The sequence below is a fragment of the Myotis lucifugus genome, unplaced genomic scaffold, assembly GCF_000147115.1.
Source record: "Myotis lucifugus unplaced genomic scaffold, Myoluc2.0 scaffold_760, whole genome shotgun sequence".
NCBI classification, from domain to species: Eukaryota; Metazoa; Chordata; class Mammalia; order Chiroptera; family Vespertilionidae; genus Myotis; species Myotis lucifugus.
In genome coordinates, this window is record NW_005871808.1 from 1 (window position 1) to 72,089 (window position 72,089).

The 72,089-nt window shown below is 51.1% G+C and overlaps 1 protein-coding gene across 1 annotated transcript; it reads right to left on the reverse strand.

Moving 5' to 3' along the window:
- Positions 1 to 1,706: 1,706 nt before the first annotated feature.
- FAM3B (family with sequence similarity 3 member B) lies at positions 1,707 to 22,866 on the reverse strand. The gene is given in 7 exon segments (XM_014448088.1): positions 1,707 to 1,930; positions 1,933 to 2,139; positions 2,142 to 2,429; positions 2,919 to 3,065; positions 4,180 to 4,286; positions 4,764 to 4,929; positions 22,824 to 22,866. Coding segments are annotated over 7 exon segments (1,182 nt in total).
- Between the last annotated feature and the right edge of the window lie 49,223 nt (positions 22,867 to 72,089).

Consider the following 72,089-nt stretch of genomic DNA (forward strand, 5'->3'; position numbering starts at 1 on the left):
ACTATCACACAGGCTGTCGCTATGTCACCCGTGTGCGGGGGGTGCCTCCTGCCTATGTGGGGAGTCGGATCAAGAAGGGAGGTGCTTCCCTAGCATTTGGGTGACATAATCCCTTGGTTCTGGGGGGATCACATTATGTGATGACGTAACAGAATAAATTCAACAAGTGCCGCGCAAAGGCCTGTCACATGGAATGAGATTAAACTGTTTCCAGGAATAAATATTTCAGTTCTGATACAATGACTTTACATGGTAATATTTGATTTTCAGAACAACTGGTAAGAATTTCACAAACATTTGAGAGCCACTGTGTATGGACTTTATACAAAGTTCTCTCAAACTCCACTTTACAGCTCAGACGGTCGGGTACAGGGAGGAACGGAAAGGCGATCGGAGCTTTGGTAAGTATTTTATAAAAAGCCTCGTGTACGTGGCAGAAACGGATCACCTTCCCCGCCTCACCCCCAGGAGCCGGGGGCGGCTCACCACGCCGGGCCTGTGGGGCACGGCTGCTCTCTAGTCACCCCTCACCCCTGCGTGCACTGGCATTCACACGGGTATTGGACAGTGTCTTAGGGAGTCTGCCTGTGATAGCCAATCCCAAAGCATTTGAGGACACTGTGACGTGAAGTACACATACATCTGAACAACTGAAACTTAAAGGCAAATAAACAACCAATTAGGAAAAGGCTAAAGGTAGACGAACTGGCTCTTGGGATGATCGCGTGACCTCCTCGCACTCCCCGCCCTGCGGTCGGCAGCACGGCCCGAGGGCCACCTGCTCAGTGCAGGGTTCTAACTGCTGCTCCTGGCACCGTCTTGGCTCAGCCGGAGCCAGAGCTACTGGGAGGGGGGCTTTGGGGCGTGTTCCCCACAGTAGGGGCGCTGCCCACGATCTATAAATTCTGGTTTGAAGAACGTAGAGACATAGCTCTATAAAAGCAAAGGTGAGGCCGGCTGGCGGGGCTCCGCGGTTGAGCACCGACCTATGAACCAGGAGGTCACGGTTCGATTCCCGGTCAGGGCACAGGCCCGGGTGGTGGGCTCGATCCCCAGTGTGGGGCGGGCACCATCGGTGTTTCTCTCTCTCCCTCTCCCTTCCTCTCTCTCTAAAAACCAATAAAAACATATTACAACCCCCCCCCCCCCCCTCCGGCCACTCAGGCAAGAAATACCAGGAGCACATTGGGTTTGAACAAGTCACAGCGCAGGAGCCCTGAGCGTGTGAGCTCAGCTGTTGACAGGTGGTGGTTTGGCCGCCAGCGTGTCTTCCTGCAGCCCGTTTGGCAGTGGGTTACGGGGTCTACGGACCCGCGTGCCTGAGCTCGATGGGCACCCGAGTCCCGCCCAGACCCACGCCTGTCTCCGCGGGGAGCTCTCGGGCCTGAGGCTCCTGCTGACAGTGATGGATCCCACGTCGCCTTTGTCCTCAAACCACAGCCCCACCGGTGTTGGTTTTGCCAAATTAACTCCAGGGTCTTACTGGCGAGGAGCTTATGAAACGCGTTTCCAGCGCTCGAGTGCTCTCCGCGAACCCGCGTCCCGCTCGCCCCAGGCCCCTTCCCACGCGCGCCTGGCCCTGGAGCTGCCGCCACTGGGGGCCGTGCATCCCGCAGCCTGCACTGGACAGAGAATAGAAGGCATGTGTGGAGGATTTTTTTTTTCATTTGTCTATAAAAATACACATTTATTAAGTCTGCACAATGTTAGCTCAGCTCTTTCGGCACACAGCCGTCCATCTGTATTTCTGCAGGCCAGCCCGGGTATCTGTTCTTTGCAACATCAGAGTGGTTGATCTTCTCTCTCTCAATTCCTGCAGGAAGTTCCAAGCCCTTCGCTGTGAGAAATACCCAGCTGGACCTGAGCCGCATGTTCCTGATTTCTTTGCTTCCAAGCGCTTCTATGGTCTTCTTGGCGTCCTCCTGCAGTCGCTGCTGCCATCATCGTGGGTCCCCATGAAGAGCAGGGACCTCGCAGGCGCGCCCTGAATGAACTTGGTCATGGGTCCGGAGTAACCTCCTTCATACATATCAAAACGCCGTGCTGCTATCACTTTCCCAGTCACATAACTGACAATGGCAAGATTTATTCCTCTCCCAACATTTCCAATCTTTTCTCCTATGAGCAGCTTGTCCTCAAACAGATTTTGGCGGACTTGTCCCTGCCCCCGCCGCTGAGCAACCGGTAAGCATAGGTGTTCGGGGGGCATGGGGACCAGTGGTCGCATTTTTGCCTCTTGGGGGCCGGGGCTTTGAGGATGGGCCTCTCCCCAATGCTCCGGACGCTGTAGATGGCACTGGACAGGGGCGCGTCTGGGACGAGCTGTGCCAGCAGGTACCCGGCATTCCAGGTGCACACGGAGGCGAAGGTGAAGAGCACGGCTCTCAGGGCGCCTCGTCTCCGCCTGCGGCCTCTGCGCCAGGAGCCGTCTGTGCCCCCGCGCCCGCGCCATCCCCTTTTTTTATAGACAAATGAAAAAAGAAAAAAAAAGAAAGCACGCGTGGCGTTGTCCGTGAAGGGAAGTGACGTGTGTGAATGGAACGTGCGAGGCATTGGCTCCGTGAAGCAGACACCAGCGCTGGGGAAGGGGCCGCCGTGTGGAGGGGGCGGGGGGAGGACTCACGCGGAGGCAGCTTCGTAGCCCGTCACTCCCGTTCATTAGCTCACACGCTCAGTGGCACCACCAGCTCCCCATGGCAGCAGCGAAGGCCTGGGCACCGGTGGGAACTGCAGGACGAGGCAGCCTCGTCTGCTGGGCAGACTTGGCTCATTGCTGTCCCTGTGGCGGCTCCATCGGGAAAGGCCGGTCAGCTCTCACCTCAGCAGGTCCCTGCTCAGCGCCGGTCAGCAGAGAACTAGGCACGCGTGTCCTCTGTCCCTGCTGCCCGTATCTCATCCCCGACGGAGGAGGGAGCGGCCTTCGCCCTCGCCCTCCTGTTGAAGATGCTCCTCGGTGGGGTCCTTCCATCTTTTCTGCTGCAGCTCCCGGGACTGACAGCGAGACCTGACTCCGGGCCCCGGCGTCTCCTTCACCGTGTCCGTGTCGTGGGCACAGACTCCACCACCTGCAGACGTGGAAAGGGGGCGTCAAGGTCCTGTGAGCTACGTGCAAAAGGGTCCCAAGCCTTTGTTTTGATCATGACCCCTGTTCATCTAGACCAGTGATTCCCAAAGTGGGCGCTACCACCCCCCGGTGGGCGCTGCAGTGATCCAGGGGGGCGGTGATGGCCACAGGTGCATTTGGGGGCGATGAGTAACTGCTATTAAAATTTTAAAAAAATTAATTTCCAGGGGCTGAGTAATATTTTTTCTGGAAAGGGGGCGGTAGGCCAAATAAGTTTGGGAACCACTGATCTAGACACACGTGCAGCGTAGTCTGAATCCGAGCAATGGAACTGTGACACCCTCACTTGCTGTGTCAGCATAAGCCGACCAACCCGCCTACCTTCCTGTCGTCCTGAGTGAGGCTGATGGCGTGAGGCGTCCTCCCAGCCTATCCCACCCGAACTCTCAGGGGACCCAGTGTGAACCCAGAACCTTCCCAATCACAGCATTCGTGGGAAACCATGACAATCAGGACATTCTGTCATCCGCTGCCGGAGGGAAGGAGGAGTCTGTCTGCTTGTTTCCTATCAGGGTTGCGGTGGGGAGCGAAAGATGGAGGGGATGTGTTTCTCGGGGTTCCCCGCCCCGCGCCCTGTGCTGAAGGAGGAGTTTAAAGAGTTTCTGAAAATTGGGAACTGACTTCCAAATTTCACCTGAAGGCGGGGGCTTGTGAGCCGCCTGTGAGCGGGACCAAGGCACTGCCTGGCTAGCGCCTTCTGGAGATTGCTGATCACTTTCACCCACGAGGGGGGGCCGGGGCCGCCCCCTCTGGCTGGGGCCACCTGGGGTCTGTCTCACTCCTCGCGGGCTCGCGGCGGCCGGGGCAGCCCCTTGCCTGGGAAAGCCAGCAGCCAGGGCCTCCGCGGACCAGAGAGGCGGCCTGCCCCTGCCCTGCAGCCGCTCTGTGGGCGATCGCTCACCCTCCTCCCCGGGGCCCGGAGCCCACGGCGTCCACGTGGCACCAGGCAGGGCGAGAGGAAGTGCTGACGAGGGAGAGGATTCGGTGAGAAGCGGCTGTGACCCGGACAGTGACTGAGATAAGGATCCCTGCATTTGAACACAGAATCACGGAACCCGCGCCGTGGACCCGATCAGACTCCAGGAAGCCTCGGGCTACCAGCAGAATGCGGCCCCAGCGCCGGCCGGTCTGGGCTGCACGGCGTTCCCGCGTCACCGAGTCCCTGCATCTGCAGTGGTGGCTCAGTGAGGCGTGGCGCTCCCGGACTCGTTAATGTTCACACGCCCTTGATGGAGCTGGCAGGTCACGTACCGCGATTCTCCACTCGAAACGAAGCATTAGAGCCTGAGATGGACTTGGTTTGGTTCTTTTTTCCCCTTTAATATATATTTTTATTGATTTCAGAGAGGAAGGGAGAGATAGAAACATCAATGATGAGAGAGAATCACTGATTGGCTGCCTCCCCCAGGCCCCCTCCTGGGGACCGAGCCCGCAACCTGGGCATGTGCCCTTGACTGGAATTGAACCTGGGACCGTTCAGTCCGCAGGCCGACGCTCTATCCACGGAGCCACACCGGGCAGGACATCGGGTTTGGTTCTGAGAGTCCAGTGTCCTCGTTCCACGCTGTGTTCGGCCTGCTCCTTCCTTAGGCCTCTCAGACCACTCGTCGTCACAGGGCACACCCGCCCCTCTGCTGACCAAGCCCCTTTCATAATTAGCTGCTCTCCTGCTGCGCTCGTGATGAGCTCTGCAAACGGCGTGGGTGAGGTCCAGCCCAGGTGCCCTGTCGACACGGGACAGGGGTCGGCGGAGATGGAGGGCGCGAGGGCGGATTCACCAGGATCTACTGAGCGGGCGGTGCACCCTGGGAACAGCAGGACAGACCGGCAGCGTCAGCGCTGGACCCGTTGTCATACTGATGAGGTCGCGACGGCAGGACGAGGGCACGAAGCCGACACTGCAGGATCCGCAGAGTGGGGCGCCCCTGGCTCCGAGGGGGGCTGTGGGCGAGCGCAGGCCTCTGCCTGGGCTGTGATGCTGGACCCGTGTCAGCGACTTCAGTGAAGCTGGGATGTTGGCAACAGCGCCTCCCAGAACAGGAGGGTCTGGGTCATTAATATTCTAGAGAAGAGAGAGCCCTGGCCGGTTTGGCTCAGTGGGCAGAGCGCTGGCCTGTGGACTGAAGCGTCCTGGGTTCAATTCTGGTCAAGGGCACGTACCTCGGTTGCAGGACCCCGGCCCTAGTTGGGGTGCATGCAGGAGGCAACCAGTCGATGTGTTTCTCTCAGATCGATGTTTTTCTGTCTCTCCCCCTTTCTTCCACCCTCTCTAAAAATCAATGGAAACATATCCTTGGGTGAGGATTAACCAAAAAAAAGAAAATTCTAGAGAATAATGATATATATATATATATATATTCTAGAGAATAATGATATATATTCTCTAGAGAGAGAGAGAGAGAGAGAGAGATTTTTAAAGTTTTTTCTTGGAATAGATGCAATTGAAACATTTAAAAAATCTTCTGAGACACATCACTTAAAAAAGTCCCATCTGCTTTGGCCTTTCTCGTTTCCATGGCGAGGAAGCGGGTGCTGGGCACCCCTGAAGGCCCTGCCGGTGAGACCCCGGCTGCTGTGAGGCGCCCACTCACACGGGCGCCCCGAGTGCCCCTGCTCAGTGCACTGTGCTGGGACGTTCACGTATTTGCAAAACATTCAAATAACATGGGTTTTGCTTTCCAAGATCTGTTAACACTGAAGTGATGACCGCTCAGCAAGACAGATTAGAAAAGAGGCGGAAAGGGGATGAAAGCGGCCAGTCCTGCGTGGTGTCCAGCAGGGCGCTTCCTGCAATAGCACCGAGGAGTTTCCTTTGTGCACCGTCCGGCTCCCAGCCTCTGGGCTCTGCACCTGCCCTCTGCCCCCTCTGCCCTCGCTGGGACCCAGGCGCTGGGACCCTGCAGTGCTTGTCTCGGCTCCGTGGGAAGCTCGTCAGTAGAGGGCGCTGGAGGGACACCGCGGGAGAGTCCTCCTCCGGGTCCTGCTGCTTCCTGGAGCCCCTGTCCCTGTTCCTCAAGGGGACACGCCGGGGGTTCCCTGGCCTCTGGCTTCCATCTCCTGCACACGAGCTCTGAAGGCTCAGAGGATGGCCTTTTCCAGCAAAGACATCGTTAGAGGTGGTGCCATAACGAGAAGCCCTATTTTAAAAAAATGTATATATATAATTGATTTCAGAGAGGAACGGAGAGAGAGGGAGGGAGAGAGAGGAACATCAATGATGAGAGAGAATCATGGTCTGGCTGTCTCCTGCACGCCGCACACAGGGGATGGAGCTCACAAGCCAGGCATGTGCCTTAACGGGGAATTGAACCATGACCTCCTGGTTCATAGGTCAATGCTCAACCACTGAGCCACCCAGCCGGGCCCAAGCCCTCTTTACTACACAAAACATCAACTAACTTCCTGCAGGCTGGCTTCGGAAAGAAGGCCAGCGGATTAGTATACAGTGACCTTTAAATTTAAATAAAGGCAAAAGTCGGTTACCGCCACCGCGTTCTAAAAAGGGAGACCTGCTGTTCCCATCACAGACAGCGGTGCGTTTCAGTGGGGAGTCATGTGCTGCTCCCGCGACAAGCAGCAAACCCGCGATGCGGCCAGAGCCCCCCCACACAGAGCACTGGCTGCTGGTGTGGATTCTGAAAATCATTCCTTCAGCCCCTTGGTTCTTAGGTTCTAAAAGTTTATACAGTTTCTCGGGAAATCACAATACTTGACACTATCTTGAATGAGCCTATTATTGGGACAAAAGAGAAAATAGTACAAAGATAGACATAAGACTCTCTGATAAATGGAGTGACAACAGTCATGGCTAAATGGTCCTAAAGTTACTGAAAGTTAAAAGATTTATCTCAGCAATGTGGAAATGCTGTTTCTTGGTAAATGTCCCGTGACTTTGAAAGTAAAAGTTTGTGTCCGGCCTATAATCACTTTGCACAGAGGCACCACTGCCACGGGAAACACAGAAATGTGACACAGAGCTGGGCTGTGAGTAACTGTATTCTCTTTAAAAAGAAAACAGTGTTAACAAAACAACCAAATCTTATGGCGACGAGGGTAGGTTTTCACTTTAACTTCACCGATGATGCTAAATCAAAGTCTTGATATATATTTTTAAACGTTAAAATCATTTCTCAATATTTATGTATTTTGCCCCGGCCGGTGTGGCTCAGTTGGCTGAGCATCCCACGCACTCAGCAGGTCAGTTCCCAGAAGGGGGCCTGCAGGAGGCAGCTGAGGGATGCTTCTCTCTCATCAAAGTTTTACTCTCCCTCCCTCTCGCTTCCTTTCTCTCTAAAAAACCCACAAAAACATATATATTTTTTAAAAAGGTCACATGCCCGATAGACCCTGTAAAACACATCTAATTTGTCACCATTGTTGGCTTCTGGTGGCTTTTTAGCCTTGATATTCAAGTGTAAAGGTTTCTCCAAGTCTGTGCTAACCCTCTGTCTCCAAGTCCATCTCCTACTGCCCACCTTCCAGGCCCTTCAACTGGCAAACCATACACGCGTCCCTCCCTATTGTAGCGTGAGACCCGCGCTGAGAGGAGCCACTATCTGGGTCAGCACGCATTCACCATGGCAACGAGGGCAGGTCAGCGCGGCTGGAGCCAGGGAGAGGACTCGGGAAGCTGTGCACCAGGAGTCTGCACGCGCCCCGCAAGAGCACGTGGAGATGCGGGGAGCACGGGAGATGCGGGGGGCACGTGGAGATGCGGGGAGCACGGGAGATGCGGGGAGCACGTGGAGATGCGGGGAGCACGGGAGATGCGGGGAGCACGGGGAGATGCGGGGGGCATGGGGAGATGCGGGGAGCACGAGGAGATGTGGGGAGCACGGGAGATGTGGGGGGCACGGGAGGATGGCGGAGCCAGGTCAGGAGAGGGTGTGGAGCGTGTGGACTTGTAACTGAAGGCATGTGGCGGAGGCCACGTCCTCACATCCATCTACTGAAGCTGTACCCCCCGCCCCCCCTCCTCCTGGTCGCCGTGCACCTCCCTTTGTCCTCCCGGTGCCCGTGGTCCGTAGCCTGTCCAGGACCTGGCATGGCCCCGGCGTGCAGGCTGCGGTGCAGACCCTGCCTCTCCAAGTGCGTCTGGAGGAAGACCTCCTCCACGCACACCTTCTGGGATGGTCAATAGGTATGTTCTTTCTTGGCAGTTACTGTTCTCAGAATGTGACTCTGTCTGTGCAGAACGAAACGTTAATAAACGTCTCGGTGTGAATCACCTTTCCTAGCTTATGAGCGACTGTCCCGCATACGACGTCTCCTCGACTGCATTGTCTGCCCGAGTCAGCAACTGAGTGCGCCCGCGCCCGAGCAGTGCCCACAGCTCCTGGGGACAGGGTCGGCGCATCTGCTGGCTCGATGTCTGTATTCCCTTCCTTCCCGTGCTCCCTGTTCTCTTAGGGACGAGAAGCACCATTTACACTTTCTGGCCTCGGGCAAACCCCAACCCAGTGCGAAAAGGAGGCAGGTAAATAAACACACTCTCAGGAACAACATGTTGCCCATAGATTTGGGTCTTTGGGTCACAAGAAGGCTCCTTGGCAAGAGAGAAGCAGAACAGGCATCAGAAAGACGAAGGGACACTTACAACGGCCAGGAGCAAAGGCTCCAACAGAAAGGGACACGGTGCGCTGTGCCAGCTGAGCAGCCTGGAAGGTGGGCAGTAGGACACGGGCTTGGAGAGAAAGGTGAGCACAGACGTGGAGACACCTTCAGGCTTCATATCCAGGCGAAGAAGGCGCCGAGTCCGCGGCAAACAGGAGACAGAAGAGCCGTGTGTGTCACAGGGTCCCGGGGCCAGTGGGCTTGGCTGGATGACAGGTCAGGAAGGAGGAGAAATGGCCTGAGTGGCGATCGTTAGCGGGCAGAGCTCTCGGTGGGACGGACACAACAGAAACCACAGGAACAAGGCTCGTCACCAGTGACCGTAGACCTGAGCTCGAGCTGCGTTCTCTCTGGGGCAGAAGCCGCAGAACCACGCTGACGTTTAGAAATTCTTTACGCTCGTTGGTTCTATGTAAAAACCCAGGGCTGTCTACCGGGTCTGAACGGGGGGCATTTACCCCCTTCTTGAGACCTGTTCTTCCAAACGGGCTTGTGTGCGACGTTACAGAACCCCACTAGGTGCTGCGGAAGGTTAGGAAATTAGCCCGTCACTGTCGCTAAAGAAAAGCACCCATTTAAAGACCACTTTACACGCACAGACGCCCAGTGGAGAGACGGCTTTATTGGGAAGGTGCCCCCGGGAGGGCAGGGAGGAGGAGAGCTAATCTGATAGACGCCTCTGGTCGTGCCGAGGCCCGGAGCCCTGGGGGTAAACACAGCCGTGCCTGCCGCGCCCTTGGATGAGGCCATTGAAGGACACGAAGCCCTGACCTGGCCGCCACCCGTGATCTGGGGAAGGAGTTAGGCTGGCAATGAATTTCTCTGCAACACAGCAGCTTTCAAAGGCTCAGAGTGCGATCCAGAAGGAGAGGAGGTTAGGAAGCTGTTTAGGAGAAAGAAAGAGGAAACAAGGGGAGCTCTCTAACACGGCTTTTCCCGTAGAGCTGCCGGCGATTCGAACCTCTCCCCTGGTCTGACTCCTGGAATGAATACCCAGCGGTCACCACGCTCCCTTCCGTTTTCATATGAGTGGATTCTTCAAGTGCCATGTGATCCGGGATGAATTCTACCCACGCTGGTGAGAACACTGCTCAGATGACCGTGGCGGATGAAAACTCCTCAGCATGGGGAACAAATCCTCTTAAATTACCCGAGAGGCCGCCTGCACAGTAAGTGGTACGTGTGCAGTGACAAAACTGAGTTTCCAGGTGAGTTCAATGTATGCATCGGGATTTATCTCATTTATTTCCACTGAAGAAAATATTGAAGCTCAAAACTGAACATTGTCGGGGTCCGGCCGATCGGGACTCTAGTTTGCTGGGCTCCGACAAGATTGTCATAATCTCGTCGTAAAGTATTTGTAACAAAATCATACAGGGAGCAAGTGCTACTTACATTCGGAAAGTAGGAGATACCTTAGACGTGGAACGGAAACTGCAGGTCAAAGGGGCAACTGATAAGAACATGAGCCGGTGGGCGCGGTCAGTCTGGGCTCCCCGGTCGGAAGCAGGTCCCAGCCTACATCACAGCCGTATCCAGGTGCGGGAGCTCAAGACTGGAGGGGCAGGGTGGGGAGTCACTGCCTGGGGGCCGATTTCACAGTCAGACGCTCGGTTCATCCTACCTCTGACTCTTCCTGTGTGAACTCGGTTGAGTTACCTGATCTCTGAACGTTCGTTTCTTATTCCTTTTAAAAGACAAGACAGATTCTGTTTATGCCACGGCAGAGTAAACACTGTTAAAATGTCATCAAGAACAGAAATGAAAAGCAAAGGAAAGTTGGGCAGAGTCCCCGCATTCTGGGATTAGGATAGTGGTTCTCAACCTGTGGGTCGCGACCCCTTTGGGGGTGGAACGACCCTTTCACAGGGGTCGCCTAAGACCATCGGAAAACACATATATAATTACATATTGTTTTTGTGATTCATCACTATGCTTTAATTATGTTCAACTTGTAACAATGAAATTGGGGGTCACCACAACATGAGGAACTGTGTTAAAGGGCCGCAGCATTAGGAAGGTTGAGAACCACTGGATTAGGAGAAACAGCTCGGACCAAGCTGACTAGAGTTACTCAGCACCACGGACAGGGGCAGAGCTCACTGGCCACCCTCCTTTCTTTGCTCTATTTTGTTTGTTTTTGTTTTTAAATATTTATTTTTTAATGATTTCAGAGAGGAAGGGAGAGGGAGAGAGAAATAGAAACATCAATGATGAGAGGGAATCATTGCTCAGCTGCCTCCTGTACACCTCACACTGGGGATGGAGCCCACAACCTGGCCATGTGCCCTGACGGGAAATTTAACTGTGACCTCATGGTTCATAGGTCGATGCTCAACCACTGAGCCACACTGGCCAGGCTTGTTTTTTTTTTAAAGTTAATTTTTTGACATTATTACAGATGTCCCCTATTCTCCCCCTGCCCATCACTTCCACTGTCCACCAGCCCTCACCCCATTCTAGGACTTCACAACACTATTGTCCATATCCATGGGCTACGAATATACACATATGAGTTGTTTGGTTAATCTCTTTCCCTGATCCCTCCCCTCCCCGCTGCCCTCTGAGACACTAGAAAGAAAGAAATGTATAGGTCAGTATCCCTGATGAATGCAGATGCTAAAGTCCTCAATAGAATATTAGCAAACTGGATCCAGCCATACATTAAAAAGATCATACACCATGACCAAGTGGGATTTATTCTGGGGATGCAAGGCTGGTGCAATATTCACAAATCAATAAATATGAGACATCACATAAACAAAACTAAGAATAAAAATCACATGATCATATCAATAGACACAGAAAAAGCATTCAACAAAATCTAGCACTCATTTTTGTTAAAAACTCTCAGCAAAGTGGGAATAGAGGGATCATACCCCAACATAATAAAGGCCATATATGACAAACCCATAGCCAACATCATTCTCGATGGGCAAAAACTAAAACCATTTCCTCTAAGAACAGGAACAAGACAGGGATGTCTGCTTTCACCACTTATTCACACTAGAGGCCCAGTGCACGAATTAGTGCACCAGTGGGATCCCTTGGCCTGGCCTGTGGGATCAGGCTGAAACCGGCTCTCCGACATCCCCTGAGGGGTCCCTGATTGTGAGAGGGTGCAGGCCAGGCTGAGGGACCCCACCAATACACAATTGGGGCCGGGGAGCGACATGGGAGGTTGGCCAGCCGGGGAGGGACCGTGGGAGGGCTCCAGGGCATGTCCAGCCCATCTCGCTCAGTCCCAATCAGCTGAACCACAGCAGCAAGCTAACCTACCGGTCAGAGTGTCTGCCCCCTAATGGTCAGTGCACATCATAGCAACTGGTTGACAGGTCGACTGTCTGGTCCCTGGTGGTCAGTGCACATCATAGCGAGCGGTTGAGCGACCTTAGTATATCGTTAGCATATTACACTTTGGTTGAATGGATAACCGGACAACCAGACACTTAGCATATGAGGCTTTTATTATATAGGATAGTACTGGAAGTGCTAGCCACAGCCATCAGACAAGAAGAAATAAAAGGCATCCAAATTGGAAAGGAGGAAGTAAAACTGTCATTATTCACAGATGACATGATATTGTGTATAGAAAACCCTAAAGACTCCACCAAAGAACTACTAGATTTAATAAATGAACTCGGCAAAGGAGCAGGATACAAAATTAATAAACAGAAATTGATGCCATTTTTATACACCAATAATGAATTCTCAGCAAGAGAAACTAAAACATAATCCCACTTACCATCACAACAACAAAATAAGATACCTAGTTTCTTCATTTTTAAAGAAAGAGAGTAAGATAGTTTTGGGGACTGTTGGGCTGTGTGTATAGAAGATTAAGGGTGCTTTGTATGTGACTCAGTCATAGAAGCGACTCCATACATGTGCTCGTCTCTCATCTTGAATGAGCCACCAGCCTATTTGAGAAATTCAGACCCCAGAATGTTAATGCTGAAATGGTTAGGGAGGCCACTGGGTACCAGGATCATAAAGTCCTTTATCTGTAAAGCACTTGGTTCTCCATGAGCTCATTTACTTCTTATTGTAGGCCAGGGATATAATCTAGATTTTTCCCTCCCAGAAAACCAAGATTTAATTGACTTGCTAAACCGTGACCACTAGTCAGTGATGGTACAATTAAGATTCAAACGCCAAGTCATGCCTGTAAGTCCACAATAAACGTGATCTGCTCATTTCTCCTGGAGAAGGTTTGTCACGGGGGTTCCATGCTCAGTCTTACCCAACACAGTGGAGTGCTTGACTGATGAAAATCACTCTTCGACCGATTCCTTGGATTATCCGTGCTTTCCCTTGCTGGGCGTGAACTATCTCTGGCTTAAGTATCTGCAGATGCAGGTCCTCAGACTGAACCGGGGCTCCTCTCCCATCCTGTGGACGAGAGCCCACGCTCCGCCCGTGAGAGTGAGGCCTGCTGGGACCTCATTACTGGGCGTGACCGCCAGTGTCATTCATGATGAGACTTGGGTCTGTGCTCCCGGAGAGGCGACCCCCGCAGTAAATCGCTGGGGATCTTCGTAGTTAACTGGAGAGGGAGGCCTCATCGCTGAACCACTTTATTGGTTTGTAAATAAACTTTATGGACTCGTTTAATGTTTTCTTCCTAAAACACTTCAGGATCTTTTTCCTTCCCTGGCGTGTGCATGAAGGTAACTCTTGGACCTCTTCTCCAGCCGTGTGGACCCAGCGATGCAGATTTCTTTTTCTAGATTTTTATTGACTTCAGAGAGGAAGGGAGAGGGAGAGATAGAAACATCAACGATGAGAGAATCATTGATCAGCTGCCTCCTTCACACCCCTTCCTGGGGACTCGACCACAACCCAGGCATGTGCCCTGACTGGGAATTGAACCATGACTGCCTGGTTCATAGGTCAACACTCAACCACTGAGCCACGCTGGCCGGGCTGTATATTTCTGAAGACGAATCTCGTTTTTCATTCCCCTGGGCTGTCTGTCCTGGACTAGACCGGAGGACTCAGATGACGCTCCTTGCTGTGAGCTCCCAGGCGGCCCGGCGAACAGCACGGAGCTCCCGGGGGCCTGCCAGCGAGGCAGGAGGGAGCCAGCTGGGAGGGAAAGGACCTGGCCCAGAGGGAGGGAGGGAGGGAGGAGCCCAGACACGGGGCCACGCCTGCCAGGTAAACAGCCTCTTGCTTGTGACCCCCAGTCTGTCTGGTCTTTGGAGTCACTGAGCCCCTGGTCCTCAGCGTCCCCAACAGAAAACTAGGGCATGTTTCCATGAAGACTGGTGGAGTTTCCATGCAGAGCAGTTCCCACAGCAGGGACTGGGGCAGAGCTGCCGGACGCTGTTGTTGAGTCCCAGCAGTGGGGGCCTCGGCAGCGCGGCATCCGCCGGTCGCAGCCCCTCCCAGGCTTTCCAAGCTCAGGCTCCAGCGCTCCACTGGGTTGGCCCTCAGTTTTCTCTCGTTTTCTGTTTGCTCCGCCTGCGCCCACCCGTTGCCGACACACGCCTGGCTCACATCCCTTAGGCCCCGCTGCCTTGTCCCGTCTCCCGGTTCCCTCAGGGCTCATAGATGTCACCTCGGGACCCCAACGTACAGCACTCATGTGCGGCTTCCTGTGCTCACACCTGGCCCCCATTTCGATGATCTGCACATGTTCCTTCCCACCCGTGGCCGCAGGGCCTCAAGGGCGAGTGAGCCCTGCTCACCGGCTGGACCCGGACCGCCAGCAGCCACTCCTCCAACGCGGTCTCCCCACCTCCTGACCCCCCAGCAGATGGGAAGCCAGACCGCTGCTTTCCTGCACTGAAGGAGCTGATGGGGTCAGGACTACATCACACGACGGCCCAGCCGGCCTGGCGCAGTGGTTGAGCATCCACCTCTGACCCAGGAGGTCACGGTTCCATTCCCGGTCAGGTCACATGCCCGGGTTGTGGGCTTGATCCCCAGTGGAGGGCGTGCAGGAGGCAACCGATCAATGATTCTCTCTCATCATTGGTGTTTCTATCTCTCTCCCTCTGAAATCAATAAAAATATATTTTTAAAAATCCCGTGATGGCATCTGGTGCGCAGTGGAGGGGCCAGGGGAGGCACACGCCGGCGGACACGGAAAGGACCCTTGTGGAGGGACCAACCCAGTGGAGCGCTAGAGCCTGAGCTTGGAAGGTTCCTTTCCTTGTGTTTCCACCTCTGTGGGTGTGGCGGGTTGGGGGGATGCGGTGGAAGGAGGAGAGGCACAGCTGGGGGGGCCTCGCCTCCCCTGGACCAGGCTCAGCAGCGCTTCCAGCCCTGGCACGCCTGGCAGGGGGGACAGATGTCACCCGGGCTGGGCTCCCGGTTCAGCCAGCAGGGGCTCCGAGGGCAAGGTCGGCACATGGACACTTGGGCCTGGCCAGTGACCGAGCTCTGTTCATACAGTCACGCTGCTCAACTGTGCTGTTCTCTGCCCTCCCACCGGCAATTCCCTCAATCGCCCCCCCCCCTCTCTCACACACACACACACACACACACACACACACACACACGCAGCTACTATGCACCAAGCAAAGGCCTTCTGTTACTATGGTTTATCCGACTGTAAGAAACACATACATATCACAACAGACAAGACATATTGCAATGATTTGATGAGCGTGGTCCACATTTCACAGGCGGGACATCAAGGCACTGATTTCAGTTAATTCACAGAGAGGTTAGGCCACCTGCTTGGAGGCGCACAGGAGGTGAAAGAAATAAAGATCTGCATGCAGGGCGCTTCCCTCCTCTGGTTCCCAAAGGCCCGGTCCTTTTCACGCTACAGCTCCCTTGGCATCGCTCGCAGTCACGGTCCAGGTGCACTGACTACGTCTACGGCCAGAGGCCGACAGGAGCTCTGAAGGAGAGCGAAGCACAGACTGGGCGGACGGACGCCCCACACCAGGACTCGGTTTACCAGATGGCCCTGAGGCCTCGCCACCCTACGCCCCTTCCCCAGTTGCCTGTGTTCTGCCTGCTGTTCTGCAAGTGGCAGTTCTCCATGAGAGTGAGCCCCTGGCTGGTCTGGAACGCAGGGGGGCTCATGGAGCCCCAGCTGAAGAGACGCGCACACCCGCCTGCCTCCTTAAGCAGTGCCGGGCGCGTCCCTGGGTGGACTCTGCGCTGCTGAGCGGTGTCTGTGCCTCTGGCCGCTCGAGGGCCAGGAGGTCGCCCTTCCGTCTCTGGCTCACAGCGGATCCAGCACATTTGTTCAGTGAGTTCACTGCGGTTTCATGTGCCAGGGCTCTGGTGCGACACGCATCATTATTAGCGAAATGGGTCACGGGACTCATCTTTAAAGGGGATGATAAAAGGGTTGCCGCTCCTTGAACAGGCGCCGTAGGGACTGTCAGGAACAGAGACTGCGGCTGTCTGAAGCTCAGACGCCAGTCAGCCCCGTGGGCAGGGGATGCCTGGAGTGAGAGTCCCGGAACACGGACGTGCGGGGAACGAAACAAGCCCTGCAGCCCCGCGGGAGCCGAGCCTCCCCATCTGGCCCTGGAGTCCAGCGGGAAGGGACCCCTGCTTCAGTCCTGGGCCGATTTCCACGCCTCCCGTGAGGACAGCTGCCGGAGGGGACAGGTCCTTTGAAAATACAAAGGCAGAAAGAACTAACCTGTTCCCTGGGGTTCTGAAGAGCTTTATTCTGATTGGCTTTCAAAGGCGTGTGAGGGCGGGAGTGCGAGCTGTCAGGAGGGAAAGAGGGGATCGCTGGTGAAAGGGGCCCGAGGCGATTGTCTTGTCTTTCGGGCTTTTTTACTTTCAACATTTCCCTTCATCTGGGCAGGAGCTCGGAGGAACTTTATCCTTATTTTCTGCTTTAATTTAACTTGATCGCTGTTCAGTGTTTCTTCTGATTTCCTTCTGCATCTCCCCACTCAGGACTCAGTTTTCCGTCCTTCTCGTGTGGAAAGTGAGGAGTGAGCACACGGGAAACACTGGACGGAGGCGGACGTCCTGTGGCCACTCCTGTGCCGGCACCTGGATGCTGCTGACCACCTGCCTGTCATACCGAGTCCTGTCACTTCAGAGCCAGGAGGTCTTCGGCTCTGAGAAAATCCAGACCAAACAGCTGATTTCACACGTGAGGAAGCTGACAACTTGGCTGGTGCACGAGTTTCTCAAGGTCACGGAACTAATTCAGGACCCCCCCCCCCCCCAAACACACACGCACACGACTAACCCAGGAGCGGCCCCATTCCCACGCTGCCTCTCGGGTCACGTGGCTTTTCAGGCTCGTCCGTCACCTGATGGAAGCGCTCTCGTGCCCAACGTCTGGGAGTGCCGCCTTGGACGAGACGAGGCGCTGGGTGTGATACGGGATTAGGGTCAGTGTCTGGTGGTCTAGTCCTCAGACATGTCCAGAGCCCAGCAGCAGAGCAGGACTGTTTGATAAAAGAGGAAGTTCCCCATCGTTGCTGCCAAAGGCATGGCACCCCCCCCCCTAACTTCACCAACATGGTGTCTTCCCACCCCCCCTCTCCTGGGGGATGCAGGTGCCACAGCGGGTCACTGGTGGGACCTACCACGTCTCCCTCACGTGCCCACTCAGTTCGTGTCATCAGAGGAGCGGGCTCGCGGGACCCCAGGAAGCCAGGCTCCCAAAGCCTAGGTTTGTCATGGGGGCGGCGGGGAGCCTGGGTGAGAAGGTGAAGAGATTAAGCAAAGAAACAAAGGAAAGACTCAGACACAGACAACAACGGGTGACTGCAGAGGGAAGGGGGGAGGAAGAGGAGGGCAGAGGGGGATCAGTGGTGACGGAAGGAGACTTGGGTGGTGAACACAGACGCCATCAGATGCTGGATTACAGACGTGCACACCTGAAACCTCTGTGACTGTATTAACCAGCGCCTCCCCCCGCCCCCCGCCCTCCGCCACAACACACACATCCAATGAGAAGGAACGTACGGCGCAGAGTGCGGTCCCCTCCCCCCCCACACACACACACATTCAATGAGAAGGAACGGACCGTGCAGAGTGCGGGCGGGAGCGCGGCCCCAGGCAGACCGAGCTCGGATGCTGCCGAGTCCCTAGAAAGTCAACCCACCGCGCGGGCCGGGAGCTGCAGGCTCTCAGAGGCGCCGAGGCCTGCGCTGTCCCTCGGCCCCGCCCGGGGCGCTGCCACACGGACGCTGGCGGCTGTTGTCCTGGACGAGATGCTGTCCCAGCAGCTCCCGTGGAGGCGGCGGCAGGGGCTTCTGCAGCCGAACGAGAGCGATGAGGCCTGACTGGAGGAGTGGAATGTGGACGCGGCCGCTCAGAGACGCTCCGTAATAGATTCTTCCCCGAACACAGGTGGCTCACACCCCTGCTCTCTCACCGGCTCAGGAGCCCTGGCCACAGCCCACTGCCCGATGCCGTTTCATCCGCGTGAGCCTTCGCTTTGGTTGCCACTGCGCTTGTTTGCTGCCGGGCATGACCTCATGGTAAGGAGCCATGTGAGCGACGGTGAGAGCTTCAACCAAGGACCCACCTTCTCCTCTTCCTCTGAATGAGGTGTGTTTCCCACGCTGTGGGCGTCTGAGTAACCTGCACCTAATCCAGGATTTCCTCCTGATGTAACTGGCGAGGCCCGGGGTTGATCCACAAGGCGCTCTGGGAGCGGCGCGGAGCCGAGGACGGAGTGTAAACGCAGCTCCTTCCGCGCCTGGGCCCCGGACGGAGCAGGTGTCCGTGGAGAGACGAGTGGCTGGCTGTGTCTGCCCCGGAAACGCTGTTCTCAGACGAGCTGCCACGTCAGCTCTGGAGCCACGGGCACCGAGACCAGGAGACAGGCGGCGGGATTTGTTATTTAAAACATGTTTTCAGATTTCACACTTTCGTTTCCAGTTATAAACCCTTGTGCTTGAGATGATGGGTCCATCATCATAAAGGACGAGACTCCCCAACACCCACCTGTTTCCCTACAATTCAAACCACGTATGCCCTTCCTGTTCCCTCCTTCCTCCCCGCTTCCCCTCGGCGCTGATGCCTCAGGGGAGGGCTCGCCGGATAAACATAAACACAGCAGCAGGGATTCAGATGCAGGAAGGAACCTGCCAGTGTTTCATTTACCTCTTAACGACCTCACCATCGTGACACCATTTCACAGACAAGAAAACTGAGTCGCCGGAGTTCCCGCCCCATTTCAATGGTCTAACACGTGGCCGATCCGGAACCAGAACCTGCTCCAGACCCTGGGTCACCCTCACTCCCAGGAAAAGGAGAATCCTCTGTGGGCCACTCACACCCACCAGGGAACACAAACACCCATCCTTGGTGAACTACTGTGAAATTCCAGACAGCCAACAATAAAGGAAGATTCTAGAAGCTTGACCAAAAGAGGAGATGACAACCACGATTAGGAGTTAAACTGCTGCCAGACTCCCAGAGGCAGCACACAGGGCAAAGGGCAATGGGGCTGCATTTGTAAACGCTGAAGGAAGAGAAACCAAGAAAATAAAATGAGATGATCATTTTCTATTTAGAAAGTATCGTTCAGACGTGATGTCATAAGAAGGACATTTGTATTCAGTTAACAAGAAAACCAATCCCAGAGGATACCCCAAGTCTAAATTATAAAATCTCATCAGATTCATGGTGTCTAAAGCAAATTAAACCCAGAACCAAAAGAGAACAAAATACAAAGTGTGGCCAGAAACTGTATCCGCGGATACTCCAGCCAGCGCGCTTGGGCCCGTCGCTCTGACGCGGGGTGCGGAGGACGGCCCGCCCCGCACGGGGCTGCCCGGGTATCGGCTGTGTCAGGGGAGAGACGGGCGGCGCGGAGTTTGAGAAATCAGTAAGAGTAATCAACACAAACAGGAGTCTGGAGCGACCACAACACCCGGCATCTGACAGGCACGTCTGTGAGTAACTAGGAGAAAACTGCCGCGCAGTCACAGGCCGGCCAGGAAAGGATCGGGTCCCACCCGGGCAGCCTGAGGTTGGATTGGGGTTAAATGCATTTTCTCTTATGTCACCCGCACAGGCCGGCAGCCCGGGGGCGCGACTCCACCGGCAATGACTGGGCCCCGGACTCCTGCTGTGCCGCCCCCACCACGGCCTCCACTCAGGGGCAGCTGGTGCTTCACCCCAATAAAGGCTGAGCCTTCACCGCGGCACCTGCCCCTCGGGGGAGAGAAGCAGCAGGTGCTGGTCAGCAAGCTCTGAAGGCACACGCGGAGACCCCCCACGCCGCCACCTCTCCACTTGCTTGGACGCCCCCCGTCCCCCAGCCCCCCTCCCCCCCCGGCCCCCCGTCACACTGCAGAAGATACTCCAAGTACAAACCATAAAATCGCATCAGATTTATGGCGTTGAAATCTAGTTTCGGGAGGCGTATTCCCGTGGCCTCATGACTATAAAACTCAGAGCTTCTGGAGTCGGAAAGAAAGGGGCGCTGCCAGTGGGGTGACTGGTCATTCTGCCCCAGTCCTGGGAGGCAGGGGGTCGCCCCCTCTCATGGGATAAAGGGCCTGGAGCAGGAGCAGACGCTGTTCCGTGGCCACACACTCGCAGGCGCTGGTCCTAAAGCTGGACGAGCGTATGTCTCCCCCAGGGTCCACGCTCCCCCCGGCAGCACACGGGCTCGGAGCTCTGCCTGCAGGACCACGCGGCCCCTGCTGAGGAAACAGGACCCAGATCAACGGGTGAAGCCGGCGGGGCCTTGTCGAGCTCTGCGGTTGTCGGTGCATTTTGCTGTCATTGGTCATGTGTTTCCACGGCACGCACTTCCTGAGAGAAAAGTCCCCAGAGCCTGGCCGGCGTGGCTCGACCTATGAGCATCGACCTACGAACCAGGAGGTCACGTTCAAGTCCTGTTCAGGGCACAGGCCTGGGTTGTGGGCTCGATCCCCAGTGTGGGGCGTGCAGGAGGCAGCTGGTCAGTGATTCTCTCGTATCATTGATGCTTCTATCTCTCTCTCCCTCTCCCTTCTTATCTGTAATCAATAAAAACATACTTTTTTAAGAAAGAAAAAAGCCCACAGAAGGCGAGACTGGAGAGGATGATGAAGAGGATGGTGACGGTGGGCGAGGAAGCAGGTGCGTCTCTGAGACGTGGGTGCAGGTGTGGATTTTACAAGAGCTGCCTGTGTGCACGTCCCAGCGACGTGGTAGACAGTAAAGACGTCTCCCTCCACGTGCCCCGGATGGAGGACGTTTCAGACAGAGGACACACGACAAGCACTTCAGAAGCATAATTGGATCAGAAATGTAATGAGATGAGAGCGTCTTTTCAATAGGAATAATGGGCCAGTGGAAAGGGCTTGTTCAAATGATTAGTGATCCAAATGTAAATCTCAAATGGCCCTGGTTTAGACGGAACGTAGACTGAGTCACTTGTGCCCTTAAGTGGTAATTCCAGAAAGTGTAGCGTCCAGGAAAGAGCAGCTCAACAGTTAAGTTGTACCACGACCAAACCATATGCTGAGAATATCCATTAGTGCTCCATGCACACCAAGGGGCTGAGTCCGAAGGTCCACATATTTTTATTTATTTTCTTTTGTCTACTATTTTAATAGAAATTGTATTGTGTAAGGTATAAACAGGATGATCTGATATACATCCTATATAATAAAAGCCTAATATGCTAAGTGTCTGGTTGTCCATTCAACCAAAGTGTAATCCTATCTAATAAAAGACAAAAAGGGTAATTGACCGTACCTTCGCTACGCTTCCCATTGGCTAATCAGCGCCATATGCAAACTAACCTCCATCAAAGATGGTGGCTAATTTGCATACTGCAGGCAGGGCTGGCCAGCACCAGACGCCATCCTCGCCCCGTGTGCGGCCCTGGGCAGCCGGGCTTAGGTGGCGCGATCGCATCACCTAAGCCCTGCCCCAGCCAGGACCCCCCTGTGCCGCCTAAGCCTTGTGCGCCTGAGCCCCGCCCCCAGTCGGACCCCCGTGTGCCGCCTAAGCCCCGTGCGCCTAAGCCCCGTCCCCAGCTGGACCCCCGTGTGCTGCCTAAGCCCCGCTGCCAGCTGGGACCCCATGGCGATCCCAGAGCAGGCAAGTGCGGAGGGCGGGTGGCCCCCAGGTGGGCCTGCTCCTGGGATTGCCATGGCGATCCCAGAGCAGGAAAGTTCCCCACAGGCAGCACCCAGGTGGGCCTTCCCCGGGTCTCTACAGTGATCCAGTGATCCATGAGCAGGAAAGCGCAGCCTGCAGGCAGCACCCCACCCTGGCCACAGCTCAAGGGAGAGAAAAACACACAGTGGAGGCCAGGAGCCTGAGAGATCAACACAGAGGGGCGCCTGCTCCAAGCCTCCACGGTGTGGCTGGGGGCAGGCCCCCAGCAGACACACACACACACACACTCACACACACACACACACACACACACACAGGACGCCTGCTCCGAGCCTCTGCTGCCTGACTGTGGCCGTCAGTAGGACATCCACTGAGGGCTCCCAGACTGTGAGAGGGGCAGGCTGGGCTGAGAGAACCCCACCCCCCAGTGCACAAATTTTGTGCACCGGGCCTCTAATATGCTAATGATATGCTAAGGCCACTCAACTGCCCGCTTATGACGTGCACTGACCACTAGGGGGCAGACGCTCTGACCAGTAGGTTAGCTTGCTGCTAGGGTCTGGCCTATCAGGACTGGGCGAGATGGGGCTGGACATGCCCTGGAGCCCTCCCACGGTCCCTCCTGCAATCCCTTCCCTGCCACTGGCCCTGATCGGGACTGGGCGAGATGGCCCTGACCGGCCTGATTGCTGGCCAGGTGGAGGGACTCTACTGGTGTGCGAATTCGTGACTGGGCCTCTAGGATACAGAAATGATTGCTACAGTAAAACCAGTGAACACATCACCTCGTATAGTCACCATTTGGGGGTGACGGAGCATCTGAAACCGACTCTGTTCGAGTTTCCCAGTATTAACTATGGTCCTCATGCCGCACATCAGACCTCCGATCATCCAGCCCCACAGGGACACTAGCCTCTGACCAACATCTCCCACGTCCTCCACCCTGTCCCTGGCGACGCAGCCCCTGCTCTTGTGTGAGTGGTATGTGGATTCTCTGTGTGTGTGGGATCGGGCGGTGTCATTCACCTCCTGGGCTGGCACATCTCCCCGGCGCACTGTCCTCCAGGCTTACCCTCCAGGAGGCGCTTCTGGCTCCGGGGTGAGGAATACTCCATGTCGCGTGCTCCGCCGTGTCTTTGTCATTCATCTGTTCGCAGATACTGAGGTCGTGTCTGATCCCGGAGGTCTCGACTGACACTGCACTGAACCTGGGAGCGCAGACATGGCTTCCGGGAGCTGACTTCATTCCCTGTGAGCGCACGTGCCTGTAAGAGGATGTGTAGGATCCTAGGAAAGCCCTATTTTAGTTCTGAGGAACCTCTATGCCGTCCTCATAATGGCCCGACCGTGATGAATGAGTCACTGAGTGGATGAATCCAGGCAAATTGTAATCGTGAATGTAAACGTGGGGAGTTAGGAAGAGCTCAGTGGTGTGAGGGTGAAAGCTACAAGGCTGAGGCTGTCGCTGCTCTAGGCATGGATTCCGCCCGCGGGAAAGGAAAGCCCAGCGTTTCCTGGAAGGGCACGGAGTGATTCCAATAGGTGATGGTAGTTGTTGTTGTTACTCCTCACCTGAGGATATTTTTCCATTGATATTTAGGGAGAGTGGAAGCGAGGGAAAGACAGAGAGCACCATCGATGTGAGAGAGACACATCTATCAGTTGTCTCCTGCACGTGCCCCGACCAGGGCCCTGGCCAGGGAGGAGCCTGCAGCTGAGGTACATGCCCTTGACTGGAATCAAACCCGGGACCCTTTGGTCCACAGGCCGATGCTCTATCCACGGAGCCACCGGCCAGGGCAGCTGATGGTAATATTTACCAATTACAGTTACAGTGCATGTCAGTACAGAGACCAGCCAGATCTGTGCTTGGATGGACAGTCACTGTCTAGATTTGGATGACAAAGTGGATTTGAGGCCTTGAGCACCAGTGATGGGGAATGAGAAGGGAGGGAGCTGAGATCGGGCCTGGGGAGGGCCATGCCGAGGGGGGGACAGGAATTGCACTGATCCACCCTGAACCCAGGGTGGCCCTCCCTCCCCAGGTCCTTAACTCAGCCACACAACCAAGCCCACTGTGTCCTGCGAGAGAACGCGTTCCCAGGCGGCCGGGACTAGGACGTGGAGCCCTCCGGCAGCAGAATGATTCCGTCAGCTCCGTCATCTCACATTATCTCACAGGCTACGCAGTCACTCCCAGGGACTGTGACTGCTGATCAGAAGGGTTACAGCGCATCTTCTCTGCGCCATGGAGGGTCTGCAGAAACGGGATATGAATGCTCGTCCAGCTCCGACCCGGCACCTGCATGAGCCCTGGCCCCCAGGGGGTATATGCTGGCGCCCAGGACATAGAAAGCTACGAGGGAGAGAACACAGACACACAGCCAGGCCCCGTCTCGGCAGCAGGAGAGTCTGAATTGACAAAAGCACAAAAATCAAAAGCCAACCCACTAGTCAGTGCGAAGACAAAGTGATGCTTTTATGAAAACAGGACCAAACCAAACGCAAACAAGCCCAGAAAGCAGGCGGCGGGTTTTCAGGTGAGAAATACTGTCAGTGAGGTCATGTCTTCGTTCACATTGGCTCACACGCATTTCTGAACGCAGGGGACACTGGTCTCAAACCAGGTTCCTGGTGCCATTCCCCACGTTACTGATGGCCGCTCTCTGGGTCTCTTGTTATTTTATTTCGAGAGAGTGTTTCTGTCGCTTTGTGCAGAGTGAAATTCCTGAGCACAGACAGGGCACGTGCGGACGCTTGTTTTCCGCCATCAGATTGGACGGAATCTCATTTCGGAGGCAGTGCTGGGGGGCCGTTTCCAGAGCCCTGGGCCACCCGGAGCCCCTCAGAGGTGCCTGGACCGAACTGGCTGCAAATGAATGCGGACAAAACCCCCACACGAGCTTCAGTGGAAAGCAGCCAGGTGTCCTGTGGACTGTCCTCCATCTAAACTAAAGCAGAGGCAGCCAGCAGATCAGCCCAGACCGAGGGCAGCGAGGCCAGAAGCGACTGGGAAGAGCGCGTACGCTTTCAAATATTTTGTGAATTAAAAGGCAATCAATCTTGTCCTTTTATCTACTTACATGCCTGTTCCTTTAAACTTTATAAAAATATTTATATATATTTATAGCTTCTCTTATCTCCCGAAACATTTCCAAAGTAGACTGGCCGGCCTCCTCGGTGCTGTTTCAGCTAACGAAGAAAGGGAGGAGTCGCCAGTTTATCATAAGTGGTTAAAAAATATAATCCTTGGCATTATCCTATTCCTGACAGAAGATTCTACAAAATATACCATTTCATTTGTGTAAAACGTCAGAAGCAATATAACAGCGATGACTGCGCCAGAGGCGAGGAGAGGGGCGAGGCCAGGCCAGGAGGAGGTGCCGGGATGGTGCTGTATCCTGCACTCGGCGGTGGTCACATGCGCTGTGTGTTTGTCAAAACACATTGCATCTTAAATTGATCAATATCTTACCATATAAGAAGCAGAAAAGTGAAGGGTGACAATGAGCCCCCAACAGTCGCACGTTCCCAGTTACTGTCCAGAGCACTGGTTGGCCTGGCCCCGCCCCCGTGGAGGCGACAGCAGGGTTGCAGGCTTTAGCCAAATCTGCAGAGTCTCACACCAGAGCATCAATGCAAAGGGCGTTTACGTGCCAAAAACAGGAAATGACACGAGGCTCCAGATGGATCCCAACTGGCTGAGGCCAAGGAACAAAACGCTTTGGCGCTAACGTGGGCATCTTAGCCGCACAGGAGTCAACGGGATGCCATGCTCGTCACAGCGCACCCTCCTCCCCAGAGGAGCCCGATGCGAGGGGCAGGCTCTCCTGGGTGCTCCGCCAGGACCCACACTCACCCGGGCCCAGCCACACTCACCCAGGTCCGGCCACACTCCTCCAGGCCCGGCCACGCTCACCCCGGCCCAGCCACACTCACCCAGGCCCAGCCACACTCACCCAGGTCCGGCCACGCTCACCCCGGCCCAGCCACGCTCACCCAGGTCCGGCCACACTCCCCCAGGTCTGGCCACACTCCCCCAGGCCCGGCCACACTCCCCCAGGCCCGGCCACACTCCCCCAGGCCCGGCCACACTCCCCCAGGCCCGGCCACACTCCCCCAGGCCCGGCCACGCTCACCCCGGCCCAGCCACACTCACCCAGGCCCGGCCACGCTCACCCAGGTCCGGCCACACTCCCCCAGGCCCGGCCACACTCACCCAGGTCTGGCCACACTCCCCCAGGCCCGGCCACGCTCACCCCGGCCCGGCCACGCCACGGATACAGGTGAGCAGAGTCGGGGGGGAGAGAGTGAATGGGAGGAGCTTGAGAAGATACAGTCCCGCCCCCATCGGAAACACCCTGCCACGCACCCTTCAGGGCAGGGTCTTCCTGAAAATGGAAGCCGTTCTTGTGGTCTCCTCTCCCCTCGGCCAAGTAGTGGTGTCCTCTGGCGGGGTCTCGCTGGAGCGATACATATGGACGGGACTGTAGAGACAGCGGTTCTGAGGAACGATGATGAGGGGAGCAGGCGTGGGTGCTCAGGGAGTCCTTTCTGAGGATGCAACGGTGGTCTCAGCGCTGACGTAGAGGGACGGTCACAGGGTTCCAGCAGGAGAACATTTCCAGCAGAAAACAGAGACGTGCACAGAGGTGAAGTAGGAAAAAGCCTGAAATTGTTAACAAAAGTATGACAACAGCGAACCAATAAGAGTGTCGGAAGGAGGTCACAGGGCCACGGAGAGCCGGCGGGTAGCCTTGGAGTCCACCGTAAAGAATCCTGATGTTATTGCACTTACGATGGGGCCCATATGAAATAGGTCAGTGAGGTTTTTTGTTGTATGTTTAAAAAATAGATGTGATTATTTGAGAAATAAACCCTAAGTGGACAAGAGTAGAGGCAGATGGATCAATCTGAAGGCTACAGAGTCACCCAGACACGAACCAATGTGCCGGGGATGACGGTCATAGCGGTGGATTCAAAGGCCTTCAATGCAGGGTCCACGCCCCCTGGGCGGGGCCTGGTCAGCAGGCTGCCCCGATGTGAGGCGTGAGGGGCTGTGGACAGAGCAGCGTTTGCTCCAGAGAACGGCTCTCCTGCTCCAGTCCATGCAGGTTCTACTCGTTCTTTCAAAAAAACATCGCAAACATCTCTCTTGCTTTTGTTGTTTTGCATCTTGTTCATTTGTACACATACTTACATTTACTCCAAGCACAAGAGCTGTGTCTTATTCTACCTCTTAAAAAGCCCCATTTCCTCATGTTTGGGTCTGTTGTCAATTCTGTGTGTACTAGGATGTTTGGAGCTGTCTGTGGGCACACGGACAATTAAACACCAAATCGCATTTTAATTTAAACTCTCAATAATTTCTAACAAGCAATTATTTAAGAGAAAGTCATTGTACACTATTATTTGCCAGGCGGTGAACTAGATCTTACTTAGCACTAATTGTGGGGCTGCTTCAATGCCAAGATCAGGGGATGAGATTCTCAGAGCAGTGGAATTGATGTCCCTGTAGGGGAAATGGAGTTCCTGCTGCCTCAGCAGAGGACTGTGATAAACACTAAATAAGTTCACGTAAATAAAATGCTCACTGATGCTAAAGTTACATAAATATCGAGGATTATTGTAGAGACCAACAAAGTCTAATTGCACCCACCACCCTCCTCTTCGTTCTTCTATGTGTTCATTCACTCCCGTAACAAATACCGAGTCCCGCCTGGGCCAGAACCGAGGCTCTGCCCGCATCCCTTATCCCTGCGCTCCGGCACTGCTCCCCCACCTTCCACACCCTCCCCCTCGCCTCCAACTGGGTGTTTATGGGACCCACCTCGCTGGGTTGCTGTGGGACTGAACGAGTTAATACACATAAAGAACTTAGAACAAAACTCGGCACAGGTCACCGTACTGAGTGTCTGTTGGTGATGATCACTCGTGTCGTTCTCATTAGGGAATATGCTCCGGACTCACACACTTACAGGCTCAGGAAGCGGAGAGCAGGTTTCAGTGTCACACAGTATGCTTCTCCTCGACTTGGAACTTGAAAAAAAAAAAAAGGATTTCTTCTGGACACATAGAGCATCCCCTGATGGACTTTAGGGTTGTTTCAAGGCAAAATCTAAAACGCTTAAACGTAAAGCTTGAAGTTCCTTTGAAAGTGAATGTTATCCATTTGCCTATTTGTTTGTTTATTTTTTCGCCTGGTAGAAATGTGGTTTCTTTTGTGGAAGAAAACTCAGTATATAGTTCGAAAGAAGCCTGGATCAGGCTGCATTTGGAAACCAAATCTTGAAAAAATTTTGCTTCCCAAGTTGAAAACCAAGCCATTCCCTGGTGCTTTGAGCTTTGCCGGGCGGGTGGGGGTGAGGGGGGAACTTTCCAGGGGAGCTGCTGTGACGCTGACCCTGACTCCTCAGGAAATGGCTTGTAATTAGAAGCTCCTCTGGGCCGACACGTGGGTACGTCCAGATGCGTCACTTTCGCTGTTTATTGAATGAGTAAAATAACCGCTTATTCAAAAAACGAGTGAACCTTGAAAGCCGGCCATATTTCAGAGGCTGCAAAATAATGACATGCCTCTCCGTGCAGATGGGCAATTGACCTCAAAAATCTCCCGAATTGAGCAGAGGGACATGACAGATATTTCCAGGTCCTCTTCAGCAAGTACCTCAGCGTGCGCATAGAACAGTCCGTTTCTTGGTTATTAGCCAACCAGTGTGTATCAGGGCATAATTCTTTTTCACGGGTAAATGCAAGATAAATTAGTCTATTGTTCTCATTAGAGAAGGAAAGACAGTAACACGCAATTCCTCGAGTCTGGCGAATGGGAAACAGACAGATATCGAGTGTCTCCTCCCGGACACTCACTGGAGGAGCCATCGAGTGGCTGAGGGAGGGACGGTGGTACCCAAGCACGGCTGGCTCTCCTCCCTCCTCCCTCAGCGATGGGCGTCTGCCTGCGGAAACTCCGGGAGAGGCAGCCTGGCTGCCCCCACGTGCCCGGCTGACACTTACATGCTCTTTCGTTTTGTGGAAACACAAAGCATTGTGGGTCATGAGTTTGCACTCAGTTCTAGATTAAAATTCCAGATTTTTCTAAAGTAACATTTTATGGCTAGTTTTTTTTTAGTGTTTTTATCATTAAAGAATGTCAGACTTGGCCATATGATTATTGAAGTCCATAGAAATGATATGTTTTTTCCCCTTTCATTCTAATAACAAGAGTCTATTCTATTGGCTGATTTTTTTTTTGTATGTGAAACAAACCTTGCATTCCTGTGATGCATGCTACACAGTGATCATGAATGTTATATGTTTACTAGAGGCCTGGTGCACGGATTCGTGCACTGGTGGGGTCGCTAGGCCTGGCCTGTGGTCAGTGTGCATCACAGCTACCAGTCGGACAGTCGAATGGTTGGGCGGTTGCTTAGGCTTTTATATATATAGATATGTTACTGGATTTAGTCTGCTAGTATTTTGTTGAGGATTCTGGGGTCTGCATTCATAAGAGAAATTGATGCATCATTTTTTCCCCTTGTGATTTCTTTCTTAGTTTTGGTCTCAAGGCAACACTGGTTTCCTAGAATAACTTAGGATGTAATCCTTCCTCTTCTATTTTTGGGAAGAATATGTCAAAGACCTGTGTCCATTCTTCTTTTAAAAGTTAGAAACACTTTCCAGGAAAGCCACGAGGTCTGTGGAAAGTGTTATTAGTATTTGAATCTCTTAAGCCTACTTAGGTTTTCTGATTTCTCTAGATTCCGTTTCAAGTAGCTTGTCTCCTTGAAGGAATTTGCTCCTTGAATTGAGGTTATTGTCTTAGTCCGATTGGTCTGCTGTCACAGAATACCACACACTGGGCGGCTCAGTAACCACAGAAAAGCCCAGTATTACGGCACTGGCTGATCCGGCGGCTGGTGAAGACCCGCTTCCTGGTTGGTAGGCAGCTGTGTTTTCCTCCGGGTCCTCACCAGGTTGGGGGAGCTGGTGGGGTCTCTTTCATACGGGTGGGGGCCCCACTCCCGGGGGCCTGCCTGCCCCACCTCATCATCTCCCCAAAGCCCCACCTCCCAATGCCAGCACGTCGGGGATTAAGTTCCCACCTGTGAACGCTGAGGAGACACAACCTTCTCCGCTGCTGGCAGAAGCTGCCCGTGGTATTTTTCTATGATCCTCCAAGGCTGGTTGTGATGGTCCATCCGTCATCCCTGCTTTCGTCACTTGAGTCTCCTCCCTCTCTGTCCATCTGTCTGTCTGTTGGTCTCATTAATCTGGTTAAAGTTTGTCTGTTTCAAAGAAAATATTTGGTTGGGCTGACTTTATATATTTATTTTCTATTTCATCGATGGCCGTTGGCCCAAAGACAAAGAACCTAAGTCACCACAGAGACTCTTAGAAAGCGCAAGGGGCCATCCTGAAAACAGAGCCTCCGTCCTGTGCGTGAGCTCGGGGGCCCGAGGAATGGCTGACAGCTGGCAAAGTCTGTGGCATTCATGTTCATTTGATAAATAAATATTCATATTCAAATTCACGCTTGTATTGCATCCAGAGTGTTAGCTGTCCGTGGAGACAGGCTGTTTCTCCTCCTGCCCTGGCTGCCCGGACGACCCCAGGTCTCCGTCCTGCGAGTCAGCACGGGCAGTGCAGGTCCGGTGGTCGGCAGGACCCGCAGCAGCACTTACCCGGAGCTGTGACGGGTCCGATCGGGCGGTCCTCTCCGCACAGTATCCCCCGTGTCCTCTGTGCCACGGTTCATAGTCCTTCCCTCAGCGCCGAGCGGGTCTCCGCTTCCCCGTCACCGGCAGCACGGTGTGTAGCTCTGACCATTTCAATCGGGTAGAAAATACTAATTTAATTCTGTTGTTGTGGTTGAGTGACTTGGCTCCCTCACAGGAAAGAAATCACTCCGTGGACACATTTCCCAAGTGCCTGAAAGACACGACAACTTGAGATCTCTCTGAGATGGGTTAAGACACTTTACTATCTAGTTACACTGCACCTGAATGTCGGGCTCCATAAAAGACGACTTAGATTTTGTTTTGGCTGCAGAGAGTTCTAAGCTGCTCTTCATAACCCCTGTCAAATAAAGGTAAGAAAACTAATTAAGTAATAAATCTGTACAAATGGTTACAGAGAAATGACTTCCTTGCATCTTTTATAATAGGAATCGTGTATTAAAAAACCGTTAGACAGTATTGCTGGGCATGACTGGTCGGAAGACAAACACACAAACAAAACAAAACAGGCCTTTTCTCACCGATAAATCTGTCCCGTCTGCTCGGTGGGGTTTAGAATAACCGAGCAGAAGCTGGTTTCAGATGTTTGTAAACTTTTAAAAATGTAATTTAGAATATAAGTTCACACTTATTAGCAGTAAGTGTAGTTGTGTAGGAAATAATTTTTTAAATTATGGAAATAAATTTCATCTTGAGATCAAAAACTAAAAAACTAAATTTCTTCTACAAACATTTCTTTATCGGCCGCCGTTGAAATGCTCCATTTTTGTTGGCAGTTGTGTGTTTCAAGTACTTTAAAAGAACAGAGCATCCGTATCCAACTCACAGGACCGCAGGGGGGTAATGAGGTAGCAGGTGCCCCAGCCCGTAAGACGCCTGCACGCGGCGAGACCAATGGAGACACAGCCCCAGCCCCAGCCCCAGCCATGCCACCTCCAGCTGCATCTTGCTGTTTCCCAGCTTGTATCATCGCTGCAGCCGGGCCCCAATTCCAATCAGCCACAGATTGGAGCTCGCAGGGCCGTGGAGCCGCTGCCTGCCAGGCTATCACCGTCCGCGTCCCAGGAGCGTCCCCTGTCCCAGGGGCGAGGGCTCCGCCCAATGGCGCTCAGACAGGCTGCCACCCGGTTTCAAATCCACGCTTGCCCGCGCACGATGCAAAAGCCATGCTGCACCGGCAAAGCAAGGAGATGGCAACAGCGGCTTCAGACCTGCAGCGGGTGATTTTACTCAACCGTTCCAAAATGGACAGCTGATTAAACATTCATCTTAATATAATGGTGCATTTTAATTTCAGGGAGAGCTGTGAACTTGTTAAGAAACATTTCTCTCTCTAGCCCTTGGGGTTCCTCTAACATTGATTTTAGATCTTGTAATTTGCACATTTTATAACAAGTAGCCAGCAAACAATAAAACAGCAAACAATAAAAAAGGCACCGAGGTGAAAAAGCAATGCAGACGGAGGAGGCCCTGGCAGACAGGGAGGATTTCTCCTTTTCCCGAAGAGCGTCCTGGAGACTGGCCTGGGCTGGGCGCTCGGCAAATTGCAGCTCTAATTGGAGGCCTTTAGAAAGACCCGCGCAGGAATGCCCGCCGTCCACGGGCGCTCACAATGCCAGGCTGATGGCCGCTCTGCCGCTCTGAGTGCTTTTCTTCCATTTCATATTAAAATAGTTTCACGGAATTATTTTCCCTTTGAAAAGGGAGAGACACGCATCAATGTGAAAAAGCGGTTCCTTCCATTTCTGCTTCCCACTGGAAAGGTCCTATTTCCCCACAGAGGCCCGGGCGCCCCGCGCCTCAGGCTGTGCCGGGAGAATCGGTTAATGCAGAAGAAAACGCACCGTGAGAATATTAAAGCGGGGCCGCGGGGCCCCTCGTCCTTCAACACCTTCTATTTGTGAAATGAAAGGTGCATCACGATGGTTTTTGAAAAGCATGTGACTGCTATTTATTTGCTTTTGTTGAGAATTTGCTCCGATGACTTCACTGGGCACGAAGTTATTAACGAGGAGACAGAAGAGCAGAGGACGCGAGGCCTCGTGCTGCTATCGACGTGCTGAGAATCCACGGGAAAGTGCAGCAGACATTACTGCATAACTGACCCAAACCAGCAGTGTCAGGCAGGGCTTCCTGACGCGAATGAGAACCCACACTTCGCTTTAGCGGCGAAACATGTACAGATGAGTGAAGATCAAACAGTAACGCAGACCGCGGAGAGAAAACTTGCCCCATTCGCACGCGTTTCCACAAAGAGAAGACACTCAAATGACTGGGGCTGACTAACTGGTCACACAACCGTCCTTCCGGCCTCTCCCACAGTCAGTGACGGCGGCTTCACGCAGGACGGGGACTGCCCGCTTCCTCCTGGGGGAAGGTGAGTCCAGCACAGGCTCCCCCGAAGCAGGGCCCACAGAGAAAGCCGCTCTGAGCCTACACCTTGCACACATGCTCCCCTCGAGTGGTTACTCTACAGAGATTCCTGAAGATCATCACCCTGCACAGCCCCCGAGAAAGGCCAGAAGGACAGAGGTCAAGGCCATAAAACTACGGGGGGTGGGGTGGGGTGGGGGGGGGGAGCGGTCCTGACACCTGGGCCAAGCTGAGCCCGTCTGCAGCTCTCCCTGAGCATGAAAGGCCTGCTCCCTCCCCAGGTCACCGCTGGCTCGTTCTCGAGTCAGACCACCTGCACCAGGTGCCTGGAATAAATATTTTTTTTCAAATATATTTTATTGATTTTTTACAGAGAGGAAGGGAGAGGGATAGAGAGTTAGAAACATCGATGAGAGAGAAACATCGATCAGCTGCCTCCTGCACACCCCCCACTGGGTATGTGCCCGCAACCAAGGTACATGCTCCCGACTGGAATCAAACCCGGGACCCTTGAGTCCGCAGGCCGACGCTCTATCCACTGAGCCAAACCGGTCAGGGCTAAATATTATTTTGATGACACTGAGCCTTGAGTCCGTTCTGTGTGACCCCGGCCTAACCCCGCACCTGTCACTAGACCTGGGCTTGTCCAGCGTCTCCAGGCAGCTGGTGAGACGACGCAGGCGTGCGCCAGGGAAAACCCGTGTGGTAAGAGTTTAATCACAAGCTGCTAACGCAACAGAATAGTTGAGTCACTTTTGAAGAACCAATCTCAACCTACAACGACAGGGTGGGGTAAAAGGAGGTTATGGTTGTTCGTATGGAAAATAATACAATACTTAATAAATAATAATATAAGAATAAACTCTTGTGCACTCACAACTGTAAACCTCCTTTTGCCCACCCTGTGTATTACTTCAAGTTGGCAAATACCCAACTCCTTCGCTCAAAAGGTGAGATTATTATACAGATTTTAGCCTCTGTTCTAGACGTGAAGTGGGAGCCGTAACTCATTTACGGACTTGCTTCAACGCAATTAGTGACTGAACGTTCCTTCATTTACATCCTTATGATGAATCTTTATGGATTTCTACCAAGAAATACTTCATTTCCTGTTTACATGCAAAATGCCTGGTTGCGACTAGTTTTTTAGGTGTGTTTTACTGTAAGAACATCACCGACGTCCCCCATTTTTCTCCCTCTGCCCCCCTCCACCCAGTTCCTGTCCCACCCCAGGCTCACCTTCCTGCTGTCTCAATGCTTCTAACTTAAACGAATGGATGTAACCCTGGTTTTCGGGAGACACCTGTAATTTGCACATTGAAGATAAACTGCCACTTTGTTAATTACCAAAAGTGTACAAACATTATCTTCAAAAACGCAGGTAACTTATGCTTCCCACCAGAGCGCCAGACAGAAAAATCGCCTAACGATTATTTGTAACATGAATGAACCAGACGCAGGGCTGCCGGCCTAGTGAGATAAAGCTTGTCCTCGAACTCGAACGCCGAAGAGGAAGAACTGCTTCAGAACCTCCCCCTGGAGAAGGTTCTGAGGAAATGCCCGTAACCGGACCGCGAGGGGAACACAGCAAACAATGCGCGGCCGTTGTCCTGCCCCTGTGGTCTGTGCCGCACCGATGGGACCCTTCATGTCTGCAATAAGCTCAGCTTCCTGTAGGAATCGCGTGCTGTTCTCCTGAGAGGTGAGAGAACCAGGTTATGCGCAATGGGTTAACTTGCAGCCCAGCACACACAGCGAGCGAGCCTCCGAGCAGTCCTTTGAGATGTCCGCCAGCCTTTGCCACTCGAAGGTAAGTTCACTGTGTGCAGGCATATTAGCCTCACCAGTGGACACAGGCAGCAGGGGGGTGAGGGCATGGGGGGGGCAGTGGAGGGACAAGGACACACATGTAATACCTTAATCAATAACAAATAAATAAATTTAAGTACACAGATGATTGACGGACAATTCAAGTGGAGCCGTGAGAGTAAACTGTTATTTCTCTATTTCTCTCAGGGTGATTGGAGTTTGAATGATTAACCGTAAAACTTGCGAGAGAAACATGTCAGGCCAGGGGCCTATTTAACTCGTACTGGGTAGTGTTCTCCCACAGGCCCCTGGGCTTCAGTTACTGTGGAGTTCATCTGACGGTGCTTCCTGTGGATAGTATCTTCCAACTCTATGTCTTGTTTACTGTTCTCACGTCCACTCTTTAGCTTCTGTTTATCGTAACTGAAGGACAGTTATTATTAACTAATTATAATAATTTGGTGTATCTATTCTGTATGCCTTTTTATTGTCTTGATCCTTTCTCCACACTCTCACATTGGAGCAAATTTACCACATGGACCTGCAACTGTCCTTCACTTTGTTTTGCCTTGTCCTGGTTTGTGGTAACTTGGATTTGTTTGCACTTTAAATGGATGCAGGTATACTCATGTCGTAGAGAGGCCGCATTTTTGGGGGAGTTTGACTGGAACCCTCTTTAACATGTCCTGCTGTACACACCGGTATATTCAGGTTACATCGTGTGCTTCTTAGTTGCACATCACCTCTTCTCCAGGGCCCAGAGGGGGTGCCTGCCGGCGGGTCTGTGGGGAGGGGAGCTAGTTCCCAGTTAGTCCCAATTCAAGGTGTGCTTTTCCTTATTTTTCTTCCACATGTGTCAGCGGTGACCGGCGGCGGCTCACTGTCCGAGCGCCGAGCGTCCACACGCTGCTCTCCCAGCCGGTCCTCGCACTGCTGGCCGATGGGCCTCCGGGGGTGCGTCGAGCTTTGCCGCTGGGAAACACTTTCCCCCTGAACTCTTCAGGCTACTGTTTCCCATCTCCCCCATTTCTCTTGACCTCAGCTGGCCAGGCCTTAACCACTGGCTTGTCCTCCCCTCAACCCTCGCAGCGACCAGCCTGAGGCCAGTGTTGGCCGGAGGCAAGACCTCAATCTTCAGATGGTTCCAATGGGAACCGCACAGCACAGGCGCCAGACGGAGCCTCAGCCGCCTCGGCAGCTGCTGGACACCCGGGGCCACGGAGCTGTATTTAAAGAGGGAAGGCGCCCCCGCCCCCCACCGGCCCCCCGCCAACCCCAGGTCCTGTTCCGCTCTGTTGGGGTCCCTGGAGGTAGGCACCGTCCTGCCTTTAACTTAGTTCCTGAGGTTGAGGGTTGTGAGTTTCCTTGGCAAATTCGTTCCCTGTGGAAGGACTGTGCCCCTGAGAAGAACAGGTTCACCTGGGAGGTGCGGGACCCCTGCCTCTGCCTGGTGACAGGTCCCAGGCCCATTTCCTCCCGCCTTTTATGACTTATCTCTAAGCCAGAGAACACGGGGCCTACGACATTTCCAGGTTTTTCCAACTGTACACACTGGGCCAGAAGCCTGCAAGGCCTCACGGGCATTAGTAACACTGGCTCTGGGGTCAGGCAGAGCTGTGTCCGTTTGCAGGCTGCCAGTTTGTTGGGAAAGTAATTATTATGATTATAATTTATGTCTCAGAGAAAAGAAACGTTCAACTCTTTTAAGCCAAGATTTTCTAAGTGTATTTCTGCAGTAAGCAAGAATTCCGCAAGCTCTCAGGAAGAGAGCATTCCAGGAACGAGTTAGGCACATTTCTAGCCCACTTTTTGAGCACACTATTGATTCTATAGCAAACTCTTTTTTAAAAATATATATATATTTTATTGATTTTTTTACAGAGAGGAAGGGAGAGGGATAGAGAGTTAGAAACATCGATGAGAGAGAAACATCGATCAGCTGCCTCCTGCACACCCCCTACCGGGGATGTGCCCGCAATCAAGGTACATGCCCTTGACCGGAACCGAACCTGGGACCCTTCAGTCTGCAGGCCGACGCTCTATCCACTGAGCCAAATCAGTTCCAGTGGTTCTCAACCTTCTGGCCCTTTAAATACAGTTCCTCATGCTGTGACCCATAACCGTAATACAGTTCCTCATGCTACTTCATAACCGTAATGTTGCTACTGTTATGAATCGTCATGTAAATATCTGATATGCAGGATGGCCTTAGGCGACCCCTGTGAAAGGGTAGTTCGACCCTCAAAGGGGTCGTGACCCACAGGTTGAGAACCTCTGAGTTAGGGCAATATAGCAAGCTCTTGATTTCCAAGCAGGTTTGAACTTTTCTACATCCACGTCCCTATATCCTCCTCCTTCATTTTTCTTCTTGCAAATCCATCTGCTCTTTAAAGACAACCTGCCCACGTGTTTCTCCCCGTAATCGTACCACATCTGCGGGTGTTCGGAACGCCCTCGTTCGGGCCCAAGGTTTGTGCCGTCCGAGCAGAGCATCCTCACTGTGAGGGTCATGACACTGACCTCGTCCACGGGCCCCGCCCGCCTCTCCTTCCATCACACCCTCTGATTCTCCTAACTCTGCAGCCCGAGCTTTGGTCCCGTTCTTCCTGATGGAACTCTCCACTTTGCTGAGTTCAGAGCTTTCTGATCTGGTAGTTAAATACCCTTCGTCTCCGAGTCTGCTTACAAAGCCCGTGGAAGGCGGGATGACCACCTCTTCACAGTCTCCCTCCGGGGCCACGTCCACTCAGTCATGTCCACACGTCCTCCTGCCCTCCCCAGACACAGGGCGGCCACTGCCCACTGGGTCTCCAAGCTTTTGTGAATGTTCTCAATGATCATTAGGGATCCTTTTCAACCTTAAAACACCAAGAAAGTACTTCTGGCATATTTTTCATGTTAACAGAAAAATAAACGCATTTATAATCGTTCCAATGCTTATTTATTTCCACCTGGTCACTTGGTTTTAAAAGCGCGTCTTAACAAATACACATCGGATGTGTAACTCAACCTAACGGGAAGCTGGGGAAAGGGCAACAAACCCCCCGCAGACTTGGAGAGAGGAAGGGCAGGGACGCTCGCTGGTGCCTGCCATGCTGGGGGGGGGGGGCCACTTGGGCTGCTGTCAGGAGAACAGCCCCCCATTTGTGAGTGAATGGGCGGAAGGCAATGCTGGCTCCTCGAGGGCCCGCAGCTGTGTGGGCGCTGCGCGGAGTGAGATGCAGCACTGACAGCGTTTGTGAGCGCGCTGCCAGGTTCTCTTTGTGCGAATGAAAGCTGAGAGCCCCGAGCGACTGTCACTTATTATAGCGAACATCAAAGGGAAGCCGCAGCTGGAGTGACAGAGACGAAGCTGGGACCGAGCACTAACAAAGGGGAAGGAAGAAAAACATAAGCCAATGTCAGTTATGCACAAACGCTGCTTAATGAGGAGCTCATTCTCCAGTCGCCCTGCCACCTTGGCCGAAGACTAGTTACTTACAACTGAGAACATCCGCAAACCAGACTTTATGGAAACATCTGGAGAGTAGCTTTCCTGCTTTCTTTTTTTAGTTGATTTTAGAGAGTAAGGAAGGGGGTGGGGGGGGGGGAGAGAAACATGGATGTGAGAGAGAAACATCAAGTGGTTGCCTCCCATACTTGCCCCAACCGGGTATGGAACCCGAAACCCAGGTATGTGTCCCGACCAGGAATCAAACCCACCACCTTCTGGTGGCCGGGATGATGCTCCAACCAACTGAGCCACACGGACCAGGGCTGACTTCTTTAAATTTTATATTTTATTTTATTTTTTAAAATTTTTTTATTGCTTAAAGTATTACAAAGGGTATTACATATTAAATTTTATATTTTTAAAAGCACGTTGTTTTTTCGTTTGTTTTGAATGGATCTAACTTTTATAGGATTTACTCATGTGCCCTAGAAGGGGCGAGTAGACACGTTTTAGAAGCATGAACATTAGCATCTGGGCACTGCTGGTTTATTGGGGATAAACAGATAAGCCATCACACCCTCCGGGAAGGTGCCTGCCGTGTCCGGGCTGACTCAGGGGAGCGCCCTCTCTCCAAAGAACCCAAGACTATCCCACCTCCGGCCTCAACTCCGACCACGTGATTTCTTCCACTAAAGTCCCCCATTCCTCCCCAGAAACCCAGTTCTCTCTCCTGAGTAATTTCCGTTTGTGATGAAAACATGCAGTGCTTCTGTCAAGTTACGGCTGAGAACACGGTGTCCCGGCGTCTACTCTATTTCCTGCAATTGCACCACCCTTCCCGTGGGTCTTGGAACCCTGCAGAACGCCCTCATTCCTCATATTTGTCCCAAAATCACTGTGATTTGTGGGATTCCGGTCATTATCATCTTTACCAACAAAAATAACAAGTGGGGGGTCATTTCTACCCCAAACCAGAGAAAATTGTGGTAAAAATCCCGATTCCCTTCGAAGAAAACAAGGCTCGGTGGTGTCATTTGCCCAAGTCCTGCCCTGGCCCCTGGCCCGCTGCCTGTCCACGGCGCAGGGGGCCAGGGGTCAGGGGGTCCATGCCCCTGCAGCCACGGCCCTGAGACCCCCCACTCCCCGCAGGACAGGGCCCTCCACCCTCTGCTCGTCGGTTAGAAGGGAGACGCCTGGGAACTGGGAGGGTAACTGCTGGCGATCACCCAGGCAAACGGGTCGGCTGGCCCACGTGGTAAGTCCTGGCTCGGTGCAACCCAGACGCTGCTGAAGCTGTGGGATCGTGCGGTGCTTCTTGAATGAGGATAAATTAATGTCATTACCCAGTTCTTCCTACTGGTGAGAAGTTTCAATAGCGTTTTAATAAATTGTGTCTATTTTTTCAAAACACAACAATTGTGCACAGAACTGGCAGGCGGCAGACTCAATCCGCGGCAGGAGGGAAGGCACTGCCGTCCATGAACCGCGAGGTGCTGGCGTCCTGAAGTGAACGACGAAGCCAAGTCCAATGTTTGCCATGGTTTTCTGAGGCGATAAAACGCTGTGAGGTGTAACGTGCACAAGTCCTTTAAAGCATTTGATAAACTAAACCGCGATATTGTTCACAGGGCTTCCGTTCGGCACTGTACACAGTTTGCCCTTAGAATGTGGGAAACTTTGTGAGTTCATGATGACACTGAGATGCGCTATCGTTCCTGTTGTAGGCAGACAGTAAAGGGGACACCATCACTCTGCCCAGTGACCTAAGACATCTGAATGACCATGAACTGCAATTATTGTTTATGAATCGGAGGTCATGACTAGGGACAGGAGATTGTCTGTAAATGCTGCTATTTTAAAAAAAGTGGTAATTTCAGTAATGGGGAAGAACTTCGCTGAAGAAGGCAGCTCAGTCACTTAGCAACAGCTGCTGAAACAAGTATGTGAAATGCGGATTTGGGGGGCGGGGCTGAATCAGAAAACAATCGGGGGATGGTTCCCTCCAGCACAAGTGCTTGGCAGTGTGACGCACCAGAGGCGGATTGGGCCCATGATTTCAATGCCCCGCACCCAGTTTCGCACGTCTAATCCTCAGTTACTGTACAAATTAGAGCGAACACGCTATTGCTGTCGCCACTAAGGAGCGACCAGGCCCATTCAAGATACTCACGGGAACAGGAGCAGACTCCTGCCGGGAGTCCTGCTTCCTAGACAAGGAAATGAGAGGCCGGTCACTGTGCGAGGACAAGCGGGATTTTCCGGGCCGGGTATCACCCAAGAGCCAAGAGCCACAGCGAGACAGTGGTGGTGGGGGGGGGGAGGGGGCGGCTACCAGAGGGGCCTGAGGGCCGGCCATGCCCTCTGTGAGCCACCCGAGACCTTGGGGCGAGAGAGAAGCGCCAGGGAAGGGCCAGAGGGATGAGCAGACAGGGAAGCCTGTGGGGCAGCTCCCACGGCCCCTGGGAGTCGGGTGAGGGGCTGAGGAGTGAGTGACTTGAGTAAATGGACCGAAACACTTCAGACATTGACCCTGAGCCCCAGGGAGAAGCTCGCTCCTCTTTACTCTGGGCTGAGAGTCACGTGCTCCCTGCAGCCACTCAGCAACTCCCTTGTGCGCCTCCTGCTCTTTGTTTCTTGAAGCAACTCATTCTCACTTTTCTCTCCTCCTTAGAAGACACGCCCCTGACATTCTGAGTCCCGACAGGTCTCCTTTAAATACATGACCTGGCCGATGCTCTATCCACGGAGCTGCAGGCGTAACCCCGAACACAGGACCATCGACGGCCACTTAGGCTGGGTGAGGCGTGTTAGCCGTGTTAGCAAAAGCGACGTCAGATCGACAAAGCTGCCAATTGTACTAAACAAATACGTCCCCCTCTCGAACAAGGTGGCAGAAGACAGCCACCAACCCTTCCAGCAGGTGAAGGAATGGCAGACGGAATGCCACAGTCCTGTTCCCAAAACCCGGAGGACAACAGCGAAGGACACAGCAAAGATTCATAAGAGAAACTTCTATTTGAAATGTAAGTGTTACACAACAACATACTATTTTGTATATAACTTATGTATATATGATTCAGTGGTAATATTTCATATTACTGTACCAATACTACCAACATAACCATATTAATATAAACAAAAAGTACAATTTGAGCCTCTAAATTGTCCAATAGTTTGGCTAAGATAAATAAAAACTGTATATATGATTTACCATACCTACGGACAATTCTAAGGAATAACTCTAAGGAATTCTAGGCATTGGACCCTAAAGTAAAATTTCCAGCAATTTATCCTAATAAAATAGCTGAATACATAACTAGATTGCTTATGACATTGTTTTATAATCCTGAAAATAAAAAATAAATCTTTCCCTAAGAGTTTAAATAAAAACACTCTGCAACTAATTCATAAATTTTATGAATATCTATATATCTCAAAACAGAAGACTGTTCCATCAGTGACAAAACCAGACAGTCTGTCCCCGTGGTGGATGGTGGAGCCACGAGATCCTGTTTTGGTTGAACAGTTACAATCACTCACACACGCACATGCATATGCACATGCACACGCACGCACACAGCTATGCATCTGATGGGATTTCTGCCTTTGTTCACAGCGCATGTTTGTTATGGGCCATGGGAGTGAGTGCTCCTTTCCTATCACATTGGCTTTTGTGTACAATGCAATGTTTCTGTAATGATTATGTATTTTTAAATAATTAAAGATGGAAACATGAATAAATGATTAACTTCAAATAAACTGGCTTCGATAACATCTTTACTACACCCCCCCCAAGCAAACAGGCCCCAGGGGGCGCCAGAGGCAGCTGCGAACCCAGCGAGCTCCTGTCAGTCAGAGCACCACCAGCTGGGAGAGGGGGGGCTCTTCACTGGGGGCTGCTCTTTTCTCCAAATGTACTTGGTGGTTCATCATGAGCGAAGGCCAAGTGTGTGCATGTGGAATAGACTATATGTCACCAAGGTGAGACGTTTAGATGTTTAGGGAAGTTCTTTAAAGCAGTCCAAAGCAGCACAGGAGAGAAATGTTATTAAAATTAAACCTTATTTCTTTTTTAAAAAAAAAATATCTATTTATTGATTACAGAGAGGAAGGGAAAGGGAGACAGAAACATCAGTGATGAGAGAGAATCATTGATAGGCTGCCTCCTGCACGCCCCCTACTGGGGATGGAGCTGCAACCAAGCATGTGCCCTGCCCGGGAGTCGAACCCGTGACCTCCTGGTTCATAGTCAATGCTCAACCACTGATCCACCCCAGCCGGGCGAAACCGTATTCCCGGAGAAAAGGTCCCTGTTCTGCCCCCTCAGGCAGTGAGTCCACAAGGCAGTGTCCTCAGGGGACTCCTGCAAGCGGCCCCTGGAGCCTCAGGCCGACTTGGCTCCCTTGTCTTCTCCGACTCGAGGTCAGCTCTTTCCAGTGACCCCTGTGTGACGTCGCACCAACGCCATCAGCTCTCCTGCAGGGAGCAGCCCTGCTGGTAGCAGCCCCCTGCTGGGAGCAGCCCTCCTGCTGGGAGCAACACCCTGGTGGGAGTAGCCCTCCTGCTGGGAGCAGCCCCTGCTGGGAGCAACATCCTGGTGGGAGCAGCCCTCCTGCTGGGAGCAGCCCCCTGCTGGTAGCAGCCCTCCTGCTGGGAGCAGCCCCCTGCTGGGAGCAGCCCTCCTGCTGGGTGCAGACCCCAGCTGGGAGCAACCCCCTGCTAGGAGCAGCCCTCCTGCTGAGAGCAACCCCCTGGGGGGAGGAGCCCCCTGCTGAGAGCAGCTCTCTTGCTGGGTAGCAGCCTCCTGCTGGGAGCAGCCCCCTGCTGGGAGCAGCCCTTCTGCTGGGAGCAGACCCCTGCTGGGAGCACCTCCTTGCTGGGAGGAGCCCTCCGCTGGGAGCAGCCCCCTGCTGAGAAGCAGCCCTCTTGCTGGTAGCACCCTCCTGCTGGGAGCAGCCCTCTTGCTGATAGCAGCCTCCTGCTGGGAGCAGCCCAGCTGGGTTTGCTGAGTGACAATCAATGGCCCCGGAGGGTGGCAGTGACCGGGCTTGGTGTGGCCTCAGCAGTGAGGCCTCCTGGGCTCCAGGGCACATTTCCTCTAAGAAGAGCCCAGTGAAGGAAGCCTGCTATCCGCCCCCAGGGAATGCTCAGTATTGAGCGGCCTCTGGCAGGAGTGTCGTCGGGGGGGGGGGGGGACATCCTCTACGTCCCCATCTGCCTCCTCGGGGCCCGGCCACCCCCACCCCACCCCAGTCGCTGGAAGTGCGTGGTGGGCTGATGTCACGGGAGGGATGTTGCCTCTTCTACTGGTTGTCTCTGAGGTTTTGGCAATAAATTGCTGCTCCTTCCACATTAACTCCCTGTCATAACACAGATAAAAATACAAATAACCTCTTCGCTCTCCACAAGCTGTTGAGCATGGATTCCAGAACATTCCGGCTGCTTGAGGAGGAGAGGTAACAAGTGGCTCCTTGGAGGTGCGTGTGAGCCGTGGTCAGCGCATGGGGCTCTGTCCGGGGTTCACACGAGGGGGGCGCGGACCGGCTCTGCGGTGGGAAGGACGCAGTGCAGAGGGTGGGGGACTGTCAGGGTCTGGGCTGGAACGACTGAGAGAAGAAGATGGGAACCAGGGCAAGCCTCCGCTCCGCGCTAACTCCATCCACAGGCAAACCCTGTAAGAGGAGGGACTGGATGTGGCTCGAGTGCCAGATGGCGTGGTTTCGTCTCTGAAATGCTGCAATCAGGTTGAGCCGGGAGTGGGCTGCTTAATGAAGGTCCTGGACAGATGTTGCAACCACAGCTTTCCTTGCTCCTCGGGGAGTTGTATGCGCTTATTAAACCCTGTAGCCAGGCTGATGGTTTTCCTCCCCACAAACAGGCTCCCTTGTCCCAGGGGAGCCCTGCCCTCCTGCCGCAGGTGGCTGGGTGGCGGGCAGCTGTGAGGGGCGCCCAGTGCTGTCCCGACTACTTGACGGGTCGCTGAAGCCAGCCACCTGCCACGGTCTCTCTCAGAGCGAGACCCAAACTTCTCCGGACCTGCCCTCCCTCCCGCGTGTACCCAGCGTTGGCAGAGGCGGCCAGAACAGTGCTGAGGGGTTTAGAGCAGTAAATGCAAACACGGAGAAAAGAAAAAAAGTCTTCAATCAGTAACATCGGCTCCCACTTCAGAAACTAGAAAAAGAAGAACATAAACCCAAAGCAAGGGGAAGAAGGAAATAAAAAAGAGAAGGGAGACAGCAATGAAATTAAAAACAGGGAAATGAGAAAAATCAGTGAAACAAAGTGTTGGTTCTTCATCACACGATCAAATCTCTAGAAGACACCGATTCCTAACATCAGGAACGAGGCCGGGGATAGCAGGACAGCTGCTGCAGGCATCGAGCGACAACCAGAAAACCCTGCACACAACCCACAGCCAAAGGACCGATTCCTCCAAAGCAAACGCTGCCAGGACTCACTACACATAAAGCATAATTGTTCGGCCTTGACACCAATAAGGAAAGTGAATCCATGTTATAAAAATTACAAATTAAAGGTATTTTCAGGCCCAAGAGGAATTCGCCAGAGAATTTAGCAAACATTCAAAGAAGAATTAACACCTATTTTATACAATATCTTCCAAGAAAATATAAGAGGAGTCTCATTCTAAGAGACCAGTATAACTGGTGTCAATACCTGATATGAAAAAACAGCCCATAGGCAAAATCTATGGACCAATATCTCATGAACGGAAATGCGAAAGTCTTCTACACAGTTTTAGTAAACTAAACCCAGCAATTATAATAAGAATAATGCCACATGACGGAGCAGGATTTATTCCAGGTATGCAGGGCTGTGTCAACATGAGATCAATCACTGTTAATCACATCAGCAGGTTAAAAAATAACATTATTATATAAATTGAAGCAGGAAAAGGATGTCACAAAATTCATCTATTTGTGTTAAAAACTTTCCAAATACTATCTACACTAATAAAAGAGAAATATGCAAATTGGTGTCACTCTGCTACACCCACCAGCCAATCAGGGTGAGTATGCAAATTAACCAAAGATGGTGGTTAATTTGCATATGCAGGCACAGAGCGAAGACTGAAGATGACTAAAGACTGAAGACGACTAAAGACTGAAGAGCAGTGGTTCTCAACCTTGGCTGCACATTAGAATCACCTGGGAATCTTTTTAAAATCCTGATTTCTGGGCCTCATCCTCCAGAAATTCTGTTTCTGTGTTACTAATGTTGTGGCCCCACCCCATACAAAGAAACAGAATTTCCGGAGGATGAGGCCCAGAAATCAGGATTTTAAAAAGATTCCCAGGTGATTCTAATGTGCAGCCAAGGTTGAGAACCACTGCTGAAGAGGCTTGACTTCTCCACTGCAGTCAGAGCAAAGGCCTGGGTCCCGGGTGGCAGAGGAAAACTGGTGCCAGCAGCCAGCGGAAGGAAGGCCTATTGCACGAATCTCTTAGTGCACCGGGCCTCTAGTTTATATATAAAAAGCCTAAGCAACTGTCCGACTGTTCGACCAGTAGCTATGATGCGCAACGACCACCAGGGGGCAGACGCTCAACACAGAAGCTGCCAAGCTGCAGTGACTTGGCAGCTGTGGTTCTCAGGTGACGCACTCGGAACCAGAGAGGGAGCCCAATTCCGGGGTGCATCACCTGAGAACTGCCCTCTTGCAATCAGGGACCCCTCAGGGGATGTCAGAGAGACGGTTTCGGCCTGATCCCCGCAGGCCAGGACAAGGGACCCCACCTGTGCACTGGGCCTCTAGTGTTAAAATATAAGCTGAAGCACATTAAAATATTCAAGAGTTTATTTGAGCAGAAAATGAATTTGAATTGGGCAGACTCAACTGGAAGTGGAGAGGAACACCCACCCATAGAACCTTATAGATCAGATGTGGAAGCCAAGCAGGAAGCTATTTGATTAGCAGTAGCTTATGTCATTATCTTATTTGGGGTTGTCTGTATGTGATTGGTTGCTCTTAGCTTTTAATTTTTTAATCTTGAGGCATTTATAGGAATTAACACTAGCTTAGGTTTTGGTTTGCTTATCAAGGCATTAAACCATTTTAATCCAAAGGCTCCTTGCTTAATTACTTTAACAATTAGGAATAAAGAGAACCATTAAATCCCATACAAAATTTATTTTTAAAAAACCTTATAGTTAACATTATACTTAATGGTGAAAGACTAATCACTTCTCCAAGATCAGAAACAAGGCAGTTATATTTGTTCTCTCTGTCCCTGTTCAGTATAGTACCGAAAACACTAGCCACTGCAATAAGATAAGAAAAATAAAAGCCATGTAGTATGGAAAACAAAGAAATAAACATGTTTCTACATAGAGATAATGGCCTGGTTGTCTACATGGAATGTCTCAAGTAATTAACAAAACAAAACTCCTAGAATTAATAAGTGAGCTCAGTCAAGTCACGAGATGAATGACCAAAACACAAAAAACAGTTACATTTCTATATATTGACAACAAACAGGTGAAAAGAGAAAATTTAAAAACACAACACTATGTACATTTGCTGTAACAAAAATAAAATACTTAGGTATAAATAAATTAAAAAACAAAACAAAACATGTCCAGGATCTATATGCTCAACTTTACAAAACAAAGAAGAAATGAAATACCCAAACTGAACACACAGGCACCATGCTGATACTCCCTAAGTTGATCTATATGTTTAAGTTTCAACCATTTTTTTAAAAAAATAGAGAAATCAAGTTCATTTCAAAATGTAAATGGAATACAACAGCCCTGGAATAGCCAGAAATGTGTTGAAAAGGACAACAGAGTGGGAGGAGCCCTCTTCCTGATGGTCAGGCCCTTGTAGCTACAGCAACGACAGGGCGTGGCTCTGACAGAGGGATGATGGGCAGAGCAGGGCATCTGTGTCAGCATACAGGTGACACGAGGGGGATGGAACTTTTCTATACCCTGATCCCAAGAATTTATATGTAAAAGTTAAAATGTCTGGGAATTTCCATAAAATAACTTAGCAATATAGAATGGATCAATGAAGCAATGAACATATGTGGCAAAATATTGTTATTTGTTGAATTTGGGTGAAAGTCTTTGGCTTGTATTATTCCTTTTATTTGGACATAAGACACTGGGGGGTAGGGGAGGCCGGGGGAATGTCAAGGGGGGGACAGGAAGGGGACATCTGTAATACTCTTTGTAATACTTTAAGCAATAAAGCAAAATTTATTCCTTTTTAGTGCATGCTTGCAAATTCTCTTTCTGTCTCTTTGTGCGCACGCACGCACACACACACGCACACACACACACATTTTTATTCTGAATCACTTCAAAGTAAGTTGCAAATACGTTTCCACTTCACCCTTTAATACTTACATTTATTCCTTAAAAAAAATAACACTCTCCCATATAACTGCAGTACAAAAAACAAAATTTAAAAATTATGACCACTCTATAATCAACAGAACCCACTTAAATTTTGCCAATTTTTGCTTGAATAGTTTTCTTATAGATCCACAATCCCATCCATGAGCACATATTTTATTTAGTCGTTCTGTCTCTTTAGTCTCCTTCTGTCTGAAGCAATTGCTGTCTTTTTATTTTTTGTTTTTCACACTTTGATATTTTGATAACTACAAGCTGTTTTCCTTCTAGAATATTCCCCAGTCTGGATCTGTTAGGCATTTGCTCATGGTTTATGCGTTTTGGGTGGACGTACCATAGGAATGATGTTTATTTCTCATTTCATCAGGACACCATGAAGTTAACTTATTCTGTTACTGGTGATGCTACGTTTCTCACTTTGCTATGACATCTGGAGTTTTCTGCACTGGCAATTTAATTAGTAATTGAAGTTTACTTATTGGCAGGGGTGGGTGGGAAGAGATTAATCAAAGAACTTACATGCATCTATGCATAACCCCTGTACACAGGGTGAAGGCCCAGGGTGGGAGGAGAGGGAGGGCTAGCCGAGGTCAATGCAGGGAGAAAAGGCTACATCTGTATTACTTCCAACAGTGGTGATAAAAGATAATTTAAATGAAGTAGAAAATAACGATATAAATATCATGTAACTATCATATTCCACATCAAGCTTTCATCCACTCATTTTAACACTTGCTGCCAGTTCCCCTGAATCCATGATGACTGTGATGGTAGCCGAGTGGAGGTTTCATTCCTACCAGACCATTTATATTTATTAAGCTGTGCTCTACTGTGAGGCTGAGCTCACCTCCCTTCCCCGTGTATTGACTTATATCCGGGAGGACTCATAGATTCCAATTTAGCTCAATGTGTCACAATCCATTACTATCATTGCGTATTTGGAAGCTCAGTATTTCTCAGACCCGCCAACGGGAATCCTTCAAGCCGGCTCTCAGGTCCTCCTGACAAGTCTCATCACTCTCCGAGCACTTCCTCACATCCTGCTGTGGCCAGATCCTTCGGCTCATCCGTACTGTCCCTGGCCAGCCATGGAGGGAGGGGTCGCTGGTTCTCTGCTGTGGGGGTGTCATTACAGCTAGTCCCTCTCGGCAGACGGAGCTGGAAAAAATTCATGTCCGTACATCTATATCTATATGTATCTTTAGTTTTTTAAAATATATTTTTATTGATTTAAGAGAGGAAGGGAGAGGAGAGAGAGATAGAAATATCAATCATGAGGGAGAATCATTGATCGGCTGCCTCCTGTATGCCCCACACTGGGGATGGAGCCCGTAACCTGGGCATGTGCCCTGACCAGGAATTGAACCATGACCTCCTGGTTCATAGGTTGACCCTCAACCACTGAGCCATGCTGGCCGGGCTATACATACCTTTATATAAATACTAGAGGCCCAGTGCATGAAATTAGTGCAGGGGGGTGGCGGGGGGAGGTCCCTCAGCCTGCCCTGCGTCCTCTCACAATCCAGGACGCCTAAGGGGATATTGGGTCTAAACCAGCAGTCGGACATCCCTCTCATCATCGGGGACGCTGAATGCACCAGTGACCACACTTTTCATACAGGTGAAAGGCATCTTGCTGTTGTATGGGAAGCTACATTTTTTTTGCCCTAATTATAAAAAGTAGTTCATAGCATGATCCTTCTGAGGCAGTAGCACCATTTCCCCATCTTATGGGTGGAAAAACTGAAGCAGAGAGAAGTTAAGTAACTGGCTTTGTCACATAGTTGTAAGTGTCAGAATCAGGGCTGACCAGAACATGTGCAAGCCAGAGTCCATGCATGTCATCACTGCATCATCTGTTTTTTCAGTGTTAGAGTAGCCTTGCCAGGTTTTAATTTTTAAATCTAAGAGACTGTTCCCAATATATAGGGTAGGGTCCTTAGGCCTGGCCGGTGATCAGGGCCATCTGTGGGGTGACCGGAGGATGGGGCGATCAGGGGACCCTTGCTGGCACCCGACTTGGCTGGTGGCCTGGTGCCGCTCGCTGGCCAACCCCGCCCCCTGATCACCACCGCCACTGGTCGCCTCCCTCTCGAGGGGCAGATGATCAACACCGGACACTCCCCCCAATCAGGGGCAGCTCCTGCATTGAGTGTCTGCCCCGTGGTGGTCAGTGCGCATCATAGTGACGGGTCGTTCAGCAGTTCAGTTGATTTGCATATTAGGGTTTTATTATATAGAATTAACAACCATGAGCTCAAACTTTGACCAGGGGATTCTAATTCAGTGCCACAGGTTAATCTTAGCCTTATTTATTTTCATATTTTTACTGCCTTCTGTATCCCGGTTCCTACTATATTGAAATATTAACTTATATACTACTAGAGGCCTGGCGCACAAAATTCTTGCACTCAAGGGGGGGGGGGGCGGTCCCTCAGCCTACCCTGCGCCCTCTCGCAGTCCAGGAGCCCTCGGGGGATGTCCGACTGATGGCTTAGGCCCACTCCCCATGGGCCTATGGAGGCAGGAGAGGCTCCTGCCACCGCCACTGAACTCCCCAGCCGTGAACCTGGTCCTGCATTGAGCGTCTGCCCCCTAATGGTCACTGTGTGTCATAGCAACTGGTTGTTCTGCCGTTTGGTCGATTTGCATATTAGCCTTTTATTATATAGGATTTTCTTTGTGCTTAATCTCTTGGCCAGCAGATCCACATGCACAGGCCCAGCTATGCTCCCTACACCGTCCACCCCAGGGTCTTCTAAACTTGCCCCTTCCATCCATACTAGGTCAATAGGGACCCAGCCTGCCCAGTGCAGATGGAAGAGGCATGTCTAGACCCAACCCAGGGGAAAGTGTTTGAACATTTTATAATAAAAAATAGACTTAAACGTGAAAACCACATAGCAACTTGTAAAGGCGCATTCAACCAGCTCAGTACATTTTAGCTAAAATTAGTCATACTTTTCCACATAAATATTGAATAGATGGTCCCCAAGTAGATATTGCATTGGCCCTATTTTCTGCAAACTGCATGTTCCATCTTCTGTATCCTTGTTTTCCCCATCAAATGTTTTCGGTTTCTTTCTTTCTTTCTTTCTTTTTTTGGTTATAATTGTTTGCTGTACTTTCTGTAATTTGGGGGGGGGGGTTATAATTCTTTGCTTAATTTTTTTGTACCAATTTGGGAAGAAGGTTTTCAGAAAATCCGCTAGCAGCTAGCTGGATTTAATTTTATTTAGAATGTATTTTCTCAAGTACATATTTGACTTTATTTTCTTAATTATCCGTCATGCACAGAGCCCATAGTTTTGGGTTTTTGCTGCACACAGAGCTTCCGGACGCCCACTCTTGCCCGGTTTGTTACCTGCATCTAAGTTTTCACATCCAGCTTACTATTAGGCAACGTTTGTTTCGTTAAAAAAATAAAAATAAACAAAACCACACTTTTATCTGATCTTCAAGGCCAGCTTCTTGTCTTGTGCTTCAATGGAGTAATTATATTTACAATGGTCCTCTTAACTCACCTCTTTATACTTAATGATGTTTTTGTTACTTACTCTGAGACATTAATTTTCTAATTTCGATTCATTTGTGAATTACACGGCCAGTGGTGGGAAGAACGGCTTCCTGCGGCCTTAGTGTTATTCCGCACAAGACTCTCCTGTGAAGAGTCTTTGAATGATGTCTTCAAAATTATGCAATGAACAAAAATTAGTTTTTTTAAAACCAGCAACTAGGGATTAATTAAGGTCTGTCGTACTTTGTGTAGCTGACGGCCCATCGCTGTGGCGTTGTTGAAGCGGTTCTGCAAGGAAAAGGTAGTTGATGCTGTAACTTCTTAGCATTTTCCTTCTTAGAACTCTCCCTGCAAATGTAGTGAAGGAAATTGCTTCTGAAGATAAGCGCTAATGTGGCGTTCAGCTATTAAGGATGATGCAGTGTTTGGCAACTTAATATTCCTCCCACAGTCCACCACCACCTAATGGCATAGATCTTGTGATTAAAATGTTTACAAATAGGTATCTTTGAAGGTTGTTTTCATGAATATCTTGAATAGTAAAAGTCAATAAATCTTTGCACTGCTCTGAGAGTGTTATTTAACTAATTGGCTAAGTTGCCAAGTTTTACAAAGCAATTTTAGACCATTAGATTTACAATGCATCAGAGCCGATCTCTATTTAAATTTCCCATTACAAGATAAATGTTTATAAACCAATGCCCGGATCTGAAATAAGGCAGGTAATCCATCTGCAGAGCAAGAAGCGCTACTTAAGGAGAGACTCAAGTTCCACTGGAAAGTGTTCCCTAAGTGGCATCGTGGGTCATGTATCATGGGCGCTGCGCACGCTACTCACGTATGCGCCTTTCTCCTCCTTCGGGTCTTAAGTTCCTGGGGTTTTTTGAAAGCAGTGAGTTACACAGGCTTACAGCGGTTCTCAACCTGTGGGTCTCGACCCCTTTGGCAGTCGAACGACCCTTTCACAGGGGTCATCTAAGACCATCCTGCATATCAGATATTTACATTATGATTCATAACAGTAGCAACATGACAGTTATGAAGTAGCAACGACAATAATTTTATGGTTGGGGGTCACAACATGAGGAACTGTATGTAAAGGGCCAGAAGGTGGAGAACCACTGCTTTAGAAAGACGCCGGGACATGAAAGCACGTGTAAGACAGGCTATTTCAAAACATGCGGCTGCTCTGGCAAATTAATCACCCGCACATTGACTGGCCGTAAATTATGCCTGACTGGTGTGGGCTGAGAATAAACACTACGGCCCTGGCTGGTGTTGCTCAGTGGGTGGGAGGGTTGCCGTACACCTGAAGTGACAGGTTTGGTTCCCAGTCAGGGCACATACGTCGTTTCCACCGTGTACTGAATTGCTGACGTCATTTTTGTAAGCTACAATAGCTAGAAACAGTTCATCTTCCTGGTCCATATTCAAATGACACTCGTGTCCATTTGGAGTGATGCCTGCTCCTGGACAGGAGCCTCATGTGCTCTTTCTCTTCCCCCACCGCCCCTCATCGATCCTGTAAGGAACTGTGGCAGCAGGTCCTTAATTTAGCCCCTGCCTCCTTCTGTGGCCCATTTCTACCTCTGGCTGCTGCCAAGGTGCTGTTTGGGCCTTTATAACACTCCTAGGCTTTCGATCCCCCCTCCCCCCACCATGGTTCCCAGTCACGTGGACAGAGCCTGAGCCCTCAGGAGCCAGCAGCCTCCCTCCCCTCGGAACTCTCTCTGAGCGCCCTGCGTGGGTTCAGCTCTGAACCCCCTCCCAGATCAGGCGCCTCTGACGCTCAGCACGTCTTCCCTTCCCAGTGGCCTCAGGCTGCATTTTAAACACGGCTCAAGGACCCGGTCACAGGTCCCTGTCCTTCCCTCTGGACAAGTCCGAGTCCTAGCGCAGGCCTCCCTGCTCCTCTTGGGCCTGCACACCAGCTGGGGTTCCCGTGGCACCGGCCTTAGTGTCCCCAGGTGTGTGGGCTCCTGGAGGGGGAGCCCCAGCCTTGCGCTCAGTGGGCACCTCCACCACCTGCTGGCACTTGCCGTCCCTCACCGCTCTGGCCACCACGCAGGAGAAAGCCACCCTCGTGGGCTCTGGTCCACGTGATGAGGACGTGGGTGGACGACAGAGGAGAAGGTGTATCATCCCCGAGCCTCGGGGCCTTCACCGGCAGCTCTGCGGAGCCTTCAGGAAGGAAGAGCAAAGTGACGCCGCATAAACTCGCAAGTGCGCGAGGCAAGTTCTCAGGAGGCATCAGCCCGGCGCCCCCGGCACCCCCCGCCCCCCACCCCCCAGGTTTCAGGGTGAAGACACCGACGGGTGCGGGCAAGTGATAAACAGCAGAACGTCCACAGTGAGGAGTCAGTTCTGCTCGCGTCAGCACCGGGCCCTTCCCGGAGTCAAAGCCAGTTTGGGAAGATGACTGGGAGCTGAGACTTTACGCTGTGCCAGCAGCTTTCGAGAGCAGTGTGTTATGTTATTAACTCCTATTGTCTTCATCCCTGTGCTCCATAACCGTGTGGTTATTAGATTTAGAATAATATTAGCATAAATGCAACCTCAAGGAACATGAGAATGCACGTGAAGCTCGGCGGCAGCCAGGAGCACGTGTGCCTGGCTCACCGAGGCCCCCAGGTGGCCTCACGGAGCCAGCCCGCGAGCTTGGGTGAGGAACACAGGGCAGCGGCACTGTTTACGGGGCAGTAACCTCATGGCCGACAAGAAGCAAGTCAGACTTCAATGGCCATTAAAACGCGCCTCTCCCTGCTTCTCCCACGTTCTGAGCTTCAGTCTGTGATACTGGGCGACGCCAGGGTTACTGTCTTGCTCCCCTGACCCTCCTGTAGGTCCTGGCCAGTAGCGACTGCCCAGAGGTGAGAATGCAGAAAGGACGTCCTATCTTCTGTCCCGGAACTCCAGTCATTCCAGCACCCTGACCCTGGCCACGGCCTGCGGACTCCTCAGCAGCGAGATCGCATCAGCTTGCGCGCTGCGAGCCTGGCCCTCTCCCACCACGAAAGCCATTCGCTGGACTCCTAGGTGGACACTGACTTCTGGTTCCGATGAGGGAACTGGATTGTGTTTGAGAAAAGTAAGTATTATGCCCGTCCTGGTATCATTTTTATTCAGCAAGAGGGATGACACGCAGGGACATCTGACCGTAAGGGAGGGTGTCTTGAAATGACTGAAGCGTCATGTTGGCTGGGTCGGCCTCCGAGGTCCTCCCAGCAAGAGGTGAGATGCCAAAAGAGTAGCGCCAAGAGGAAGGACGAGGAACAGCTTCCAGAAAAATGGTCTCTACGTGCAGAGAAGCCGACATTTTGGGAGCAAATGCAGGTGTTTTTAAATGAGAAGAATTCTTACCAACTTTTCAGAAGTGATGGCCTTAGACATGTGTCATGAAATCACTCTTTGCAGCGAGACAGGAAGCCTGGGGCCCGGGCGGGCACAGGCCTCCCGTGGGCACTGGACTTTGAAATCGAGGGATGGGGCCCTGAGGCTCCCACGTAAGTAGGAAGGCATTGCACCGCCTACAGAGCTTCTCGAACGTAAGAATCATTCCCGTTGGTCCTTGGCCGTCTTTTACAATGTTTCTCCCTCTAAAGTTTCTACAAAGTATTTGTGTCAGTTGTCCTCTCGATCTTGTCGCATATCTATTGTGTGGGCACTGACGTAGACAAGTTCATTAGAAAAACTGGTTCGTTTCTCTCCTATTGTTCCTATGTTCCTTCAGATAGATTTGTTTGCGTGCTCGCCTTTCCTCCATATGAGATTTAAAATTGGAGGAAGGAGATTGAATTGTATCTTCCTTGAAGCTTCTGTCTACACCTCAGACCAGGGTCAGCAAACAACAGCCCAGGGCTAGTCAGATTCAAATTAGGCCCCCAACTGCTTTATAAATAAAGTTTTTAGATGTAGTTTTTCTTGTTGATAGTATTACAGACACCTCCTGTTTTCCTCCCCTTCCCCCTCCCCCCCCCCCCCCCCGGCCTTCACTGCCCTGTTACCATGCCCACGGCTATGCCTGTTAGTGTGTAAGTTCTGGGTCTATCTCTTCTCGTGCCCGCAGCCCCGCATCTAGGGGTGTCAGTCTGTTCCATGCTCTACAATAATTTTCTTGTTTTGATTAAAACCTACTTTAACCTGTCATATCACAAATGCTACCACCACCAGTTATTCCTCACTTAGCGCTTCCTGTGGACAGGACGGGGCGAGGGGCCTCAGGTGTGGGGCTAAGGTCGTTGCCTTGTCACCCTCAGATGGTCCAAGGGGGGTGATTGGCAGGAGAGAGGGCGCTGTGTGCTGGGGGTCAGAGCGGCATGGCTCATGGTCACGCATCGGAGCCCCCTGGAGCTTTGAGGGTGAGCTTTGCTCTTAGACCCCCTGATCCCTCGTAATTAACTAGTTATGAATAACTGGAAAGGAGCAGAGGAAGGCCAGATAACGCATGCCCAGTAAAGTCTGGGTGACACGGGGAAGGCGCTCACCTGTCAGTCACATCTGGGAACAGGTCATTGACCAAAGTAGGCGTGGCCCTGTAATCGTGGGAATATCCGAGACACTTAAACTCCTAAACCAAGGTGCTGTCTCCTTACAGACAAGAGCATCAGCGCCAAGGGAATCACGACTGCACCACGGGAGGTCCGGAACTTGACCTCAACTCGCATTTTTTCTGGTTGTAAAACACCAGCCCATCGGTGCTTGGCGCTACGCTTGTGTAATCCAAGCGCCTCCACTCAGGTTCTGCCGGGCTGCATGTGACATCTGTCAGGGACTTCATCTCCAAGCCTCAGCCCTCCACTTGCAGGACCGGCTCAGAGAACCTGTTCCAAACGCAGGCCAGCGAGACGATTCGCCGTAACCACCTCATCGCACATGAAGAGCTCCCAAGTATAAAAGCGCCGCTGCTTCCTCCAACACAGACATGAAGCTGGCAGTGGGTCCTTGAAAACCATGATCTTGAGAGCAAAGAATTAAATGGTTGTGTGAACTGCTGGTATACAGCTTACTTGTGCCAAAGTGGAAGTTGGTGCAAAAGGGCAAGAATTCATTATTCTGAAGCCACTACTAAAATAGTGATGGGTCAGGTCTCTGAGGAGAGGGGTAAACTGGGAAGAGGGGAGGGGGACAAAAAATCACCCTTCAGTGGTCTAAAAAGAAGTAATTTGCAAAAAAAGAAAAGTATGAATTAAGATGTGTGTGTGTGTGCGCGCGCTCACTAGAAAAATATTATAATATGCAAGAGCCCAAATCGTTAGCTTGCTTGGAAAGTAGTTTTATTTTAGTGAGACCACATGCCTGGCAACACCGTTAGAAAAGATGATAATATTTTTAAAAACAAAAAGAAAAATACTAATAAAAATATCATTTGTAAAACTAAAATGTTTGAAAAAATTATTCTCAAATTTTTTATCGCACTGAGAGGAAGGAGCTAAAAACTGATTTTTCATCTGTGGCTGCTGCAGTTGTAGTTCTTACTCTGCTCGACGCATGATTAGGTAATTCATGAAATAAGGAGAGGGAAGTCACAGTTTATTCAAACAGCCAATTGTCATTAAACCTGCTCATCAATACCATCGTGGACATAGCAAAATAATTAAGAAAATGTTAAAGCAATCATCGATAACCTATTTCTAGTATTTTCAGCTTAGAACCTTACATTTCTTACATGCGTTGTGTCACCAAATTTTCCTAACAGTCACTGAGAAAGGAACTGATATTACCCCCATTTTACAGATGATGAAACGGGTATTTAAATAACTTGCCTGATGTTTCCTAACAAGTAAGATGCTGAGCTGGGGTTTCAATCTAAACGCCCACCGAGCGAGGACTTGGCTGCAACAAGCAGAGCTCATGGAGAATATGCATTTGGTATCTCCCCCGTAAATATACAATTAATTATTGAGATATTGCAAGTGCTGATGAACCAGCTGGTAATTTTCTTACGTATTTTGTACTGAGCAAAAGTAGACCACATGCAAGTCATATCTGAGCTTTCATCAGATGAATCAAGTTTATATTGGTTTCCTGAATTAACAGTGAATTCGTTGGTCAGTAATGAAACTGCATTTAATCAATTTGAGAGAGAAAAGCCACCTGTCAGGTGTGTGGGCCTAATCAGCCACCGTGTTCTGAATGGACCCGTATATAATGGTGGTGATTTTATGATCAAGACCAACAACTCAAACATACAGAATTTCGTCCTTGCGCTTCATGCGACTCGCAACAGCTCATCAAGACTATTTCTGGGAGACTCTTCCTACTTCGGCTTGAAAGACATTTCACGGGAGACGCCTCTGAATGGAGACATCTGTCGTGAGGGCGGAACTCACAGCTGCCTCGCGTAGAAGGGAACAGCCACTCACCCAGCGCCCTGCACGGGCCGACCCTGGGCTGCCACCCGGAGGTGACGAGCGCCCCTGTAGGAGGCGCTGAGGGAGGCGCTGCTGGATTCAGCGATGGCCAAGGCGCCGTTCCACACGCAGAGGTTCATAGTCAGGGGGCGGGTGGGAGAAACCTAACGCTCCCTGAACGCAACGTATCAAGTTCTCAGTGAATCCTCACGCCCTGCTAAGTGGGTGTTTCTATTTCACATGAGACGACGAGACGGTACAGTTGGTGAACGCAGAGATTTAATAACAAGAGATGCAGCCGGCAACAGTGATTTCCCCCAAATAATCCAAACTTGGCGGTCACGGTCAGAGTTCCCTCACGCGGCACCAAGTTAGAAGATAGTATTTTAGTGCCGGAGTGTGAGGATGAGCAAAGCCCCTGAACGGAATCGTGAAGAGAAGGGGTTCTCCAGCAGGAATTTAAAACTTATATGGAAGGAGGATTCGTGCAGTTCCAGGATTTTCACAGATTTTATTTTTTAACAGAAAGAAATATCCAGACAGCTGGCACATAGGGGTGAAATCTGTAATTTACAGGCTGGGATTTATAATTTCACACACCAGACGAAGATAGGATGGAGACAGAACTCTGATCCCAACAAATCAACTGGCTGGTTTGACATCTAAGTGCCTGCAGGAGAGGAGGGGAGGAGCCGCAGACAGGAAGAGGAATAAACACAGCGGGAGGTGCGGGGCCTGCACAGCCCCAGGGCGCTGCGCCCGCAGGACAAGCCACCTGGCCCTTCAGTCTCGGCATCTGCAGCCCTGACTCGCTCTGCACAGCTCTGCTGCATCTCAGAAACACTGGCCTCCTTAGAGCCCCAGTTCTTTTTATGTGGTGAGCAACCCATTGTTCGCTCCTCATAAGAATGACTAAGACATATAGGGCGTTTATTTGCTTTGGTGCTGAATACACAACACAATATACAGGTGTTGTGTACAACTGTACCCCTGAAACCTCTATGACAGTGGTTCTCAACCTTCCTAACGCCGCGACCCTTTAATACAGTTCCTCATGTTGTGACCCAACCATAAAATTATTTTCGTTGCTACTTCATAACTGTAATTTTGCTACTGTTATGAATCGTCATGTAAATATCTGATATGCTATATGTGCTTTCCGATGGTCGTGACCCACAGGTTGAGAACCGCTGCTCTATAATTTTACTAGCCAATGTCACCCCAATACATTCAATAAGCATTTAAAGAGACGCAGAAAGAGCTTATTTGAGTGTCCTGAGCAACTCAGCATGAGCGCGGCCAATGGCCCCAATTTCCTAACATCGCAGGAGCCTCGGCCACTCCTGGCACCATTTCTCATGAGGAAACAGAGTTTTCATCACTCGGGAGCCACGGCCACCTCTGCAGCGAGGGATTTAACCTCCTGCCTCAGCCCATGATAGGTCACAGGACGCCCTGACTCCAGAACGGACAGCACCCGGGATACCCAATCTGCACACCCAGGGCCCACCCGGCCCACGTGCCAGGCTCTAGGAATCCTTGTCCTTGAAATGTGAAGCCAACGCCCACGAATTGTGCAGGAGGAGAGCGGCGGGCAGGGCCGGGCCTGTCTGTGGGGACGCGCCTGCCTGCGTCACCGTGGTGCTGCCATGGCCTCGCTCTGCGGTGTGCTGGCCGTCCATCCGTCACGGGACAAGGCGTTTGTTCACGAGGATGTAACGAGTCTACAATTGTGACCAAAGGGAGGATATTCTGCAAACAAGCATGAAGTGCAACCGATGGGGAGAAACTTTTTTACGAAAAAAATCATTCCTGTTACATAAGGGGCCCAGGGCCAGCAAATGCCGCGTTCAGTCCTGCGCGCCTGCCTTCCTCGTCTCCCCTCGGGGCTCTCGGGGTCCCGTGCGCGCTGTGTGTTCAGGGCGCATGAAAGGGCCCCCCTGGGCCACCGGCAAGTCATCGCCTCCTGGACCTTGTCGTTACCATACCACACGGACCCAGCCCTCGGATCCGATCACCTCGGCAACATCCCACGGACGTGACGCTTCCGGGGGTTTGTTTTGGGGGAAGTAGGATGCTAGGCACGTCATCTCCATGCCGCTTTGCTCCTTCTGCCTGCGTCGCGGGAGAGGCTGGCTCATCTCACCAGCAGGTTCCATTCTCGGCTGCTTGTGTTTGGCCATATTTTATTGGAGAAATGGTATCTGGGTGGAGTTGAGGGCCAACTGGATACCTCGGCGTCAGCGCTTCGGCAGAGCACACCGTGCACATCCCTGCCCCGGGGTCATGGGCTGGGGGGCACCTTTTCATTTCCTTAAGCACAGGGGGCACTTGGGATATTTCATCCCATTTTGGTCAGTGAGGGCGAACTGCATTTCCCCTGAAAGTTATTTATGCCACCTAGGTTTCCTAATTATTTATATAGACATATACTAGAGTCTCTGTTTTTTGTCTCTTTTGATAATTATTTTGTAAATTTGTATTTCTATCTTATTAAAATTAGTCTTGGGAGTTGTCATATTATATGGATTTTTCCGAGACAGCTTTTTATTACTTTTAAAGTTTCCCCCACTTTTATAGTTTTTTTAATTTCCACTTTTCATTCATTCTTCTGCTTTCTCTTAGTTTGTTTCATATGCCTTTTTTATATAAGATGATATATTTATTTTTTAACGTCTGCTCTTCTCAGCTAAAATGGCAAACAAGGGCTTTGCTTTTCAACAAATGACAGACCTTTGCTCCTGACTGCCGTCTTACACGAAGAAAGCCGGAGGCTGAGAAGTTCATGAGGCGCCCAAGGTCACTCCAGCGGGAGGCAGTGGAGTTACAGGCAGAACTTGAACTCTGGCCTTTGACCTGACTTATTGAGGAAACTGTCATTCTTTCACTCAATTGGGACTTGTGAATAACCTTTATTCTGCAGGTCTATTCCTACAGAGATGACTAGCTACCTCCCGGCTGCTGAGAATTTCACAGCACACAGTTCTTCCTTTATTCTCTTTCATTTTTCTTACCCTCCAACCAAAGGCATTTCTCGCTCCTCCTCTCCCTGCACTTTTCCGAGTCTAAGCCCTGGAACCCGGGCCACACCCGACTGCCCTTAAGATCCACACGTGACCTCTGCCTCGCCTCGCCGCCTGTCACGGGAAGCTTCCCACGGAGGTACTGCCTCCACCATGGAGTGTCCTCTGTGATGTCCCCAAACACCCCTTCTACCTCTCACTCACCCTTACTCTCTGCCTGCTGTTGTATTCAGGAATTTGTAAATCCACGACACGGACAAAACCCTTTAGAACTTACCCGTCTAGTCACGGTTTCCCCACTCAGTCCAGCGAACCCTTCCTCTCGGCTCTCCTTCCCTTTCATCCGTCAACACTCCACATGCCTCCTCCTTTCTCGCTAACCTGACGGTCTCCAGGCAGCTTCCCCGGAGCATCTGCTACCGCCTTCCCACCCCCATGTGCGCGGGCTCTCGCTGGAATCTTTCTCTATATAATCACATTCTGGGGACAGACTTCACTGTCCCTCAGAGTAAGGTCCTGGCTGTGTCATCAGGATGGCTCATGACATTAAGAGTGGTTGACATTTAGAAAGTATTTGAAAACTATAAGTAAATTAATTGATTACTATTGATAAGTGTGAAAAAATGTATCTGAGTGGCATTTGAAGAAAAGACAGGAGTCCTAGCGATAAGCTAGAAACGTCAAACGAATTCCGTGGCAGAGGTTCCCCCAGTCGGTGAGCATCTCCCCCTCCCACTCCCGCGTTCGGTCTGGAGTGCATACCTCTGACCTCCAGCTGGCAGAGCGCCGATGGAAGGATGGACAGATTTCTCCGGACCGTTGAATAACAGGTCGGTTGTTCCAGTCAGAGCCAGAGGCACTACATGCAGCAGAGAAGCTGGGGCTGGTGATCACCAAAAACTCTCCCTGAGGGGAATTTACGTAACGAGAACCATGACGTTCTGAACGTCAGCATGCTGCCTCCCCAGACGTCAATGGGAGCCCTGTGGTTGCCCCCTCAGAAATGGGGAGCTCATGTTTCCCAGCAGGTCCTCCCCGGACGCTGGTGGCAGCGACCCGAGTATCTCACAAACGTCTGCACACGGGAGGCCGAACCGTGAGTAACTGGTGGACGCACGTCCCGGCGCTTGCTAGTGGCGTGGAAACCGTCACAGAGAAACCCCAAAGCAGATGCGGCTCGCCTTTAGCTCATCAGCGCCAGTTCCTAGTGGCTCCTGCTAGTAAGCAGCTGCACGAGTGGCTGTCAAGAGGACCCGTGGGGGCGCCCTGAGCGCTCTGGGACCTCGGGGGTGCAGTCCATGGGAGGGGGTGCTCGCCGTGACATCATCGTGGTCACACGCTGGTGTCACAGCAGCTACCAGGTCCGAGCTCATCAAATCCCGAGGCCTTGGGTTCTTGCCTGCTCACCAGCTTTGAGTTTCTGCCCCCCAGTGATCCCAGCAGGAATGCACGCCTGAAGGGATGGACATGTCTGAGGGCCTGTGGCCACAGTCTCCTCCAACACAGACTGTAGGGAAAGGACTGAGGGTCCATAACTTATTGAGGACATGATCCTAGCGATGGAGAAGCGAGGATGGAAGAGAAGCCAGGGCAGAGGGCATTAGTGGGTGTGGCACTCACGGTGGGGGACCCCACTGGGAACCCAGCAAAGCGACCCTCGCAGGCATCCAAGCTGAGGAGTGCTGAGCGCTCAGGGGTGGAGAGCTGTGCTCTGAGGCAGGTGACAGGAACACCCTGTGTGAGGTGACACACACAAGCCTCAGGGTCAGGCATGTAGTGAGCGTGGCTTTCTGACCACAGGAGAAAAGATGAATGAGTTACAGAACAGTCTTTGAAAAATGGGCGATCCATCTGAGCAAATGGAACTCTGTGACATTTACCCCATTAGATGATTTAACGTCCACGGTGAAGAGTGTTGTAATTTGTAAGGAAAGCTTTGCCATAAGCCAGGGAATCTGACCTCGAGCAGATTTGGTGCTTACCCCAGGGGTGCCTCCCTAGCAGGCCTCCGGGGAAACCGCGCTGGCTCAGCCTCAGCCTCCGACCCCGAGCTGGTGAGCGCGATGCTTGTCCTGCGGCTTCACATGCGCGGGCGCAGGGGACGCACGGTGTCCGCTGGGTATGTGTTGAAGTCCCGCGTGTGAAATGTGCGTCTTATACAAAATCTGCTGTGATGTCCAGATCTCCTGTCGCCCTCTCTGCTATTTGCCTTCTGGCTTTTCTCTTGTTCACAAATCAGGAATACTCTGGATGATGGTCATTATCATTTCTAACTCACGTGGAGGAAGCTGGAGAGGCCCAGGGGGCCAAAGAGACGGCGAAGGAAGCCGATCCGACGTGGTTGGTGAGCGCAGAGGCAGCACACAGACGACGGAGCACAGAAGTGTCCACCTGCAGTCCACATACGTTAGTAACCAGCGTCACCCCACACATTCAGTAAAATAAAAAATACAAGGCCCTGATGCCGGGCGCTCCTGTGGGGACACATGACCCAGGCCGGCGCCGACGTTGGGCTGGTGGCAGGCAGGGCAGCCACGGTGCACGGGCACATCCTCCCGGCTGCCCTGGCAGAGGCCCACACCTGGCCTTTCGCCCCTCAGGGGTCTGGGTGGCACCTCGTTGACTGTACAGTGTTCATCTTGAAAGCCACTCACAAATGAACTGAGGGCTCCCTGCCATTCACAGGCACCTGGTAGGTACCCTTTAAAAAAAAACTTTATTATTTTGTTATTTTCAAAATATGTTTTACTGATTTCAGAGCAGGAGAGACAGAAACATCAGTGATGAGAGAGAATCATGGATCAGCTGCCTCCAGCATGCCCCCCACTGGGGATGGAGCCCGAAACCCGGGCAAGTGCCCTGACTGGGAAGCGAACCCTGATCTCCTGGTTCATAGGTTGATGCTCAACCACTGAGCCACGCCGGCCGGGCATGCCTTGTATTCTTGAATGCTGACAAGGCCTGCTCAAAATCAACCAAAAACATCACTGGCCCGATCCCCCTCCTGGTCCACACACCGTAGAGAAAGTCTCTGCTCAGTGATCACTGGATGAGGCTCTTCTCAGAGAAGGACCATCCCTCCTGGCTGCTTCCTGGATAATTAGGGCAGAAGGACTGGGAGATTGGAATAGGCCTATTTTGAAAATTTAGAATTTTACCCTGGTGATTGCCAGCTATGATAGATCTTTCTTGTTTCCTGGCCAACCTGGTAGCCACACCTGCTCGGTGACCACTGGAAAGAAAAAGAGGGCGGGGGAATGGTTTTAAAGATTTAAGCTTCATTCCAGTGAACTTTTATAAAGTGCCATTATCCGTCTTGCACTTGGCCCTCCGGGTGAAAGGTCTAGGTGGCATCAGGAGACGCCTGGGAAGACGGTGGGTGATGAGTGACAGGTCCTGGACAGGGACACCCACACTTCCTGACAAGCACGCCCAGCACCCGGGGGGAAGCACCTGAGCCCCCGGGCGGACGGGGAGAGGAGGCACTGAAGGTCCGAGAGCTGCTCACCCCAAACAGCATCCCGAGCTGCCTCCTGGAGTCGCCGTAAATGCCCTGAAGGCAGCCGTGCGAGGGCGATGGGAGTCCTGGCATCAGGCAGCGGGAAGCTACTTGGGACTTCTGTGTCCTAGAGGAGGCATGGCCACACGCCGCCACCAGCAGTGTGTCTGAATGGCTCCCTGCTGTGCTGTCGGCCTAATGTTTGATGGCAGAATGGACGAGGGGATGGGAAACAGCTCAAGTGAGCCATGTATTTATGGATAAAGAACGACCACACCTGGAAACAGCTTCCGTTACTGACAGTGCGGGGGGAGGGGGCCTGAAGAGGACGGGCATAGACACCTCTGCTGGGACCCAGGTTCCCGAGGACAGCAGTCGCCAACCTTTCAGCCCTCACGGACCACCAGCTGGTGACCGCTGCCCTCGGAGACAGGGGAACCCACCCCAATCCAGCCACGCCCACTCTTGTGCCTCCAGCCACCCGCACACCCTGTGCGCATTTTCACACGAAGATGCCACGTACAAAGGAAGAGCCTCGAGCTGTGAAGTCAGGAGACCTCAGTGTGGATCCTAACTATCATACAGAGAGGATTTGTTTTCTCATCTTTAAAATGGGAACAATAACTCCTGCTCCACAAGGCTGCGGCTAAGTAAGTGAACAAAGATATGAAAGCTCATATTCATTTCCAATGTGTCTGAAAGCATGGCCTACTTTTCTTTAATTAAATCGAGTGGCTCTCTGTAGCCCTGTGCTTAGACGATGCTAACTGGAAAGTCGAACATTTCTGGATGGATTCTCATTGCGAGGTAAGACACGGGTTGTAGGTCTCTTGGAACCTCCATCCCTGATTCATTTAGTGAGTCATTCATTCAAACGTTTGTGCAGTCACTCAAGTATTTATTGACTGATTCCCTATTCAGCAAGCACAGCCGACCTCAGTGCAAAACAAGACAGTCTCTATGCTCAGAGCAAAAGTCAGGTGTGGGTGTAGGGTGATCATTTCCCTCTTTCCCTCCACCACTGCTTTGGGTGTTTGCAGATTCTGAACCCAGAGAATCATACGCTGCACCACATCATTTGCACAGATGATGACATATTCACATGCGTGATAAGGCCTGGGACACGACAAATACTCTGAGAGTAAAACCTCCACTGTCACCATCTCCCAAAGAGTCCGCCTCTTGGGCGGGTGCGCTGGGTCGGCGAACCCCTGGGCGACCACACCCCTTTCTCGTGCTCTGGCTGATGTCGATCAGCCCTAGCTCCCTTGCCCCCCAAGGCAGTGCCTCAGCCCGGGACCGCCCTGCGAGGCCAGGCAAAGGATTTGGGGGAAGCAGTCCCACCCTCACCCAGGGCTGAGGCCCCTAGAGCAGCGGTTCTCAACCTGTGGGTCGAATGACCCTTTCACAGGGGTCGCCTAAGACCATAGGAAAACACATATATAATTACATATTGTTTTTGTGATTAATCACTATGCTTTAATTATGTTCAATTTGTAACAATGAAAATACATCCTGCATATCAGATATTTACATGACGATTCATAACAGTAGCAAAATTACAGTTATGAGGTAGCAACGAAAATAATGTTATAGTTGGGAGTCACCACAACATGAGGAACTGTATTAAAGGTCACAGCATTAGGAAGGTTGAGAACCACTGCCCTAGAGGATCCCTGTGTAAGATCTCTGCACACAGCTCCCCTCGAGGCTGCCGATTCTGGTAGAATCACAAACTCTGCAGCCCTGAGATCGAAGACAGTCCCAGAGTCAAACGTTAGCTGCTCTCCTGGAAACAGTCTCTGAACCGCTGTGAACCCTCGTTTTCCCGCCTTTCTCTTCTTATGAGGCAATAGCGTTTCTCATAAAAGTGTTGATGGATAAACACATGGAAACACATTACTGATTTAAACCAGCCACATAACTCTGTGGATCCGTATAAAAAATATCTCATTTAGATTCTAACAATCCATCAGGTTCCGTCTTCCTATAAGAAACCAAGATGTAACAGTTGATGTCAATAAATCCTTAGAGAAGCCTCCGACACTCATCGCACGCCCTGCGCTCAGAGGGGCTTTCATGTGCGGAGGTACAGCCTCACCTGGGAAGCTGTCTTGCTGACGGACGGACAGCCGTCACAACCAGAGTTCGGCTGGGCCCACCTTCCTATTTTGCAAATGCGGCCATTAAGGTCCGGAGATGCTAACCTGCTGAAGGAGGGGACACACCAGGGGCAAAGCTGAAAGCTGGAGCCGCGCCCCGATCTTCTCCCTCCACCACTGCTCCGGGTGTTGGCAGTTCCCAACCCGGAGGCCCGCACGTCACACCACATGGATGTCCCCCTCTACACCTACCCACCTTCACACACCCACACACGCAAGGGCAGTCAGGAGACCGAGTTCAAAGCATCTGAGAGCCTGGTGGCCTTCGGACAGTTTGTTAAACTCTATGAACTTTAGTTTTTCAAATTTTACAATGAGGAGAATTGTACATTAATCAGGCAGGGAGAGCAGGGATTACCATTGTACATGGAAAAGGCCAAGCGACCAGTAACCACTGCTCTGGTCCATTCTTCCAGGCTTCACAATGACACTGTACTGGGAAAATCCAATTTCCATAGATGTTTGCTCTTTACAGTAAAGTAAATGTCCTTATTTAAAAAACTCATTTATGATCAGAGTTGTTTATTTTATACAAATTAGCACCTATCACCTGCTCTATTTTTTGAGAGCTTACCTGTGAACGAAGTCCCTCTCATCCCTTCTTCTGTTTGTAAATAAGTCATCAATTGCGACCTCTTTAACAAACCTTATTCTTTTCCATTTTTCTCCTAACAACTCCGGGGCGGGGGGAGGGGAAATCTTAGTCACACTGTTATGAAATCATATCATCTAAACCTTCACGTTTAGGAAAAAATGCCACCAAACGATGAAGTCACTTGGTAGGAGCCACTAGGGCACTTACTCATGGAAATGGCACTGCAAGCCGGAACCCAGTCTCCCGCTCAGGAACCACCCGGCTGCGTGCACGGCTACCCACCGCCCGGCAAGCGCTTCCATGTTGTTGCCCGTCTTTAGACGTAACATGTGAGCAGATGAGGGGCCATCCTGCAAGTGAAGTGCTGACATGGCGTTCAAGGTCATCAGCATCGCCTCCACTTATTTAACAGAAGCACTTCAAGTACCAGCAGGAGGGGAAAGAAGGTAAGAACGGATGGCAAGGTCATTTGTAATAGAGTGATCTGCATAGAAAAAAAAACGTCTTCTTTGCCAAAACCACTCATTGTAAGATGTGCATTTAGCGTAACCTAAAGAAACGCATAAAAAAGGAAAACAATATTAAATGTGAAGTCATATTTTTCATGTAAGTCGCCTCGCTTGGAGTTTGTATGGAGACTGTTCTGGGTCAGAGGTTAAAGTGAGCGAGCGTAGGCTTTCTCTCCTTCCTGTTGACAGCTGTTTGATGTCATGAACGGTTTCCGGAGAGGCCCCCGGTGTCAGGTGTACAATGAACACAGAGCGCTACGCTGAGGACGTGGTCTGGGCAAGGCTTCCCGAGGCTGCAGTACTGCAGCTGCACCAGGAGCTCTGCAGGAAGGGACACGTCTGCTGGGAGGGGTGCGTGAGAGGCGCGGCCAGGGAAGCGTCCGGAGATGAGCACTGAGGACTGGGCATGACCGGAGGGGCCCAGGTTTCCCAGGTGGTGGGCGAGGCAGTTGGAGGATGGGGAGCAGCTTGGGGAGAGCAGGTCCAGGCAGAGGAAACATGACCAGCACCGCTCTGCAGGTGGAAACACGAGGGGTGGGAGGAGCTGTCCTGCTCTGAGCTCAGAACCGGCATTTACAAAACCAGAGCTGCTCAATTTAGGGCCATGTTGAGAAGAACCATTTAATAAGATGCGAATAATGCACCCGAGAGCGCTCTAGACCGCCCATCCCTCCATTCATTTCCAGTAGTTAGCAAAGGAGACTGGTTACCAAATGTGGAATCACCTTTTTAAAATACTTGAGATAACGTGTTATTAATTCAAAAGGTTTCCCCAAATTAACCAAAAGAGTTTTACCGTATCTAATCTGTATTCGCTCCCTGCTGGTACTCTAACAGAGCTACGGCTTAAAACAACCTGAGCGTGTTCTGTCATTGTCTGGATGTGAGGAAGCGAGTCTGACATGGGCCTCCGGGCCTCACCAGGTGTCGGCGAGGCCACACCCATCTGAGGCTGCGTTCCCTGGATTGGGACTCCTCGCAGATTCAAGGCCAACACAAGACAGCTTACGTTCTCTTTCTGCTCCATTGTTACATCACCCTCCTCTTCATCTGACCTTCTGGCTCTGTTTGATAAGGACACAATCACAGATGTAGCTGCACAGTTCATAGGAGTAGAATAATCAAAGGGCTGCATCACTGAGCCCAAAGGGATGAAAGTCTCTATGGTCCCTGAGACCAACATAATTCTGGACAGGTTGTGTGTGTGTGTGCGTGCGCGTGTGTGTGCGTGTGTGTTTGTCAGTGTTCCCTATGTCCCACTCACATCAAACATCTCGTTAATCCGAGAAGAAAATTAAAAATTATCCTTCACTTGTTCAACCGCCCACACTCAATAATCTGCATCTTCAAAAGTGAGTAAATTGTGTGGAAATACCTATTCTGCTGTTGCATCACCTAGAGAACAGCTGGTGTAAACTAAAACATGCACACTTTTTAATATAAATTATGACATAATTGATATTCTCTTTCTTAAAGTGCGAAGTGCTGATAAAACCAGAATGTTAAATCACATACTATACGAAGAGATCAGAAACAAATTAGAGTCCAAGGAGAGAAAACTTGTCATAAAAACAGCTTTTAAAACAATCTTATGATCACAGACAGGCAATTTGAACTAACAAATATCCAATTTGCAAATGGCTGGCTCCTGGGAACGGCAGGTCTGACACATTTCTCCTCTCTCCCTGCTGTCGTCTGTATTGATCTGCTAGAGCTGCTGCAGCAAAACAGCACCGACTGGGCGGGCGAAGAAGTAGAAATTCACCGTCTCGCAGTCTGGACACAGACATCGAGATCCCGGAGGCGCAGAGTGGGCTCCTGCTGAGGGCTGCGGGGAGGGAGGGGCGTGTCATGTCTCTGTCTGAACTTCTGGTGGCTCATGGAAATCTTCAGGCTCCTTGGTTTATAGAAGCTAATCCCAGTCTCCACCTTCAAAAGGTGGCCTCCCTGCGTGTGTGTCTGTGTCCAAATGCCCCATCTTTATGACAGTGGCCGTGTTGCATGAGTCAGCTCCAGTGTGACTCACCCTCGCTATCTATTTACATCTGCAAAGAACCTATTTCCATGGAAGGGAATACCTGGGGTTTGAAGTACTGGTGGCTAAGACTTCAACACATGAATTTCAGGAGCCAGAATTCTACTCATAACACTCTTTCTCACATGCAAAAATATTCTTCCAATCCAATCATCCCAAAAGCTTCAACTCAGTCCAGCATTAACTCTAAGTACCAAACCTCATCTAAGTATCAGTGAAGTCAGGTGAGTGAGACTTGAGGTATGATTCATTCTGAATTCCTCTCTAGCTGTGGACTTGTAAGCCAGACTTCTCAACCAGTTATCTGCTTCCCAAATGCAGTGGCCAGTCAGGCACAGGGCAGACATTTCCACTCAAGAGGGGAGATCAGAGGGAGAAAAGGGCCGGAGCAAGTCCAAAACATCACAGGGCAATTCCATCAGACGTCAAGGCCTGGGGAGAATCCTTCTGACTCCACACTTTGTCCCTCAGGCCTTCAGGGTGAATGTTATGCCCTCCAGGTCCACCAGAGTGGTGGCCATACCCTGCCTGGACACTCGGCCCCTGGTGACAGTGGCAGCTCCATAGGCCTCTCACCCATGACACTGCCCACCCATGACACATTCTTCCTTCCTTTTGTCTCCTTTCTGTCCCCTTCTGGACCAGGGAATGAACCTGGTATACTACTTATATTAGTCTGACTAGCTATAAAATAAAACGAAAACAAAAATGTACTAAGAAAGTAAGCTTATAAAAGAGTTTATATAAAGCTACTCGTGTTAATCTTCATAAATGTTAAACCCAGTTTTTTCACCTCTGGCCAAGTTCTTGTTACAATTTAACAGCCTGTCCTGTGAGCAAGGAACAATAATGTCGGCAGTTAAACTACAGATGTCCAGGTGACCCACATTGAAAATAACATCAGAACAGCAAGAATGAGCCTGAGCAAGGACTGCACATTGTCAGAAATTCCACCAACCCATCCCCTTCACCTCTTTGTTCTTCTTGCCCTCTCCCTCCTTATAAAAACCTCTGTCTGCACTGAGATGTTAAGATGGTCTGTAAGGCATGAGTCTGCCATCTTCTCAGGTTGCTGGCACCTGAATAAATCACTTTCCTTCTCACCATAACCTGTTTCATGAGTTTGGCTTTCATGGCGGCAGGCAGCCGAGCCTGAGGGTTGTTCCCCTGGTTTCACTTCTGTCCAGGCAGGTTTGCACTGTTACTGCTGCTATAATATTCTCAAAAATCTTGTTGGCTTCCTCTGCAATTCAAGGGGGTCCAAACCATTGGAGGAGACTGAATATTTCCTGGGGAACCACATCTCTCTGTCTGGCATCTGCTGAGATAAAAACAACCCTGAGATAAAAACAACTCATGGAATTGGATCCATGAGTCAACAGATAATCTATTTAGCAAGTGGTTGTCTAGCCACACCCTTGGCCTTGTTTCCAGAACTCACCATCTGGAGACGCTAAGAATCTTCCAAATCATAAAGAGCTGGTTTCTCCTTGCTTAGCAGTTGCTTCTTCAATTTATGTCTCTCCTCTTGCCTTTTACTATAAATAACAAGGAGAAACTAGGCCGCACATGTAATAGTTTGCTTAGAAATCTCCTCACTAAATATCCAAGTTTATCACTTTCATGTTCCACTTTCCCTAAAACACTGGGACAAAATGCAGCTAATTCCTTTGCCATTCTGTAACAATAATTGCTTTTCCATCAGTTTCTAATAACATGTTTTTCATTTCTGTCTTAGTTCTCATTAGAAGTACCTTTAAGATTTATAGTTCTGCTAACAGTCTCCTCATGGCATCTGAGTTTTTTGGTTTTTTTCTTTATGGGTCGCAAAACTTTGCAGCCTCTACCTACTATCTAACTCTACAGCTGATTCCACACTCTTAGGTGTTTGCTACAGCAGCACCAACATCTGGTACGACCATCATAAAAAAATTAATGAACTTCATAATTATGTTGCATTTATTCTTTTAAGAATGAGTTAATGATGGCATAGACTAAACCAGATAGGACTACAATTCAGTTGATAATACAAGCAATTGGTGTTATAATAAATTCTATGCCATAATTTATATGACTTCCTGTTCCATACTTTCCAAATGTCAAAACAGAGTTCACACAAACTATGCGCAATGGCTCAGCCCTGCTATGCTAAAACTTAACAAATATGCCCGCAGGGCTTTCTCTAATTATTGAATACCTATTTTTTTAAAAGTTTTTTTGATGTAAGACTTCATATATCAGTTTGGATCAATAGCAGGGTTGTTTTTGCCTCCTAAGTTCCTGATTTGTTTCCCTGACTTAGAAAATTGCTTCTTCCTTGATTAATATGCATATTTGTCCCCACCAAAATATCATAGGATCCAGTGACCTTCAGCACAACTTCCCTTTTGTCTCTAGTTACCTCTGTTGTCCGCTCAGTGTCCCTGGGGAAAGATCTGGATGGAAAGCTGTAGGGTCTCTGATTGTGTCTGTCTGTGTGTGTGAACATCTACAGATATGTTATGTGTATGTGATGGTTTTCTATTTCTGGAGGGTATGGCCAAAATTAACCTGTAAAAGAGCTCTGTTTAATTAGCTTAAAGAATAAGCTTTAATATCAATGTTGTACTTAGGTAAAACTCAAACTTAATTTTCTTTCATCTGTAAAAAGGAAAAAGTTTTTCTGTACTACTGGTCTCTTCCTGATAAAATTGTGAAATGCTTCTATATTTGAAGTAATCTGCCAAGAAAATAAAGATTCTAGTTTTTTAAAAATACATATTTTTATTGATTTCAGAGAGGAAGGCAGAAGGAAAGAGAGAAACATCAATGATGAGAAAGAATCACTGACTGCCTCTTGCACGCCCCCTACTGGGGATTGAGCCTGCAATTTGGACATGTGCCCTGATTGGGAATCGAACTGTGACCTTCTGGTTCA